Source organism: Xiphophorus couchianus, chromosome 8 (genome assembly GCF_001444195.1).
Source record: "Xiphophorus couchianus chromosome 8, X_couchianus-1.0, whole genome shotgun sequence".
Taxonomy (NCBI): Eukaryota; Metazoa; Chordata; class Actinopteri; order Cyprinodontiformes; family Poeciliidae; genus Xiphophorus; species Xiphophorus couchianus.
The window spans coordinates 2,515,034-2,576,515 of NC_040235.1; the positions used below are offsets into that span (position 1 = coordinate 2,515,034).

The 61,482-nt window shown below is 39.5% G+C and overlaps 1 protein-coding gene and 1 long non-coding RNA gene across 4 annotated transcripts; both read right to left on the reverse strand.

Annotated features, from left to right (window-relative positions):
- Positions 1 to 468: 468 nt before the first annotated feature.
- On the reverse strand, positions 469 to 52,764 carry zbtb44 (zinc finger and BTB domain containing 44). Of its 3 annotated transcripts, none has more exons than XM_028024826.1 (7): positions 52,442 to 52,764; positions 42,210 to 42,274; positions 17,251 to 18,352; positions 14,716 to 14,800; positions 13,351 to 13,502; positions 11,213 to 11,513; positions 469 to 3,759 (listed from the first exon to the last, which is right to left on the reverse strand). In XM_028024826.1, exons 2-7 carry the CDS (start codon positions 42,252 to 42,254, stop codon positions 3,369 to 3,371), a joined length of 2,076 nt encoding a protein of 691 aa, XP_027880627.1. In that variant the 5' UTR covers positions 42,255 to 42,274; positions 52,442 to 52,764; the 3' UTR covers positions 469 to 3,368. The 3 variants fall into 3 exon arrangements, with proteins under 3 accessions (XP_027880627.1, XP_027880628.1, XP_027880629.1); XM_028024828.1 differs by having other exon boundaries at positions 3,611 to 3,759; positions 11,430 to 11,513; XM_028024827.1 differs by lacking the exon at positions 42,210 to 42,274.
- Positions 20,645 to 24,712, reverse strand: LOC114149188 (uncharacterized). The gene is made up of 2 exons (XR_003596453.1): positions 21,840 to 24,712; positions 20,645 to 20,816 (listed from the first exon to the last, which is right to left on the reverse strand). It is a non-coding gene; the product is annotated as an uncharacterized LOC114149188 (long non-coding RNA).
- Positions 52,765 to 61,482: the final 8,718 nt, after the last annotated feature.

Below are 61,482 nucleotides of genomic sequence, written 5' to 3' on the forward strand. Positions count from 1 at the left end.
ACCTAAATTGAATTTAGAGAGACCAATTAACCTGACTGTCATGTTTTTGGACTGTGGGAGGAAGCCGGAGTACCTAGAGAGAACCCACGCATACACAGGGAGAACATGCAAACTCCATCCAGAAAGACCGGGATTCGAACCCAGGACCTTCTTGCTGCAAGGCAACAATGCTACCAACTGCACCACTGTGCAGCCCAATTTTATACAATTTAACTTTTGTTTAACCAAATTTTACACAATTTTAATACAAGGCATGTTTTTAAAAGTTGTTTCTCTTCCACGAAGCAACAGGAATGCTGTACAGAAGACAGTTAGAGGAACGAAAACATGGAACTCACTTCTTTCATCTGTTATAAATGTAACAAATGCTAAAGCTTTTTAAATAGCCCTGTTTAATTATTTTTACTACATAAAGTGTTATAACTGTACATTTATTAATTAATATGCTGTGTTCCAAATATTATGTTGAATGTATAGAACTGCTTTTGTAATAAATACTTTTTTTATCATGTGGACCCCAGAAAGACTGGCCATGTTACAGCAATGGGATCCTAATAAACAGACAGACTTCATTTGAATTCATTGGAGACCCTGACGTCTGATTGGCTGCTTCAAGCAACAAATTAAGACCTTCTTCTATGCCAGCTATATAACTGTGAGGTCAATATCTTTGCTGGAAAGTGCAGAAATATCTTCAATACAATTAAATTGAGGCCCATATAATTCATCCCATATTTAATTATACAGGCATGTATTTCCAGTTTTATCAAATTAATGACAGATTTAAATAATTATTTCATAAGTTATTTATATATTGTAATTTGGCACTCCTAACTATATTATATGGAACATACTGAATTCAGAAATATTTGAACCCTTTTTACAATTTCAGTCAATGTTGGGTCCGTTCTATTTTAACAATTCTAACTTCTCAAGCCAGTCTAATTGCTAATATAAGATCCTAAAGTCATTTTAAAATGAATAATCACTTTGTTTGAAAATAAAACAGCTAAACAGTGACAGCTCTCTCTCACAGAGAAATCAGCTCTTCTAAGTAAAACAAACTAAAAACATGGCTGTTTACAGCAGGACTTGTAGTAAAACAAGATTCTAAATGCTGTTCTTACAAAAAAAAAAAAAAAAACAAATAGGAAAAATCTGTTTCGGAGGGTTGAAATCTGACAAAAACTGCAAATCAAATAAGAAAGACTTAAATCTGCTCAGTGCTTCTCTATTGCTAAAGCAATGTCACCACAATATTTCTCTCAGTCTTGGGACTTGCTTACAGTAAACCCTAACGATGGTCCAGCTGCAATGACAAAAATGATTGATTGATGCCATTTTATCCCTACCAACATTCATTTCTCACTCATGAATGAACATTTTCTTACAAATGCAATCATTGTGTATTAGTTTATCCTTGTGTCTTGCTAGTTACCTGTCTTCAATGATTTGAAGGAATTTCTGATCATAGAAATCTTCAAATCTAACTTATAAATTAACATATAAAGTAATTTCTGATGTTTTCACATTGGACCAGTTTAAGCTTATGAAAAATTAATTTTTGAGCCCTGATCCAAACCAAAAATAACAGCCTAAAAACTACATGTACTTATAGTTTGACTAAATAGATAACTTGTTAAAACTTCCCCAAACCCCTAACTAACTCATCCCACAGAAAGTGGATCATTTTGGAGAGAAAAAAAAAATCCATGAATGCAGAAATATAAAACGTCAAACACTACAGAGACTTGCAGCTGTGAAATTGAACTACTGAAAACATATTTGTCTCTGCTGGAAGTAAAATAAACAAACAAAAAAACCTGTCATGTTTTACCTAAGAGGAACCATTATTCAAATGCAATACAATAATAATGCATTTGTTAGCATTGTTGTTATGCTAACATAACAACAATGTTATGTTAGCATAACAATGCTAACAACATTATGCGTAACATTGTTGTTATGCATAATGTTGGTACATTGCAATCTCGGACATCAGCAATGTACTGACTGATAATCAAGCAACTGCAAACAACAGTGACAAAAAAAGTGGCTGAGCTTCAGTTGGAGTAAAATAGTAAGTGATTACATATTTAGGGTGAACTTAGTGATACATACCTGCAGCTGGAAATAGGTATGAGCTAGTTACTGGGATCAATAAGTCCACAAAGGCTAGCAAGAGCTAGCTAACATGTTCATCGTGCTGCTCCTATGGTTTTCAATGGATCAAAATGAAACTGTGACACTGAATGAATGTTATAGATAAAATATAGCTGTAATAATCCATATTCTGTTATTTGAAAAGTCATAGGGGTTGTTGCCATTCCTTCACAATAAAACCAATTTGATCAGATCCCAGACATTTGGTTCTAATTCTCCATGTAAATACCAGGAATTTTTTTACGCCATGAGAATCCCACATAACACCATGCCTATTTATGAAGTAATCCTAAACTGTCCATCTTTTCTTTGACCCTGGATTTAAGGGGTCTGGAAACAGAGAATTTTGCTTTTGAGTAGAACCAGAGTTGGATTTCACAACAGTGTTCACTGACAAGTCAAACTGTGGAGCCAGTCAAGAAAGTGTTGCCACTGCACAGATAACTTTAGGGAATACTTTGTCAGTACAGTTCAAGTATGAAACATTTAAAAAAGGAAATGCACTGTGTTCATACTGGTCATAGAAATGCACATACACACACATCTTACACATCATAGAACAACACTCAACATACACAGCATTCATATAGAAGTACAGTACAAGCTATTGCAGGAGAGATTAATATTGACATGAAATATTTGCCAATAGCAACGGCACCAAATGAGTAACACAGTTTTTGCCCATACAAACTAGCATTACTATTACAAATGTAATACAAGGACTATTTTAGCTCAGTTTGCAAAGACTTGATTTGTCACTTCATTTCTCCTATGTGACTTTGCTAAAGTGTGAACTCTCAGGCACTTTCTAAAAGTAGAGCAAGGCTTGGAACTGACAGACCTCCAAGTGGCTGACACTTCACTGACTTGAGACGGTGCTGCATTCAAGTCATATGGGAAAAAAACAGGCTTGTTAAAACTGCTCAAATACTGCTGGCTTTCAGGGAGCAAGGAGGCTGTGAGATCTGGATTCCCCAGCCAATGAACTAGTGTGAAATCTGAAGAAGTGCTGCGGTTTTTGCATGTAAAACGATGCCATCAAATCAACAGCATCTTTTGAAAACTCTGTAGCGTTTCCATTGTTCCATATGATAAGGGCTGCATTGTGGATCTCCGAGTTCTTTCAGTCTTCAGATCATTTTGACTTATATTCCCATATAACCTGAGTGCAAAATACAACATCAGGGGCAGGAAGAAGACTTGGATCACTCTATGGTAATGGAAGCCACCTCCTTAGGCTGCTCCTCTCCAAACTCCTCTGGAGAACTGCCCCTGACACCGTCACTCATTTTGTTCTCCGTCATGACTGCCGTTTCATCGGCGTCTGTTTTATTGGAGGTTGGGGCTTCCAGGGGGTCCAGGGGCTCTGGCGAAAGTAAGCCGGAGGAACTTTCACAGTTCTGTGTGGAAGAGGAGACTTGGGAGATGACCGGCATTTGGACCGAGGAAGAGGACGAGGCAGTGGTGGTGGCGGCGACATTGGAGGTGCTGCCCAGGTAAACTGGGTGATGTTGGGACTCCTCCAGCTCATATGGAACTCCCAGTGCCTCCTCCTCCTCCTGTACCTGGCTCAGGTAGTCGGGCACGAGGAAATCACTGAAAGGACCAAGAGAACATGTGATCTCGCTGCCTTCTCATTCTTACCTCGGCACAAACAGTAGATGCAATCTGGAAAGTTCCACCAGTAAAAGTAGAGGAGACTGTTAGTTTTAATGAAAATTAGTCTCTAATGCTTGGTTCACACAGCAAGATTTTCCCTCTTCGGACAATCTTAAGAATGACCTGATAATCAGGATGGCTCTTAAGATAACCCTAACCTGCTGTCTTAGAGGGATCCACAGTAAGTTGAACATGCTGGCCTAAATATTTTGTCATTTTCCTATTAACTACAAAATTCTATTTGTGATGCATAAAAACTCAAAATTACTTCTAAAATTTTATATCTTTCATTATATTTTTCACCCAAGGAAGTCGCTGCTTTTTCACCTGCACAATGCATGCTGGGTTGATGATGCGTTTTGGTCCATTCTGTACTTGAATCTACAGAGTAAACACAGGAAGGCTTACTTTACCTGAGTTATTGTTTATCATTCAGTACTTGCTGCCACCAGAACTGAATGTGAAACCACAGAGCTAACACTGGACAGAAGATCGGACTCCAAACAGGTGCTACCTAACGAAAGACCGGACTGGACACAGAGCTACAGAAGTACTTACCGGATCACACAGTCCGACCAGAGCTACGTGTCATTCATTGTTTCATTTATGAAGCTGAGGGCAGCAGCAGCAAGCACCAGCTTCTTCAGCCAACTCTGTCCTCTTCCTCCATTTGTCCTGCTCATCTTCATCACCTCTTGTGATTTCTACATTGCCATTTCAATGAGCTCCAGTTCAATTTGAAAAGGCTTAAAGATGTTACTCATCACTGTTTACATTGCACAGAGCTAGTGTAATCGACCCCATCGTCAACCTAATAGCATAATTTCCTGGATGTAGGCAGTTATGCTATCAGGACTTAGCAGACGAATGTCATTTACACAGAATGCATTACAGTGTAAACAACATGGTGACGTCCATGTGACAATATCTTATTTTAATTTCTAAAATCCAAACAGTATTATTACTGTATTGTCTTTACATCCAAAATAAATATTTCTCAAATAAAGTCATTTGGAGCCCATAAGTTTTTTACCCGGTGTGCAGTCTGGCGGGGTGGCACTAGCCTCATGCATGCTTTCACTAGTTTTTTTTTGTGTGTTGTTTCAGGAATCAACAGTGTGACCGAACATTTCTCTCCCCTTACCACCACCATCACCCCCCGTTTCTCCTGAGCGTCATGCTAAGACTACAGAAATGTTAAGAGATCTTCTTCCTGCCGTGTGTGGAATCTTAACAGATCTGGTCCATTCAGGAATGCTCACGTTTAAATCAGGAATATTCAATATGCTGGATCATCTTATCCCAATATTGCAGTGTGTATGGTGTTCCCTGAAGACAAACAACGCAACTTGTTGAAGGTGACGTTTAGCCAATCAGAAACAAAAATGATGGAAACACAAGAGGAGAATCGAAAATTCAACAAAGACTAAATATCTGCCATGTCTACTTGAAAGTCCTGTGGACGTTGAATACATCTTTATATTGTTTTTTTTTCTCTGTTAAATATAATCCACAAGCTATCGCTGTAGCTTCTTCCCAATCGGCCACGTTTGTTTACACTGAACTCACGTTTGGTCCTGTGAGGTTTTGCAAGATTTCCCAACTGATAGCTGAATGTGGGGGAGTGAAATCTGTAGAACCAGATAAACTTATTATCCTTATCCTTAAATGTTGCTATGTGAACCAGACATAATCAGAGCACAGAGAATTTGTTCCAGTAGAACACACTGATTACACTGTTTGACAGTATTAGTGATGGACCCTTTCAGGCTGGTAAATTTATTCCAAAAACATGACAATACATAACAACTTTATAATCAACATAATATTAATATTATAAAGTCCTGACTGATGTGGAGTATTTCTTGACACTTTGAAAGCACACTTTTCATATTAAACAATATGTTCAGTTCAGAGATGACAAAAACCACAGACCATCCCAATCAGTCAGATTTCTGGGTTAGCAAAAACCACCATACAGGTTGTGGTTATTATAACAAGATTACTAATCCTTATCACCATTATACTTTACCCTGACAATATACAATTTGATGTTGTCTGTCTCTGCTGTAAACTTATATATATATATCGCAATATTACTGTGATGTTGTGCAGCCATATTATAAATAGACTTTTAACCTATTAGTGATTATCTGTAGCTGGAGTGATAATCAAATTAAATGCATTTATCTAACTTTGCTAAAGTTTTGGTAATATAACTAATACACAATATTATAGAGGAGGTCAGAAAAGCGTTCCAATTCACTTGACTTTTGCCAAGAAATTTTAGACAGGTTGGGTTATTGGTGGAGCAGGAGCAGCTTGTTTCCAGAAGCTGACTACTGGTTTCTACCTAAAGTTCAGCAAAAGCCACAACGTAACAACAAAAGTCACCTTGAAATTTATGCTAAAATAAAAGTTAAAAAAAACTTGCTACAATAACTTTGGTTGTGGTCTATGCATTTTGTTGACCCTTCTGGGCCAACGTAGGTTTATGTTTTCACCAACAAGAAGCTGAAGACTAAAAGAGACATGAATACGATAATGTGAAAGCCTGTGTTTGCTCAGTTTCAGTATAACAGCTGGTCCTGACATTGTTCTCATGTTTGAAATCCCTTTTTTTTTAAAAAACACAGCAGCTGGTGCCTCATCGGAAAACATGAAATACTGTTTCACATATGGAATATGCCCATTTCATCTGCCCGATGCTACGACTTTTTGTTGGTCCCATGGTACTGGGACATTTTCATCTAAATGCATCCATTTAAAGTTTACAAAACACCTACAATAGTTTTTCTTATTATGGATCAGATTTAGGGTTAAATGATACTGGAAATAGGTTTAGAAAAAGAATTAATTTGAAAAAATACAGAAATATTCAATGGATGACTTCAATAGCATTTTATCTGACATCTTGTGGACAATTAACTGACTTGACCTCTTTTTGTGAATCTTACATTTATAGTTTTTGCCTGAATTTGAGTTATTCTTATTGTTAGAGTTGTATGATACTAGTAAGTATCGTGATGACAATATCCGTTGCTAATATGTCTATTTTCTTCTTTCCATTAGTTTGTCAGCTTTAGGCTTTTGAGCAACATTATTAAGGTCAAGTATGATCCTCTGCTGCCATGAAACTATTCACCCAACTAAATATTACATTAGCACGGAAGTTGCAAATTCACAACACTTGGAATATATTAGCTAATAATTATTGCACTCTTAACAGTCCTTTGCTATGTGAATATTACACCCACCGATATTATTACACCTTTTTGGCAATATATTGTGCAGCCCTAATAAGATTTCATGAACACACAATTGTCTGTAAAACAACTATAAGCATCACAGCATAATCTGATTCAATTGAATGTGCACTCAGTCTTGGATCTCTAGTTTAGTTCAAACAAGTCCTATCATCTGGTTTAAAATGTAAACCAATGAACCTGAAGTTTTACATGTATACCTGATCAGATGTTGGATATTAAGGCAAAATATCCAGATGAAATGGTTAAGTTCTGAACACATCTGAATCTGAGACTGGTCTGAAAATCTGCTTCTACAGTGCAATAAACACATTGTTTTTTTTATGTGAAGACCGAGAATGGGAATTAAGAGTCTGCCTGAGCAGCCAGACAATTTTCCACACTTACAATCTCAGGCACAGACCTTCTACCATAAAACATTTGAGCAGTCAATGGCCCATATGAGTTCTGTCAACCTGTGAGGGTTTGAGTTGATTAAGAAATGGAAAAGTTCGGGGGGGAATAAAATGTCTGACTTCTTAAAGAAGTATTCTGACTATTATGTTTTAAAGACTTTTTGTTTCTATATAACAGAAACGGTCAAAGAACAGAATACAAACTGAATTTTTATTTTTAATACGTCCTCTTTGTGAAGACATAAAAAATAATACCTTGACTTTTGGGAAAAATGAACCACTTCTATTTCTTGAAAGGCAACACAAGTGATGTAGAACCCACTTGCATTGCTAAATAAATATGGATTTAGTATATTTAAAATATCCAGCCCTTCGAATTGTTCACACAATTAGTAAATACTAATAATAATGGGAAACCTGCCAGCCTGACTGATTAGAAAAGATCGGAAAACCAGCAGTTCAGATGCTGTGTAGCTCATCAGATCAATCATTTAATTAGCCTAAGATACACTTTGGAGTTTATTTAAATGGTTTTGTTCAGGAAGGTTTTGGGTAGAAGTGCAAAGAAGTGAGAAGCCTTAATTGGCAGGACATGGTTTGGGAACAAACTGTACCAAGAAGTGAAACTGAGTCGCACAACGACCTACTCGCTTTCCCACTGCAGACGGAAATTGTGAGGCGATATACAGACCAGTCAATGGAAAACAAAGTGTAATACGTCTTCAATGCAAATCCTTTTCATAAAATCTGATCTCCACTTTTACGTCCCTCTTCTGGGTTTTTCATCTTGTCATGAATCATTGATTTTTAATAGGAGGCAGTATTAAGAACTGTTGTTTATGTGACCACTTTTTATTGACAGTTATCAGTTTGTTTTTGTCATGGCAGATCAGGGTCAAGCCGAGGTTTGATGTGCAAATGCATTTTTTTTAATTTATTGTAAAGTTAACCTTTCTAAACAACTAAATTCCAACTAAAAAACATTAGAATTGTCTGGAACAGCTAAAAACTTATTTAAGCAATCCAAAACTATTGTCCTAAAATAAAAGTCAGGAACTGATGGTTTTAACAAGAGTTATTACAGCACCTGTATGGTAATAAGCATTAAGAATTGATTAAATACTGCAGCCTTTTCCACTTTAGCAACAATCTATTTGGTGACAGATTATATTATCTGGCCATAAGTTGGTTTCCCCCCCCACTGTTTTATGTCATTGATCAACTCAGAATGCCACATAACTGTAAGAGGAAAGTAAATTGGAAATTTTTAAAAACTATTAATGAATAAAAATCTGAAAAGTGTGGCATGGTTTATATTCTGTGTGACATCAGGAAAACATGCAACTACAATATTATTACTGAATATTTCAGGGTTTACCCCAGTGTATTATAAGCCTGGCGGCCCGCCATGCTTTCCTGCAGCTCCATGCGAACTGCAGGAATAACTTGTAGTCGAGCTTTCAGAGGTGCGTGTTGAGCGAGTGGTGAGACTGATTTATATTTGTGAACAAAACATTATCTGTAGTGTTTACAACTCAAAACTGCCCAGCATGTGGCTCTGTCTTTCCTGCAGTTTACGTCTGTGTTCCCGGTTGGCCGGAGCAGTAGTGGTTAATGAACCAGCACTAACATCATGCAGGTTCAGCTCTCGCTCTCCTCGTAGTCACGCTGGTTTTACATTATTTTATTATTTTGTAGTATTATTTTTTCAGTTACACAATGCAACAAACCATATGAAATGCTTTGTCTACTTGGGCAGCCAGAATTAATGCACACGGCCGCACAAAAATCTGAAAATCTCGTCCAACAAACTTGAGCAATCAAGTGTCCGTGACGCTTATTAAAAACTCAACAGACAAAATGGAAGAGCTACTAAAGCCACATTAGCAGCATTAAATTAAATCTCCCTTTTGTTGCACAGCTCTGCATACAGTGAAGCAGATTTAACTCATCATGCAGAGCCGGTTCAACATTGTCTGAGACCTGGAGCAGAATTTGACTTAGGGGCCCCTCTTCCTGCTAAAAACATCAGCATCTCTAACAGCTCCTGTGTTACAGTTAGTGAAATCTGGGAGTAGGGAGTAGTTTAATAGGCCAACCTAAAAAGCAAAAAGTTATAATCACAGTTTACTAATTTGTATTTGTGACCAATTTGGATTAAACAGAAGTGCAAATAACTGATATTCATTTGAATTATATTTTTTAATTTGTTGTTTTTAAGACTAGTTGTGGGTTTAAATAGCGTTTCACTGGCGATACTTTCCCATACCATATAATTACCCAGTAATATTTTTACTTTTCCTGTCTACTTAACATCTTTTCATACAAAAACATGGTGGTCTGCCAGTAGACCGCCTGGGCGCCCCGACCACCGGGCTTAGCAAGTTTTCTCGGGGAAACCCTGTAATGCAATGGAAATCATAATAAAAAGTAGGAAGGAAGTAGCTTCCACTTTTTTCTTGCAACAAATTCCTAATAAAATACTAATAAAAACATACAAATGATGGCAGATATGACTGGCGATACATGTAATTGGCAAGCAAAGCTTGAACGCATGGAACTTCATGTCAGAATTCAACTAAATATAATTGGATTATGATTATCAGTCATAACAGCAATACTTACTTTGGACATAGATATTGGCTCAATTTTTCATATTGGTGCATCTATACTCACTAATGTTCTCTAACAAAACTTCACAGATCAGATGGATTTAAACTGAGGTTAAAAAGAAACAAATAAGGAGTCTGTTTACTAACCAGGTGACTTACAAAGGAAAGTGGTTGCACTGGATTTTAACGGTAATATCAAAGCTAAGCTATTGGACTAAGTAGAAATCCATGCGACATGTTGCAGATTTTAATTACAAAAAAATAATACAACCAAAGTGCAAATGTACGTTAATTTTTCTCCACTTCATATTATGTTGATCTACCACATACAATCCCGAACAAAGTACACAGAATTTTGTGTAATATAACAAAATGGGAAAAAAAAGAAACATCTGATACATGAAGTTTTTTTCCTCTCTGAGTCACCCTACCTTTTAATTTCTATGGGTTTTTGGACATTAATTAACTGATTTCTTTTTCCATATACATTTATCGCTTTTAATCATCCACAGAAATTTTTAAATGTTGGTGTCAATCAAAGATGGATGCATAGTTGGTCCTTAATGTTTTTTTGTTGGGTTGTCAAAATCTTTAACAGCAGTTTAGCATTAAATTCTGAATCTTCCGGAAATGATCCAGACTGTGGGTCTTAGCAGTTGCAGAAGAATGGTTTGTGTTTCTTATAAGTAACACTGCATCATGTATGGGACACTTGGAAATAAATTTAATGATCGATGATGATAATACTCACTCTGCAATAAAAAATTTTTTACAGTCACATCATCACTGCAATACCAGAAAAAATTTTTCATTATATGCTATTCAGTATTTCAACCATCCCTACTGTTTGTGGCATAAATTTCAGATGTCAATAATATTCTGCCTCCAATAAGTTATGAAAAGGTTTAACATCTTAAAATGAAAACCTGATTTGGAATGAGTCATTAAACTCCACATGTGAAAGCAAAAACTTCAAATCACTTATCATCTCAGAAACATAACCAAATGAGGACAACGATCCAATGAACTTCAGACATCAGCATTTAAACTGGAGTTATTTTCTGAACCAGGGGAGATCTGAGTAAATGAGAGAGGCCAACGCCCCCAAACTCCTCACCTGCTCTGGAAGTAGTTTGCTAGCTCGGATGCCTCATGGTTCAGACTCCTCAGGTGTACAATTAAATTGCCAGAGTTGGTGAACATGGCGCCGCATGTTTTGCACTCATAAATCCGCGGCTTGCGGATTATGTGTCGGGAGACCCTCATGTGGTGCTTATATTCACCGAAGGACGTGAATGTGGCGCTACAAATCTGGCACCGGAAACAGCGTTTACCTTCGTGCTTCAGCCGATGCATCTTTAGGGAGTAGGCCCGTGTGAACTTTTTCCCACAGCGATCACACTGGAAAGGTTTAATGCCTGGAGGAACGGGACAAAACAAGGAAAACATAATTCAGTTTAGAATTCTTCCCTTGTTCCTCCTAAAAGGCTCTTCAGTCAACAATTTTTCCGTTTTGTCTTTTCAAACTTAAAGCTTCTTTTTTTTAAGATCTTGGTGCAATTGTATTTTTATTATCAAACAAAATAAAAATAAAATAAAAACATCAGGGATGGAAATACTAATATCTTATATATATACATATATATATATACGTATATATAGATATGTACGTATATATACAGTATATATATACACACACACACATTTCACTACCCTTTTGATGATTGGAAAAAAAAACAAAGCACCCTGCTGACTGTGCCAATACCTCTCTACTTCATTTGAACTCCCCACAATCCTTTGCTGCATCACTGTCACTGACATATGAAAAAACAAACACATGACCAATGTCCTCTCTCCTCCCAGGAATAAATGGCAACAATATGGAGATAAATATTGGTCGTTAATGTCAGTTTTATTTATCTGACCAAAACCAATATGTCAAAAAATGACTTTCGGCCAACATTGACGTTGGTATATACAGTATATCATTATATCATGCACCCCTAGAAAAACTATACAATAGAAACACTAAGAATTTTTTTAGAAAATAACTAAATTATAGTGTCAAAACTTTCAGTGTACTGAAGGTTCAAGACAATTTACAGTACAGTAAATAAATTTCTTGCCGATTGTTGGATTTAGTGTAAAAGGGAGCCACAACAAATGTCGGAATATGGTGATCAGGAGCATAAGACAGGAGTTTTCTTATTCCATCTCCAAAACCCCAAAGTAGCACAAAACAATATCAACGCTGGATACTAGATGTCAGTGAAAGGGATTTGCTGCACAAAATACGACCAAGGACAACTATATAGGCCTTTTACGTTTCATCGGTGGGAAGGAACCAACAATTGACTTTCCAGACCCAATACCAGCAACTGCAACATCTGTGCAGGTATGTTTACACAGTTTTTCTCAGCGGCATAAAAACGTCAACATACAATACATGGCATTGCGGATTCAGTGGGGTTCTTCCTCATGTTTGATTTGTGATGACAGGGACAAATCAGAGAAACTTTGAAGTGATCTGGCACAGCCTGATCACCAGCGGTTTAATTTTAGAGACACTATTCCATTTGCTGGTGTAGTATGGACTACTGCATGAGCGATTTTATGAAGTTATTGCTCAGTGTGTCTAAACAGCTGATGTTTTGTGATCTTCTGCTTTAGGCTATTAATAGGCAATATGTACAATGTAATGCCCATTGTTCGTTAATTGCTAACCACAGACATGAAGACTTCACATCCAGCAGTTTTATATATGACAATGAGCGGACATAGGAACAGTGCTAGCGGAGTTGCTCACCATGGTGCAATTTTTCTGAATTGATAATGAATTTGAAAAAAAGAATTATAAGCATTGATAAATTCATATTTTCACTCACTTGTTCTAAACTTTCATTAATATCCTCAAAGCCAAAGCAGCACAAACAAAAAATTTTGCTGCACAAACGAAGTGGAGTTGATTGACACCAATTTTGTTTGATTGGCAGAAGGTTGGGGGGGACCTGTGGAAACATTTATTAATATCTTTAAAATGATAGTGGCATAAACAAAAATTTTTGCTGCACAAACCAGCTCAAATCTAGCAAAACGTTTGACACCATTTTTGTCTGATTTTAAGAAGGTAGGGGGTCAGCTTCACTCAGGTGCTTTGACGTCCATCAAGGCAGAATGGGAAGCTTTCTGAAGAGCCTGACTTCACGTGCAAAACATCAATACTGCAATACTTTTGTTTGACTCGGTCCCACCTACCGGAGTGTATGAGCATATGCTGTTTCAGGTTTTGAATGCGTGTGAATCTGACTCCACAGGTTGGGCATTGAAAAGGCCGGTCTGGGCCATTGGTGCCAGGTCGAGCCGATGGGCTTATATAGAGGTGGTATGGATACTGAATACCTTCCAGCCTAAAACAGAAACAAAGAACACCAGAGACAATCTTGATTTGGTGGATACATGGAACATTCCGTATATGCAATGTTTACTTTTTGGCTTTAAATCCTATATGTGATATAATATATTCAGGGTTTCCAATAGTGTATCATAAGCCTGGAGGATCACCAGGCTTTACATGTCCGCCACATTAAGCGTTTTTTTTTTTTTTTAAATAGGTTTGTTATACACCAGTAACAACAACGATAACGACGGATAAAGACTATTAGCTAGCTTTATAAGTTGACAAATTGAACTGGGCACGAGGGTGTGCGCACCAATTGCGCCGTCCCTGAACCTGCTCGCTGGCCTCACACTATTTCCAAATTATGATGCCTGCTCACGTACTGCCAAATTTTTGCAACTCAGTGGGCCGCTGGTGGATTGCCCTACCCCCGTGCTTAGTATATTTCCTGGGGAAACCATGAAATATTTAATTTGAAAGTTCATGATTTTTGGAAAATTGGTAACTATTGTGAAACTGATTGAATTCCTGCCACATCCAGCATCTGTTTTTAGGCACAATCAATCAATTTCCAATAAGACTGATATATGGAGCTTAATGTTAGTCTTCTTTACAAATGATTGTGCTAGAACAGTCAACAGTGTCCAAACTAAAAATTCCAAGGTAGTTTTGCTTATGCAATGCGGAACGCTATCTCCTCGGATGTGACATCAAACCCAGCTTCAACTTCTGAGATCAACGGAACAAAGCATTAATGCAGTTAAAAAAGTAACCAGAGGGTAAAGCAAGAAGCTAAAAGATATTTGACAACCTTCACCACCAATTAAAACCTTAACGTGGATGTATGTGAGGTGTGTGGAAATATGTAATCCTTTCGAAAAAGTGGAGTCCGCACTTCTAACTCTTCCTGAGTTCTGACAAGTTCACACCTTTCCAAAATCCCTTGACTAAGTGGTAGGTGAGGATGACAATATGAGTCAGTCGTTTTATGTCTGACATTTGCAGATGATCCTCTTGAATGGAAGTCAGTTCTCATAAAATCAATTATGTCTCTTACGGATTTGACAAAAAAAAACAAAACCCCACTAGTTAGATTGGGTGCATCACCTCAGGTCCAGATGAATTACCTAAACAGAGGTGGTCCAGACATGCCGTGATGAGCTTCATGTCTATTAGTTGTTTCTGACTTATGACACGTTCATGGCAAGTTCTGACAAAGGTACCTCTCATCATCATCTGCGTGTCCTCCAGCGTTAGAAGTGCTCTGCATGGAAGGCAGGCTTTCTGACACACCTTCATCCATTGATCCTGGGAGGAGGAAGAGGAGAGAGAGTGATTCATGGAGGCTAAACTATATGATGAAACTATGAAAATGTCTTACACTCAGAAATACTTAACCCTCCCGGGATACAGCATGTACTATAATAGTAACAGACACAGTCACTGCAACACCTACATCATCAACATGAATGTTTATTCTCGGTTTTAAATGCTGCACCTAAACTATTCTTGCCCCAGGAATGGATTGATAAAAACCTACAGCTTCAATAAAGGTCATAGCTCTAATTGGATAGTCATCCACAGGGTCAAAATTACACAAAAAGGCTCAAATAGATGCATGTTTAGGATCTTGGTCATGTTGGAACTTCTGTTTCCAAGGGTTAGGGTTCTCATTATTACATTGTGCTTGACAGTTCAAATATGAACTGACTATTTTTAAAATGTAAAGCATAACGTTGATACCTACCGATGCTATAGCTGCTTATCCGCCGTAGTGGAGCCTTGTTTACTATCCTGCACATGCACGCTAGTCTTCTCTGTGAGGGAGGGGCTGTGGAGGGAGGGCTGCGTGATGCAGCAGAGAGCAAGAGGGTGGGGCTTGTTCAAATTTTCAGGCCAATTCCACGGTTTTGAAAAAGTTACATACAGCAGCTTTAAGAGCCAAATTGAGCTCATTGTGACTGTAAAGAGCCATACAGCAATTTTATACCACATTGCTTGCTGAAACAGTTATTTTGTTAGTCCCTTATGCTTTAGTGGGACACCTGACAGTGTTTAATTTTTACAAGTGTCTTTATGTTTGGTTTGTACTCTGCAATAGATACTTGAACCAACTTCTTCACGTGTGTCAGTGAAAACAAGACAATGATTAGTCTTGTTTAGTGTAGTAAAAAGTCATCCACAGACATACGTAAAACTTTTGAGCCCCCTCTGTCAAACTGGAGGATGTGGAAGTGTCTCACGCAGAACATTTTTGAAGCATGTACTAGGACAACTTACTCACACGGTTCAATATGTACCTATTTGAGGTAGTGACCTCTAATATTCGCATATTTTACACTAACACCCCAAGATTATCACTGACCCTCATTAAAAACTTCCTGGATTTACACCTGCTCAACATTGTTAAGGAGGCATTTAATACAAACATTAATATTCAAGCATTAATACCGTTAAATATTTTGAAAATGACGCACTAAATTAAAGCTCACTCAGAGGTTAAACGTATCTGACGCACCACAGTCGCAGATAAGTCTTGTTTCTTTCAGAACTTTCTCACTTTTGTGTCGTTTTTTTCTGTCGTTGAAAAATTGCTCCATATCTCAAATACATAAACCTGCCAGTCTGCGCGTCACCGCGATACACACATCATTGATTGTGTTCATGTGATCAGAACCAGTTTGCTTTTCCCCTTTGCTGCTTATTATTTGCCAAGCAGCTTTTTCCCACTTCAGTCCCACCTCTGCGCCACAATCCTCTAAGCTTGGATGCGGCACAAAGTGCACCAACGTGAAATACAGAGACCTGTTGAGGAAAGCTGCTACCATGTAAGCCATCTGTCACCTTTGTCAAGTCTTTCCTCCTAGACCAAAAACTACTGCAGACTTGTAGCGCTAACTTAACAGAATTTAAGCTGTTAAGTTACATGCGTTAAGTTACATGCTGTGCGCATGTGCTGCATGTTACACAGCTTTTGTCAGTGCTTTCTTCAATGAGAGTGGGAAATTTCAGTATCAAACTGCCCCCCCCACCCCCCGGGGTTATGATATCATCTGGAGATGAGGACTGAGTACTATTGTTTTTATCTTCAATGTGTTGTTAACTCTGTTGTCCTGGAAAGTTTGGTGACACACTACTTTAAATCATATTTGGGATTGTCTGTATTTTATGTATGCAGACTGGATGTATGTATGCTCCATGTTGATTTGGGATGGGTGGTTTTTATTTGCTTGCTTTTGTAATTTTGTTTACATAAAGTTCTGAAAATCAATAAAATAAAATGGGAAAAAAAAAAGAAATTTGGAGTCCAACAAACAACAGAGGCATCACAACATGCCTCCTCTATTGACCCTTTATCAACATTTTTACCAGTGTTGCTGAGAGTAGTAGCTCAGCAAATGAGCACTAGGTGTTTGCTAATTGCTGCTGGCTAGTCTGAAAGAGCTGAGTGGCGGAGTAACAGGGGAGGGGTGCTCTGTGAGGCAGAAGCTAGGACGCTTGAAAACTGCAACTTAGAGGAGAAGCTGCGTTTTCAAGGTGGCGCTAGGTCAACCCAGGAGTTTTACACAGCTGAATGTGTAAAACACCTTAGCAACCGCTAAGGAGACTAAAAGATTTCTCAAACACGCATGAAAGAATCAAAGCAACACTCCAAGTATGTTTTTGATGATGGAATAACATAACATGATGTAAAGCTCAAAAAAGTTAACTACATAATACTGCCCTTTTAGAGGAGTTTCTAGGTACTAGAAGCCCACCTATAGAAGAGGACTGTGGACTGATAAGAAGCTCTTCCTGGACCTGCTCGCTCCCCGGCACCGTCTGCTGGTCGCTCATAGAGCTCTGAGAGGCGCTGACGGGTTGGGACGATGCCTCCTGAACCTCCTCGTCACTGAGTCGCTCTACTTTCACCCTCACGTCCTCCTCCTCTGTAGCCACCGGCGATGACACCACCTTGGAGCTCTCACACGTCAGGAAGTCGCTGAGCCGGCGGGCAACCACGCCCTCCGAGGTCCCGGGGGCACCTGCCTCCAAACAGCGGGGGCTCTCCGGCAGCTTAGATTTGTCCGAGTGAAACCTTCGGTCGATACCGAAGGGGAATGTCCAGGGAAAGGCCAGGGAAGACTCCACCGCCTGGGCCGGGCCATCCGAAAACGAAGGTGACGGGTTGGGGATTTGAGGCGAGGTGGTGACCATCTGTGTAGTGCATTTGAGTGGGCTTTCCGGCGATGTCATTGTGACAAAATTTTTCCGTTTTCGTCGGGATTCCCGGCAGATGGGAACATTCCTCTCCATCACGCTGCAGTCGGACGACACGGGGGACACACTGCCATCCAGCGGCGTCAGGGCACAGTGTGACGAAGCACTCTCAGGTGCCGCTTCGTGCGCCTTATCCACAGCCATGTTGCTGCTGCTGCTGTTGTTCGTTGGGCTCCACAGGATGCTGGACTTCATGAACTCGGAACATGTGCTAGCCACGGCAAACATCTGCATGTAGCTGGCTGCTGCCAGAACGTCGATGATGTTCTCTGTGCTAATGGAAAGAGTGGAGGTGTAGGCATATTCCAGAAGCGGAGCAAAGCCACTAATCGTCACGTGATGGAGGTCCAACACAAACTTTTCCTCGTCTTCTGGCCGGCCAATAAGTTTGGAGCGGAAGAATTCACTGCAGCATGCCAAGACCACCTTGTGTGCTAGGAAGAGCTTGTCCTGGACCCGGATGGTGACATCACAGAGGTGACCCTCATTGCGCAAAGCATTCAGCTTGTCAAGCATCTCCTGGCTGTGGGAGGTTGAGCTGTGGGTGAAGGTTTTCACCCCCATGGTGGAGTCCTCCTTACTGTATAAAGGAAATGTGTCCTGCAACCAAACAGCAAAAACATATCACTTTAGAATGCAAAATGCAAGGAGTCTCGGATCCATCTTTATTTAAAACATATGCTGAATTCAAATGTATTTATAGAAAGGTTTCACCAACTCAAATTTCACACTATTTAACCCTCAAACCTGAGCCGGAACGCCGCAGTACCGTATTTGCCATGTATTCTCCGGTACTGAGATTTAAGGGATTAAACTCTGCCGGTGTCCATTATGACGCTTTTTGAGATTGACACCTCATTAGACCAATAATGTTATGAAATGGCTTTTTCCGAGCCAATACTATCCAGAGAGCAACTTGAGCTCGTTTTGACATGCCTGTATTCTTTCTGGAATATTTCTGACTGGTCAACTCGGAAACTAAATCTAAAGCCACAGATTTGTAGCCAACACGTGTCCTGTCATAACAGTGCTTCTCAATTCCGGTCCTCAGGCCCCCCTGCCCTGCATGTTTTAGGTGTTTCCCTGCTGCCACACACCTGGATTGAATCTATGAGTGATTAACAGGCTTCTGCAGTACTTGATGGCTGCAGAACAGGTAATGCAATCATTTGGATCAGCTGTTCTGAAATAGGGGTACAGCTAAAACATGCAGAGAAGCAGGGCATGAGGACTGGAATTGAGAAGCACTGTGTCATAAGGATATAAGGCATTTTGGGGTTTGCTTTGACATGAATCCACCAGCTGCATGCGTAACCACGCGCAATGTGTGTGTCGTTGCTGCGTCAAACCAGGCTCTGTGCACCCCCATGCATAACGGTGTATACAGGACAATTTTTCACCGTTGGAGAGCCATGGAGAGACACGTTGTCAGAACGTGTCAAAACTGGATGTGTTTCTTCAGCAGAACTTCACAACTCACGGGAGTGGAAGATTATGGCCGTAAGCATGCTGACAAGTTTTGGATTTGAGAATACCAGAAACTTTTAGTCGTCCACTGCTACATGTCAGAGTGAAGTGGGTAGAGCGTACCGAAAAGCAAGAATGGGTGGCCGAGGGAACGGTGGCACAGGAACGAGGGGTTGAGGGTGGGGTTAGCGTATCATTAGAGACGGGAAGGGGGGGTGGAACTGGGGGGTTGTTAGTGTACCGTAAGAAGGGCGGGGGGGGGGACAAGGAGGGGGGTCGAAGGAGAGATGGGGTGGAGAAGAGGGCAGGGGGGGCCTAGAGTACCGTTGAGTGCTGGGGGTCGGACAGACGGATGGATAGCGTATTGCAAGAAGGGGAAGCAGGTCTGACTGTACGCCTTGCAGTGGGAGGAAAGCAGGTGGCTCAGACGGTGCATGTGAGCCAACAATGATTTTTGTATTATACTTCTATAAAACATGTAATACATTGCCAATGTACATGCACTAATGTTAATCAGGGTGTTGCAAATAACTTAATAGTGTGAGAACTGCGTGTTGATTCCACATATTCATAATATATTCCAATGTGTTTTCAGATGTTGGTGAACTGCCGCCGCAGACCATCAGTGTGGTTCTTCCTGCAGCCTCTGAGTTGTAAGATGTCTCATCAGTGTCCGTCTTCCTGACTGCCAGTCGGTGTTTACCTTCAGGATGTCCAGAGACCTTCACCTTTCTGGAGCAGGAATCAGATGAGCTCAATATGCTGATGAAACATTTCTAATTTTTAAAAAATGTGGCTGCTGTTCTTACAAAGTTGAAGTGCATTAACAATCTGTTATTTTTAACTTCTCAATATGTTTAGTTATGATTCATCTGATGTTCAAGTTATACTTAGAACAAATATAGCTGTGTTCCTTCTAATCTGACTGGTTCTACTTTTATCTTACTGGTTCTACTTTTAATCAAACCTTCATGTTTTCACATTTTGGTCACCCAGAATCGATCGGGGGTTTAAAAGTTTAAACTCAATCGTATTTATCACTAATTATGGTTACAGGTTTTGGACACATTTTCTCTCTTTCTTACACTGAAGATTCTCCAGGAAGACAGCTAAACAGTGAGTGGATAGAATGATGTTGTACAAAGTAGAAACTAACAAACATGATTTGTATTTTGGGTTCTTGTTAATAGCAACTCTTATAATAATGTCAAAATGTTTGGTGTGCTGAATAATGTATTCACTTTTGGATACCTTCATTGGTAATCTACAATGTTAAGTGTCAATGACATATTTACATAATATAATGTTATTTTCACTCTGTCGAAAGCTCCTCACATTTTGGGAGGATTGTATTAGGACCTTAATGCCAAACAAACTACAGTATGTACAATAATGTGTGGAGAGAGTATTAAAAAAGAGACTTTGTTCATTGAGAGCACAACAGCATTTATTTTTCTTTTGTTTGCCTCAGCTCTTCATGGAGCTCTGCCATCTCAGTGCTGGTAGTTGCTTCCTCCTGAAGGAGATCCAGTTGTTGTTCTGATGGTTTTCCTCATCGTTCACCATCATGTCAGCCATGTTCCTCTTCTTCTGTTCCCTGGGAAAAGTAATCAGATGTTAGAGCTTATAGTAGACAAATAACACAGAGTTACTAATGTGGAAGTTACATATACAGAAGGAATTATTTAACATAGACATGTTACTTTATATATACAAACATTTTTTTACCATCCAGACATACAGAATTATTAATTCCCAGAATAGTTGTGTAAATTAAAGACGAAACATGATTACTTGTAAGTTTTTGATCTATGCAGACATACAGCCATGGATAAAATACCACTCTCGTTTCTTCAGGTTCATTGTTTATTTTTATGTCCTCTACAATTAATAGTTCATAACCATTTAATTAGAGAACTGATATCTAGCCATTTTACAATAATAGAATATCATATAACATGTTTTATTATCTTACAATGGGGGAAACTAAGGAGCAACAACAGCAAAATGAGAAACAATCGAAGCATGTAGAAGTCATGTTCCGTGTTTTTCTGTGTGTTTATTTTGAGTTTCCTGTGTCTCTGAGTCTCCGTGTTGTCCTGTCTTCCTCTTGATTGCTCCCAGGTGTTTCTCGTTCCCTGATGGCCTCCTGTGTATCTAGTCTCACCTGTGTGTCTGTTCTTTGTCGGGTCCTTGTCTTGCAATTGTCTAATTGCGGTCATTCGTGTTCCAGTCGTGTTAACGGTTGCTACCGGCGTTGAGCCCTGACTTCTGCTCGGCCGTGCTGCCCGTTGCTGGACTGTGTTTATTCTTTATTAAAATCATCATTATTCATCTTACCTGGGTCTACAGCGTTTTGCCTCACCACCTCAACACCCGCAACTCATGACAGTAGATTCACGAAATGATCAAATATAAACAAATGAAGGCAACATGCTGTACAATATTGACAGTTATTTATAACTGAGGAATGTGCAACTGAGTATCTTCAGAAAATGCGCATGTTGTGTTTGAGCAATAAAAACACAGCAGACTTTGTGTTTCAAATGTCTTCCGTGACTGTAAGTAGGCAACCTTAACTATAGTAAAAAGCAGACAGATATATCTACAAACTGCTCACCTGGCTGGAGATCAGCAGCGGCGTTAGCTGCATCTGAGTCGGTGTTCACCGTCGGGCTCCAAAGCGGCTAACGAGGCTTTCCATTCTCTCCACTACGTTGACAAAAACGACTCATTCCTCACTGCTCCATCGAGCTGCCGCTGAATATTGAAATCCGAAGAAAAGAAAAGCCGGCATCTTTTAGTTCACGGCTTGTTTGTATCTTCCATCACTTCCGTGTTGCAGCGAGTTTGAAACGTCGCGCCTTTTCCTTCTCTCTTGGCTGCTCTGTCTGTCCACGCTCAAGGCCAATCAGTGAACAGGAGCGAAGCATTTTGGCTACAACTTCACCACGTAGTATTTATTTAAGATGTGTCCAGTCATTTTTTTTAAACATTTTTAAATTGTATTAATAGCTGTTTCCTAACTGTCTTCCTTGTTATTACTTTTCCATTGAAATTCACAATTAGTCTTATTATTAAAAACATCTCAAAAGGTAACTCATTATTAATTCCATGGGCTGTCATCATTCCTGTATTGTCCCAGTGTTTTTCTAACTGCCTGCTAGCTTGGCGTTGTCTTACCCTACCCGGACTCACACACACCCCCACGCGTGCACACACACACCTGCCCTCCTGCCTGCATGAAACGCTCCTATATCATGAACATTTCCTCATCTTCTTACCAGGCAGCAGCTAATCTGAACTCTTCCTAAATCTGCCCCAGGTCACGTCTTTCTCATCATCCTCCTCCTCCAATGACAACAACAAAACCCAACCCAACTCAACAAAATTATTGATAAGGGAATCACTAATTCCCTCTCCTTCTCCGCTACTGAATCTGCTCCAGGTCAAAGTTTGTGTGGTAATAAACATAACAATTAGTTTGACACATTTTCCTGAATGAGCCTTTCGCTTTTTAACTTTTGTTGTAGTTGTTCCGACCAACCCCGTCTCGTATCCGCTCACTTTTCTTAGACTCCGGTTAGCAGAATTGGCTCTATTTATAACCTTGGAGGGAAGGGAAGGGCCAAGGAGGACCGAGGAAGTTCATTGGATAAGCCCAATGTCCGACAATAAAATCAACCACTGGGCTGTCGTGGTCATAAAAAATATATTCCACATACTTTTTTTTGTGGTAAATTATGACAGCGCAAGGCCGCCAGATATGTACAGTGTGTGCATCAGTCTGGACTCCAGATGGTCAGTCCTGTCCTGGTCAGAAGCTCAAATTGAATGCAGTTTTTTTTCTGTTCAAATTGTCAACCTGCCAAGATGGCGGGTGCGTTGCTCCAATTTACACGCCACTTCATACTTTTACCCGCATTTGGCCAGTGGCGGGTGCTAATTTCCATCCCTGGATGATACTCAGAAAGGATTTTTTTTGTGATTGATTTTAGTTGCCTCTTTGCATAAAGTCTATAAGGTCTGCACAGGGTGTGAATTATAGCCTGTCAAAAAAATACTGGTCAAATGTGGAAAATATTTGTTAATGCCACCCCTGCTCACAAAATTCAAAATATCTTCTCTTTTAAATATGATCGATTACAAGAGAAAAACACTACTTAAAATTTTTTGAGATGCCATCTGGAGAAAACTGGGTGAGAAGTAGAGTCATAGTGAGCCCATTTATACCTTTTTAACAAGTCATAATCTGTCAGAGATTTTACCTTGTTAAAACAAGAAGCTCTCTGTTGAGATATAAAATTCATCTCGTTAAAACAGGAACGTTTCTCATTAAAACAAGAAACTCTCCTTTTAACGAGATTTGCATCTCGTTAAAATAATAAAGTTTTCTCATTTTAATGAGATGCCACTCCTGAATTTATTTCCAAGCTCTGGCAGTTAAACACTTCCATACCAAAGCCCTGAACGGCAAGTGAGAGAAAAATCATGCCATTTTTTAGGGTCTTTTTTTTTCTTATCCAACACACAGGGAAATGTTTATTTTTCCACTAAAGTTACTTTTACTTTTTTTACAGTAATGCAATCAAAGTTACTTTTTCAAAGTAACTATAACATCACTGTTTTTCCATACACCCAATGAGACCTCATCTGCCCATCACTAGAAACATGCCTATTTCGCATTTTCTATTTTGCAACATTTTAAAAGTTTGCCCAAAGGTTGCATAACAATTGGATGAAAAATTGGCTATTTATGGCTCTTTCTGACACACATGGTAAAACATTCTTTCTAGTTGTTAATATTAATTAACAATGGATCAAAGAAAAGCAGGAGATAAGGAAGATTGTACCTTCTGCGGTAGACGGTTTCCACTAGGGGCATGCTACATTGTCTCGTTTACAGTAATACTGGTGGTGAAAAAATTTATATCACAATATCAAATGAGGACGTCATTTACCTGAGCCTGACCTGTGCAGCATGAGGTGCTATGTGGTAACGTTTCCTACAATTGTTTGCCAACCGCCATTAAAACAAATAAGAAGCTGGTCCACAGTCTAAACTGGACTGAATCTCACAGAATTAGCTGATATCAGAAAAGGGAAAGATATACAATAGTTTCTGTACTGTTTTGGCCGCTGCAGCTCACATACCCACCATTACCTGGTTACTTGGAACTCAGCTCTGCCTCTGCTCACCTCTCCTATCCTCACAGAAAGAACAAACCGGTCACCTATGGCAAAAAGACTTTATGAAACATCGATGTCTTCCCAAAAATGAAATAAATAACTTGAAGCTTCAGGGTCACTGAAATATATGAAACAGAAGAAAAAACTTTTCTGTCCATTTTGTCAGGCGCAAGTTTACGATGACGACTCAAGAGCATAGAAGAAGTTACTTAGCTGCTAGTTTAGCTTTTAGCTAGCAGATAGTCCAGGGGTGGGCAATCCTGGTCCTCGAGGGCCGGTGTCCTGTAACTCTTAGATGTATCCCTGATCCAACACACTTGAATCCAATAACTGAATCACCTCCTAAGTGCAGTCAAGTTCTCCAGAGTCCTGCTAATGACCTCATTATTTGACTCAGGTGTGTTGAAGTAGAGACACATCTAAAAGTTACAGAAGACCGGCCCTCTAGGCCTGGAGTTGCCCACCCCTGAGCTATAGTCACATCTGGTAACTTTTGATCATTTAAATAAATCTGTAGAAGTGAGAGTTGTACTTGCTTCTTGCTTTATGTAGAAACCAGAAACCTTTATTTGTTTAGGAAAAAAAGAATGATTTCTGTTTATATTAATAAAGAAGAGGTATAAATATAAGGGGGGAGGGGAATTAGAAGAAAATAAATCAATTTGGAAAAATATACTTTTTGTTCTGGTGACTGTTTATAATGCAAAGTAAAAAGAAAATCGTGTTCTGAAGATACACAGGGTTTCACCCAGAAATTTAGCCGAGCCTAGTGGTCTGGGCACCGGCAGTCCACTGGGGTTTTGCATTAAAGAATGTTAAGTTGACCGGAAATGTAAAAATATTACTGAGTAATTATGTTACTGAAATACATTGCTGACAATGCTTTAAACCCACAAATACAGAATCTTAAAAACATCAAATAAAATAAAATACAATTAAAATAAATATTAATTATTTGCACTTCTGTTAAATCCAAATTAAATTTTCAGTTAGTGGATCTAAAAACATCATGTAATAATCACACTTAGAACTGGCCAATGGTATTTAATGAACTAAGAGAGTATCAAGTTTCTTAAATTTGATTTAATCATTTCAACATAGATAAGTAAAAAATTTTTTAATTGTTTAACATTTAAATTCAAGATTTTAAGGAGCTGGCCAGTTTAGTTTACTGTGTAAAAGAAGATCTTCATAGTTAGACTTGATACCATAGCTACAAACTGATGTCAATTTAACCTTTGGGTTTTAGCAGTTCATAAATGCATCTTAGTAAACTATAATTACAATTGACTGCTTGGTCAATTAAACTACGCCCCCTCTCCCAGATTTCACTAAATCCATGGTGAAATGCTCCTGATGGTGCTGATGTTCTAAGCAGTAAAATTCTGCTCAAGGCCTCATTCAACATCGGACCGGCCCTGTATGATGAGCTAAATCCGCATCACTACGCATCTCTGCTGCTGATGGATGTAGTGGGACAAAAGGGAGATTAAATTTATGTGGCTTTAGTAGCTCTTCCATTTCGTGTCAATTGAGTTTTTAATAATTGCCACAGAGACTGTTTTGGTTGCCTGAGCTTTATGGGATGAGCTTTTCTGATCTCCTCATATCTCCGCATATACAGAGTCAGAATGTTGAGACTTAAACGTACACACCGCATATAATGCTTTGTTCACAAAGATATATCATTCTTACTGCAGGCTCAATGCACACCTCTAAATATGCACCTGTGAACACTGAGTGCAGCTCAATGTGAACATTTGCGGTTCAAATTGAGCTCTGTGAGCAGAGCAAATGCGGTGGATTTAAACTTCACTCCTACCTTGATGAATTCTAGAAAGAAACATGGATCCTCATCCTCACAGGGGGTTGATATAAATGTCCATATAGGTGAGCTTATATGAGCGATTTTTGCCAAGGTAAACCTCAGAGATGAAGCCACAACAGCTGGCGCAGAGGCGCCCGAGTTTTGCAGAGGCGCCAGCTGTATGGTTATTGGGTCCTCCTGTTCAATGTATCAACTATAAAAACTAGAAACAAAAGGAATTAAATTATTGCATATTTGGATGTTTAATGTATGTATAATGTTGTATAAAAACAGGATTAAGTAGAAAATGAAAAAAATCTGCAGAATGTGTCAAATTTTTGATTAATCTATCCATTAATCGATTACTGAAATAATTGTTAGCTGCATCCCCACATACCATTTGTTTAACTGGCGTGTAGAGGAACACCTAACGTAAAGAATTAGGTGTGAAAATATATATTTTTTAAAGTCCCTAGAAGCCCAAAGGAAACTGAAAGAAAATAAATGTGCATCATGGAAGGCAGTGGGCGTCCTTCAATGGTGTTCTCTGAGGGGGAACAGAGGGCAGCATTAGCGGGGCTTGAAAAGAGGGCGGGGAGCTTGGAGAACAAAATGGCAAGTTATGTAAGAACAATCAAAGCAGATGCGAAGCAATGTGAGCCAGCCCCATGTGGAAGATAATGTGCTGCAGGACGCTCAGCAGCTGTCTATGAGACATGTGGACTCTCTGAGGCATGAGACTTTCCATCAGGCCAAAGCTCAAGCGAAGGGGCTCTCACAGGGAGAGAGCTCTAGCCACCACACACACAGAGGAGAGGGGAACGCTCTGTGTTGGTCCTGTAGAGGCAAAGTCAGACACAGAACAGGACTGCAGTAGTAATAAAGCAAATAAAACTAACAGAAAAAAACCTTTGTCAAGAAGATTCTCTTTCAAAACCTTAATTGATTTACATCCAAAAACTGGGCAATATCTAAACTCTTCCAGGAAAACTTATTTCTAGTCGTGTCTGTCCATGTTTGTTGATGTAGCCGTCTTTCTTATTCAAGCAACAGAAGCAAATGTCCATCCTACAAACTCGGGTTCTGTTCAAAGAAAGCGATCCTCTCTGGTGTCCAATGCCAACCCAAACATCTATTGGTGACAATCAGATGCATTATGTTGGACATCTTTTACAAAAGAGAAGTTATTCGCACAGAATTTTTTTTTGAAACGGGTATCAAAATAAAGACTAATTTGTGAGCTTTAATACTATATTGGTAGCAAATCTGTAGAATCAATGTGCGTGATGCCCCACGAATATCAACACATGAACGGACTTCGCCCAAGTCACCCCTTCTAGCTTTTGCTCCTTCTGTAAACTAAATGTGGCTTCGTAGTTAAGCTGGCTAAAAATGAATAGCCAGATTTTTAAGTCGGCTTCGTAGTTAAGCTGGCTAAAAATGAATAGCCAGATTTTTAAGTCGGCTATGGAATGAACCCCTCCCGCCAGGGAGTAAATTCCATCTCATTATTGGGGGGGACAATAGACATGGAAATTTCTTAAGCGTAATTTTGGAGGTGTCAGAAAACTTACAGTGAAATGTAACGTGGTTTAAAAAGTTTTTAATGTGTTCAAACTGCAGGACCAAAAATGACTAGTATAAGTGGTAATTAGGCCTGTCACAATAGCAAATTTTGCTGAACGATTAATTGTCTCAAAAATTATTGCGATAAACGATAGTATTGTTTGGAGGCCTTTTTACACTGACTTAATGAAAATGATGTAATAATGCATGCAATTTCCTGCCAAAGATAGATACACTTTATTTTCTGATAAAAAAAAGAGCTGATAAACAAAATTAACAAAACAACCAAAAACAAAAATTAAATGGATTCTCAGTCTCCATTAACAAAAAACGCACTTGAAAAAAAAACTAAACAACATAAAGCCAAAGTGGAAATAAATACTGCATTCAACCAAAAGATTATGAAGTCTGTATATTATGTTGCCCTTCAGTAATAATTAGATTTAAATAGAGAAAATGGGCACATCGACTACCTGATGCAATAGTTCACACTACATGACTTTTACTCCTATTTTTCCCCTTACAACAATCTTAGAACGTTGGCCGTTCTAAGATTTCATAACTGATCATGCTGTAGTGTGTGGTGTGTTACGGTAGATCGTCGTTGCCGCTCCGATCTAAATCAGGGTTTTTCCCAACTGGGAGCTTAACGCAGCCTGTTGAATGTAACAAGTAGCCAATCAGAAAGCGAGGATTCTCCTCTGTGTTTTCTGAGGGGAAATTACGTCGGGGAATCCCAAACAGCTGACACGGCACAACCCGAAGTCCAGCGGACATTGGAGATGATATGTGGAAACAACATTAATGTTTATTCAACATGCAAAGAATATAGAAACGACAAGGGGAGGAGTTGGAGCGAAATTGCTACCGCAGTTGATAAACCCGGTAACTTTTCAGCTTCCTTAACATGACATAAATAGGTTCTAATGATTTTCATTCAGTCAGGACTTTACACTGACACTAGCCACATGCATTGCAGGTAGATTGTAGTAAAGCATTGATTACGGTAGGGTGACCATATTTTACTTTGGGAAAACCCGGACAACTTCAAGCGGTAGGGGGGGGCCGCACTGACGCGGCTCAGGGATTACGTGACACGCAGCGCCGTGCGCAGTGCCCTACAATGCACTGTAAGCTATGTAATGTGTTTTGAGGCAGTTGACCAAAGTCCCGGATGATTTTTAAATTCCCCCAGGACATCTTTTTAGGTCTGAAAAGTAGGACATGTCCGGGAAAAAGAGGACGTCTGGTAACCCTAGATTATGGTAATGCCTGGTTTTAAAATTTGTTAACTGGACTTGTAGCCATTATTTGGTGCCCATTGTTGGACACCACATGATCGAACCGTCATATCTAGGATTTCTGTCGGCTAATGTGTGATCCGTCAGGTTTTGAAAATGGGCCGACAATCTGCCGAAGCTCTAAGACCGTGCAGGATAAGATAGTGTGCGCTGGGCTTTACACTAAGTAAAATGAGGAAGGGAGGGTCAGTGGAGAGCACGGGATTTGAGCCTTTTTTCATTCGGTGTCATCAACAGAAAGAGAAAAAGGCCGGAAGAGACGATAATGCTGATAATTAAAATGACATTGATAGTTTTAATTTATCTACGATTAATTGATTTATCATTTATCGCAACAGGCCTAGTGGTAATGTTCAACAAACATGTTTTTCTCAGTAAGCAAACTATTGAGACCCATAGAAGTCAAACTAAAATTCAAATGCTTAGTTATGAGTTTGGTTCAGTGTCACTGATCTAATATCTGCTACACCTTTACAAAAATTTAAGACTCTAAATAAAATGTTTTAATGGGTGACTCCACTTAGTAAAATTCCTCAAATATTGACTTATTGTAGTGGCTCTCAAAAGTTATATGTTGTTTAAATTATAACTTAAGTTGCTTCATTTTTAAACTTTTTTTGGTTTTCCCATGTCCTGGATGGCTAAGAACCTGGTAGGTGAATATCTGGGAAGTATAACTTCAACTTAATGTTCAAAGCATCAAGGTTTTTATGGAAAAATATTCAGATTTTACTGTGTAGTTTTAAAGGCTATAGGTTGAAGATAGTAAGAAATGAAGGCATACTTTCTTTGCTCTCCAAATGTGTAGTCTGCAATAGCAGAGCAGCTATTGCTCTGCTATTGCAGAGCAATTAGTCATGTCTGTCCATGTTTGTTGATGTAGCTGTTTCTTGTTCAAGCAACAGAAGCAAACAGAAGAGCTGTCCACTAACCGACAGCTCGATGGAAGCCTCTGCTCAGCTTCCACTACCTGTCGGCTAGTGGTAATGCTCAGCCAGGGGCGGATCTAGAGAAATATCTATGGGGAGGCAACAATTTTTTCAGAGGTGGCAGCATATGCCAGTGTATGAAAGTATATAAAGCAGATAAATATATATATAAAATAATATATATATATATATATATATAGTGGTGCCTGTGGTCATCGGGGCCCTCGGGGCAGTCACCCCCAAACTGGACCAATGGCTACAACAGATCCCAGGAACAACATCAGACATCTCAGTCCAGAAATGTGCAGTCCTTGGCACAGCCAAGATACTGCGCAGAACCCTCAAGCTCCCAGGCCTCTGGTAGAGGACCCGAGCTCAGAGGATAAGAACCACCCGCAGTGGGTGAGAAGGGAATTTTTTTTTTTTTATATATATATATATGTATGTATTTATATATATATATTTATGTATAAATCAGATGTCGCGCTAGACTTTTTTGTCCTCTGTCATCTTGGACAGCATAAAAATTTTTTTTTTTAAAAATTGGTCATGTACTATTTTTACCGGTCAAATTATAATCATATTAATATCAGCTATTTAAACGCATTTTTATGCGGTTTAGTTAATATTCACCTAGTTGAACCGTGAATCCAGATTCCATCACAAATAAAGCAGATAAATGCATCTAACTTTCTCTGTAGTGAAAAAAACACTGACTGTGTGACTCCAATAACTTATAATAAATGAATTAAATGACTCCACTTAAATCACAAGCACTTCACCTGCTGAGGTCTGAACGCAGACCTCAGCAGGTGGAAACCTCACAAACTCCTCCTGGTCTGCATCTGCAGAGAATCAGTAATTATTATTTTAATCAGTCTTAGTCAGACAACAAATAAGGGTGAACATTTATTTTATGCCACTTATTGTGAAAAAATGTGATTTAGTTTCTTCAGAATATGCTTGTGCTTACTTTTATTGTTTTTCTTACTTGTAGACCAATGATGTTGCCATGAGGCCTGCTACCCGGCGGTGTCTCTCAGTGTTCCTTGACATTGATGGAGGAGAGTTCTACAATGTCTCTTGTATGCATTATAATTTTGTTTGTCAGAGGTTGTGCACAAGAAAATTAAAACTTTCACCTCATTCTTTTTTTTAATTTGTACTTTTCTTAATATCCAGTCTTCAGATACCATGGCAGACTTCATCCAGGTTCCTGTTGGGTTATTGACTGTTATGTTATGCTAAGTATATCATTTTGTTAAAATAAAACATTGAATCTTGTGAACTTAAAATCTTATGTTGTGGTTACTTAACTTATTTAGGGCAATCGGTTTCCTAGATTCTGCTAAGTAAACTGTACTGATCATGTAAGTTGGACTAACTTGATGTATCTGAGTTAAGAGGATAATTTACTTGTTATTTCTAAGTTGAAACAACTTCACTAAACAAAGTTAAATTAACTTCACTCAATTACGTTCATACAACAAGACCTTCAGTACACTGAACAAGTATATATTAAGTAAACAAAACATAAGGATAGTAGTTAAACTTACTTACATTTTTCAAAGCAATCAGTTTCCAAGATTTATTTTAAGTGAAGTAAACTTGTCAAAGTTGACTTTACTCACAGCTCACAGAAAAAGGCCAGGAAATAGATAAAACCTATCTTTTTATTGTTAATGCAAAATGTTATACACTTTTCATCTCTTCTTATCTGACAAGATGAAATATAAGCAATATTGCTGCAAATTTTTCCACAATAAATGTTAAGAACTACAGTATGTAACTTCTGGAAAACTAAACTGAAGAAGCTGATAAGTAACCAAAAAGGTTTTACTGTATTAAGTCTAAAAATGCACATCCCAGTGAATCATTTGCATTTTTTCTCTTTCAAACTGAGTCTTTATTAAATTTTACTGATTCACTTAATAAACTGATTTTGGAAATTATTTTGAGAGTTAGAACAATAAAACAGTGGTTTTGATAATGTCATACAATGCCGGAGCCAGTGGTTTGTACAGATAAATTATTAAATATGAACAGATTCACAACAGTATTTCCATTCTGGGGAGGGAAGGTCACCGGGGGGCATGATACAAATTATGATCCCCGGGGGGGCATTTCAGAAAATAACTGAGAAACACTGCCTTATGGGCGTGGGATGATAACGTCTACCAGCTCCATTTGTTAAAACCGCAGGTTGAGTTAAGTTTAATATTTCGCAGTCCGCATTAATTGTGCACATGTTACGGTCTAATTAACGTCTGCACCTTTATTTATTTATTTCCTCAAGATAAACTGCCGGCTCCTCTGTTCAGACTATAAATGGATTAGCTCAACTTTGCATTCTCTTTAGTTTTCTCTGTTCTGTATGTAATGGAGACTGGAATTAAACGTGCCATTTCAACCAAAGGTTTGAAATGTGCTTCTGAACCAGACGCTCTCCAAACTGTCCGGTCCATAACTCTTCAACATGTTGTCAGCTCCTGGTCAGAAAGATGCATTTAGTATTTAGTTCAGTGTCCATGAGATGATATTCAGAAAGGATTTTTTTATTGATTGATTTTAGTTGCCTCTGCAATGAACTCTTTGAGTAAAGTCTGTAACGTCTGCCCTTGTGCACCAGTCAATTATAACCTGTCAAATGAAGGATGGGCTTCAAATTTTCCCATCGTTTAAAAAAGAAACCGGATGGGCGTGCCGTGGTGGCGTAAGGTGTTAGCGCGACCCATATTTGGAGGCCTTGAGTCCTCGACGCGGCCGTCGCGGGTTCGACTTCCGGACCCGACGACATTTGCCGCATGTCTTCCCCCCTCTCCTTCCCCGTTTCCTGTCAGCCAACTATCATATAAGGGCACTAGAGCCCACAAAAGACCCCCTGGAGGGGTAAAAAAAAAAAAAAAAAAAAGAAACTGGATTGGACAGCACCTATTAGTCGCTTTGTGTTGCGTCACTGAGTTATGTCCAGTAAACCATTCAATTCCAATGCAGGACAAGCAGAAATCTGTCACAAAATATTAGTAGTGCCATCATTTATTATCAGATACATCTCGGCTTAAGATGAAGCTGAGAAAACTGATGCTTGCTACATAAATTCATAGCCCTAAAATAAAATACAAATCTATAAACGGTTTGGTTTCTGTTAGTCCTGTCAAGATGCAAGAAAGGGCACATTTTTCATATACTGGTCAATCGTTTTATTTTAAATATGGTGTAGGAGCCACAGTTTGATGACTGTTATAAATATCAATATTGTACACTGAACAAATTAGGGAATTAGTTCAGTTTGCTCTGTGTGTCAGCATTACCCTGCGCTGATCCGTTGCCATGGCAACCGACAGACAACAGCTCAAAGAGCAGATAGAGCAGAGATACATTCAAGCCTATGAGAGGGAATCAATACCAAAAAAACTAACATTTCCCATACAAAAAAAGTATGCAAAAACATCAAAACTGAATATTTAGTCTGTTACATTATGTTGTCAGGTTTGATGTCTATATTGTGATTATTAATACTTTTTCACCTGAACACAGCGGTAGTTGATTAGCCGATTTAAACACCTGCTCTACTGATGACTTGGCGTGTGTATTGTCCTGTTTTAGTGCTAACGGAACCAAAACACACCGAACTGCACAGCACATAGGTTATCAAAGTAAATAGCAGCCTAGCCACAGTTAGGCTAGCAAAACTGACCCACTGATCACTTTATCAATGTTTTCTTTAAATTAAAACTTTTCCTCACCTGTTAAATGTGAAACCCTTGAACCTTGTGTTGTTTTTTCTGATTCTTTGTCTGATTGTGGTATTTCCTGGACCACTAGTATTCTTGACTCAATAGACAGCAATGGCGTATGTGTGGCGCACAATAAGTCACGTAATGTCTAGTCCAGTAATATACAGTATATAAATCCATATATATCAATGCTGCTGCCTCGCGCTCTGTTCTTCCAGTTTCTCTCACACTTCCTGCTACTCAGGAGTAGGTGTCAGGTTACACTGTGTTGCATTCAATGTTATCGGAAAAAAAGAGATTCATGCGTTTAATGTCCGATTTACCAAAACTATTTATTGAATTCATAGTTGCAAGCTGATGAGGCAACAGGGGTGGCAAGGCTCTCAGTCGGGGTGGAACTGCCACACCCAGCCACCCCAGTAGATCCGCCCCTGCGCTCAGCCCCTCCTGCCCGTTTCAAACGCTTCTTATGAATGTGAGAGTTAAAGGGCTAAATATAATTGCGATATTTGTTACCTTTAACAAGGTTCATCCGTAAAGCTACACTTACGTTAATTATCTAATGCGCAGTCGCCCGCAGTGTTCATTCTATCCGATCACCTGCATAAATACACCTTCAACGCTCTTCCCCGCTGTTCGCTCTGAACCGCCACCAGGCAGCAGCTCTGGGAGGAGAAAAGCTGCCGTACTCCAGGCATCATGCCAGTCGTTTTAAGGATGCTTATTGATCCCCCCTGAAAAACGACAAAAACCCAGACATTATCATGAATCAATAAAATCTTCCCAGGCCAAACTTGAAAACTGGACGTTTTGCTGCTAACACTTAGCTTTCGTTAACAACTTAGGAGGAAGTGAGAGTGCTGTGCAACACAAGTAATAACCCGGCCGGAACACGGTGCATTAAATAATAAAACATAAATTAAAGAAGCTTTGAGGCAGATAAATTTTCCTCGAGGAATTTTAATAACTCCTCGAATCACGCGAGAAATCGTTTCAGCCCTAATTGATATTGTTTAAATACAAGGGTTTCCTTCATGATTTCTTTGGGGGGGACAATTCCAAGATTGGGGGGGTCCAGACTCTCCCAACCCCCCGGGATTTATGCCCATGCCCTCCTGAGCATTTTACCGTGTGCATGCTCTAGCAGGCATGCCGATTTAACAGATTTTTTGTGGTTTTGCAAACTGAAAAGCGGACGGATCGCCCATCTGGCTGATCATGATATCTACCATGCTCCACTAGGCTTCCCCTGAGCGCCGCACTAAGACTGCGGGAGGGGTAAACAGTTAAATCTAGTCAAAACTTTTACAAAAGAGGAAAAATTAAGCAAATATGGTCGCTTCACCTCCTCACCTGAACATGGGGTTATCCATCCTCCTCCTCCTGTGGATCACACAGATATGCTTTGTTATAACAATAATAAAAAAGTGGAATAGATCAGCTGTTTTTGTGGGCCATGGGCATTATGCATGACGACCTGTATATGTGTGGTTTAGGTTTGTGCTGGTTTTGTACAATTTGTGCAACACACAGATGATGCGCATAAGCAGATGTGCTCAGTGGCAGTTTTTGATATGGGTGGCATGGGCAGCCCCCCAGGGCATCATCATGTGGCCGGCAGCATGATGAAGTGTCTATACTAAAGTAATGAATTCTGCACACTTATTATAAAAACTGTACTTTTTTGGCACTTTTTCAAATGGTCAGTAGTAGGTAATTTTCCATAAAAATAAAAAAAAATCTTTTCTTCCAGCAATATCAAAAAAAAAATACTGAAGATAGCCACAAATAAATGTTTTTATCTGATGCAGGAGCATAATTGACATCTAAGAAGGAAGTTTCAATGAAATGCATAAAGAATAAACATGATTATATATTATAAACAAACAAAAGAATCCCTATTTCCTACCAGCAATGTCAAGGAAACTATTGAAGATGGCCAAAAATGGATGCCTTTATGTTATTCAGCAGCCTAATTTACCTGTTGCAGAGAAAATTTGAAAAAATCTGATGAAAAATACAAATTTGGGGAGTGGTCAAAAAATACTCAATTTTGTCAATTTTCCAAAAAAAAAATTCCAACGAGTCAAATTAGCTTTGGAAGCATTTTTGTGGCCTAATAAATCTTTATTAAACAGTTGCAGACCCCTACAAAAAATTGAGCCTGTTAAGAAAACACAGCAGGATGGGCAAAATATCTTTTGGGGCTTGGTTTTAATGTACATTTTTTAATATGGTATCCCAAAAATGCCAGGTCTGCTGTTAGGGTCAATATTGAAATTCGTTTTATTTTTCAAAATTTGTACATTTATTTAAGGAATCTTCATTTTACAAGTAATACTTTATACTGTGCATTTTCTTTTTTTGCAATATGATTTGTATATACAAAGGAATGTCATTACAAATAAGAGTCAAATTGATTTATTTTTTTTGAGTAATTGGCTTTCAAAAACCCCATCTTTTCTATTCAAAGTTGGGTTTGCGGTAAGGAACACTTACACCCCAAAATCTCAAAAACTATTAGACATAATGGTGTCATGAGGTGGTGGTGTAGGTGGTGAGGAAAACGCAGCAGGCTCAGGATGAGATGAGAAATGGTGGTTTAATGAAGTAAATCCAGAATTAACACAGTCCAATATAATCCAAAACGCCGGGCAGCACGACCGAGCTGAAGCCAGGGCTCGACGCCGGGAGCAACCAGTAAACGAAGGACGAAACAGACTGGGCAATGTCAATGTCAAATTTATTTATATAGCACTTTAAAAACAGGCATAAATCTGCACCAAAGTGCTGTACAAGAATGACAATAACACAAATGAATAAAAACAGAGTATCAAAACACTAGTTTAATTAAATGCTAAGGAATAAAAATGAGTTTTAAGAAGTGATTTAAAATGATCCAGGCTGTGGGCAGATCTAATTTGGAAAGGAAGATTGTTCCATAGAAGAGGACCAACAACAGAAAAAGCCTGATCTCCTTTCCTCTTAAGTCGGGTCCGAGGAATTGTCAGTAAAAGCTGATTATTTGAACGTAGGATTCTGGACACAGACTGAAATTTTAAAAGGTCCCAAAGATAAGGCGGAGCTAATCCATTTAAAATTTATAAGTTAATAAAAGAATCTTAAAATCTATTTGATAAAAAACAGGCAGCCAGTGTAAAGAGGCCAGTATGGGCCTTGTATGGTCACGCTTCCTAGTTCCTGTAAGAAGCCGTGCTGCTGCGTTCTGGATGATTTGAAGTTGCTGCATCTGTGATTTATCCAGGCCTCTATATAATGAATTGCAATAATCCAAACGAGATGTAATGAAGGCATGGATAAGTCCTTCAAAGTCCTTAAAACCAAAATAAGATTTACCTTTTGCTAAAATCCGCAGGTGATAAAAACTTGATCTAACGACAGAGCTAACTTGTTTATCTAGCTTTAAACAGCTATCAAAAGTAAAACCAAGGTTCCTAGCAGAGGTCTGACAAAACCGAGCTAAAGAACCAAGAATCAGATCTGGATTTGTGGTGTGAAGACTCTGACCAAATAATATAACTTGCGTTTTACTTTGATTGAGGTGAAGAAAGTTTTGCTCCATCCAAGATTTGACTTCTGCTAAACAATCGATCAACAGCTGAAGATATTTATTTTTACCATTTTGTAGTTTAAGGGGCATATAAATCTGGACATCATCTGCAAAGCAATGAAATGAAATGGTAAACTTATGGAAAATCTGACCAAGAGGTAATAAATACAAAATAAACAAAATGGGACCTAAAATTGAGCCTTGAGGGACGCCGTACTTTAAAGGTTTGGCCCCAGAACAACATTGGTCTAGATCACAGGTGTCAAACTCCAGTCCTCAAGGGCCGCTGTCCTGCAGTGTTTAGATGTGCCACAGGTACAAAACACTGAAATGAAATGGCTTAATTACCTCCTCTTTGTGTAGATCAGTTCTCCAGAGCCTTGCTAATGACCTAATTATTCTATTCAGCTGTGGTGCAGCAGAGGCACATCTAAAGGTTGCAGGACACCGGCCCTTGAGGACTGGAGTTTGACACCCCTAGATGAACTGAGAAAGTTCTGTTTTCTAAATAAGACTTAAACCATTCAAATACTGGGCCTCTCAGGCCAACACCATGTTTTAATCTATGTAACAGAATCTGATGATCTACAGTATCAAATGCTGCGCTCAGATCTAAAAGTAATAAAACTGCGACATTGCCTTAATCAACTGTTAAAAGAAGATCATTATACACTCGAAGCAAAGCTGTTTCAGTGCTATGAGCAACTTTAAACCCAGACTGAAATGTCTCAGTTATATTATTGTCTTTTAAAAACATTTCAAGCTGAATAAAAACTAATTTTTCAAGGACTTTAGATTAAAAAGGGAGTTTAGAAATGGGCCTAAAACTTGCTAGTACACTTGAGTCTAGATTAGGTTTTTAAAGAAGGGGTTTAACCACAGCATGTTTAAGAATTGATGGGACACAACCTGACTGAAGTGAGGCATTTATCACCATTAAGATATATAGGCCAGAAGTAAGAAAAATGTCTTTTATCAGACAAGTAGGAAGACAATCCAAAGGATAATTTGATGGCCGCAGATGCTTAATTACTGAGGTCAGTTCATCTAAAGAAACTGGCTGAAAATGGTCCAGAACAGCTGTGCATTGTGGCATTTCTGGGGAATCTAAATCTAATAGTGTATTCGAGCCTCTAAGAGCTACAATTTTTTCAGTGAAAAAATTAGAGAAAGCCTTGTTTTGTTTTTTTTCCAGTTATTTATTTCTTACATTGTGTGTGAATTGTGACAGGTTTTTTTGTTTGTTTGTTTTTAAGCATATGCACTGACTGATGGCACTTTTTAAATTTCGTTGTTCTTGTGACAATGACAAAGATCTATCTATCTATCTATCTACAAAGTTCAGCAGAGGCTATTAACAATCCTATCCAGGACATTAAAAAGGACTTGAGGCCTGTGCCTATTTGAAGCTACAAGATTGATGAAATATTTAGATTTAGCTAATTTGACATTATTCTGATAATTAAATAAACTGTTTTTCAATATTTCAAATGAAACCTGCAATTTATCTTTTTTCCACCTCCTCTCAGCTCGCCTACATTCCAGTCTGAGTGCATGAGTGGTTTCATTAAGCCACGGCTCTAAAAGTTTCTTTTTTGTAGTTTTTATAGTTTTCAAGGGAGCTACTGTGTTATAATATCAAGATTGCTATCGGTAGGGAATGTAGTATTAGCAAGGACTGCATTTAGCTGAAGAGCAGTATCAGAGTTTATAGTACGAGAAAGTATGGGTCTAGTATTGTTTGTATCCACAGAAGATAAAATATTGATAGAAAATAAAACAGGCAAATGATCAGAAATACATGTCTGAAGGAGTTCAATGATATCCAAACAAAGCCCATGTGATAGCACCAAATCCAGAGTATGTCCCTTTAAATGCGTTGGCCCAACCACAGATTGTGTAAAATCGAATGAATCAATCAAGTCCAAAAAGTCCTTCACCAGAGGTTTATCTGGGCAGCATACATGTATATTAAAATCACCTGTAATTAAAATATGATCATACTCTAATGTAATCCATGCCATAAGTTCTGAGAATTCATGAAGAAAATCCTTGTTGAACTTTGGAGGACGGTAGACCACCACACACAGAACTGGTTCAGTTAATTTCACTTCAAAGACTTGGAGCTCAAAACTGGAAAATGAGTTTATAGATGATTGTTGACAGTGGAAACTGGATTTAAAAATTGTAGCCAGACCTCCACCTTTGCCAGTCAACCGAGGAGAATTTATAAAAGCACAGCTCAGAGGTAGAAGTTCAGAAAACGGGAACAATTGACCTTCTTGTAGCCAAGTTTCTGTGATGAATAAAAAATCCAAATCCCGAGAAGTAAACAGGTCGTGTAGCACGAAGGTCTTATTAGCTAAAGACCTAGCAGGTAGATGGTTGATGGTGCAGAAACACAAGTTGAAGACGTAACATAGTTCAACCGCCTGAGGTTTCCATAATCCACATACCGTCGATGATAGAAAAACTCCACCGCGTCCTTCCAAGAGCAGCACAGCCCCGGAACAACGGGGCGAATCCAGCGGCGTCCTATGTTCAGGAAACGAGGACACCATCCCAGTCGAGGAGAGCCGCCTCGACGGCGAAGAAATCCCAAATAGGCTTTAATCCTCACCGCCAGTCCTCCACGTTTACCACATCTTCGACGGACACGCCTTTCCGGAATCAAATGTGGAAAACTCAGCAGCTCATTAGGGATGTCAGTGAGGAACTGGAAATCTCGGTTTCTCGGACCCGGACCATATCCAAATTGTAGATCTACCGAAGTTTTAATGTCCAGAAGTGCTTGACGGTCATAAACAATTAAGCCACCAGAACCATAACAGCATAAATGTGCAAAAAGAGTAAAAATAACAAAGTAGAGAGAGCGAGTCGGACGGCGTGCCAAATACACTGGTGCCATCTTGGCACACAGAAACGGAATGAGAGGACGCCAAGTGCGGCAAGAAACGACAAGGACCCGACAAAGACACAGAGACACAGGTGAAACTAAATACACAGGAGGTAATCAGGGAACGAGACACACCTGGGAACTAATCAAAGGGAGACAGGATAACACGGAGACACAGAGAACTCAAAACACATAGAAAAACACAGATCCTGACAAATGGGCTGAAATTATTTCTGCTCTTTTCTGGCAATACATTTAAAAAATGCATTTAGAGTACTAAAAATCAAAAGAACGGTGGGTACCTAATCTTAGTAAACTACAATTACATTTGACTGCTCGGTCTAGGCTAGACGCCTCGCACAGATTTCACTAAATCCGTGGTGAAGTGTTGTTAGTGGTGCTGATTAGGCCTGTTGCCGGTAAATCAATTAATCGTACAATAAATTAAAACTATCGACGTCATTTTAATTATCGCATTATCGTCTCTTCCGGCCTTTTTCTCTTTCTGTTGATGACACCGAATGAAAAAAGGCTCAACTCCAGTGCTCTCCACTGACCCTCCTTCCTCATTTCCTTAGTTTAAAGCCCAGTGCACGGCCGATTGTCGGCCCATTTTCAAAACCTGACAGACCACACATTAGCCGACAGAAATCCTAGGTATAATGGTTCGATCGGTTCGATCGTGTGGTGTGGTGTCCAACAATGGGCACAAAATAATGGCTACTAGTCCAGTTAACTAATTTTAAAACCAGGCATCAATCAATGCTTTACTACAATCTACCTGCAATGCATGTAGCTAGTGTCAGCGTAAAGTCCTGACTGAATGAAAATCATTAGAACCTATTTGTCACGTTAACGAAGAACAGCTGAAAAGTTACCGGGTTTATCAACTGCGGTAGCAATTTCGCTCCAACTCCTCCCCTTGTCGTTTCTATATTCTTTGCATGTTGAATAAACATTAATGTTGTTTCCACATATCATCTCCAATGTCCGCTGGACTTCGGGTAGCGCCGTGTCAGCTGTTTGGGATTCCCCGACGTAATTTCCCCTCAGAAAACACGGAGGAGAATCCACCTGTCACATTCAACAGGCTCCCAGTCAGGGAAAACCCCTGATTTGGATTGGAGCGCAACCACAATCTACCATAACACACCACACAATCTTAGAAAGACCAATTGTCATAAGGGGAAAAATAGGAGCAAAAAACCTGTAGTGTGAACTATTGCATCAGGTAGTCGATGTGCCCATCTTCTCTATTTAAATCTAATTATTACTGAAGGGCAACATAATATACAGACTTCATAATCTTTTGGTTGAATGCAGTATTTATTTCCACTTTGGCTTTATGTTGTTTAGTTGTTTTTTTTTCAAGTGAGTTTTTTGTTAATGGAGACTGAAAATCCATTTTATTTTTGTTTTTGGTTGTTTTGTTTATTTTATCAGTTCCAGTGTTAAGTGTTCTTTTGAAAATAAAGTGTATCTATCTTTGGCAAGAAATCGCATGCATTATTACGTCATTTCCATTAAGTCAGTGTAAAAAGGTCTTCAGACAATATTATCGTTTATCGCAATAATTTTTGAGACAATTAATCGTTCAGCAAAATTTGCTATCGTGACAGGCCTAGTGCTGATGTTTGCAGCAAGAGGGGCTCCGAAATCAAGTTCTGTTCAAAGCCTCATTCAACATTGGACAGGCCCTGCCTGATGAGGTAAATCCGCTGCACTGCGCATCTCTGCTGCTGGAGGTAGAGGGACAAACAGGTGATTTAATTTATGTTTTAATAGCTCTTCCATTTTGCATCTATTGAGTTTTTAATAATCGCCACATAATCTGGTTTGGTTGCATGAGCTTCATGAGACACGTTTTTCTGATCTCCGCATGGCCGTGCAGCCACTCTACCTGACTTTAAGTAGACAAAGCATCTGATAATTATTGTGTCGCCGCAAAAAATAAAATAAAAATAAAAACAAACCAGTAAGCTACACTACTCACAAGGCGAGGGTGAAAGCTCCTCCACGGTCTAAACCACCGGTCCATCAGCTAACCGGGAACTCAACCTTTATAAAGGGCAGACAGAGTCAGCATGTTGAGACATAAACACACAGGCCATGTACAAATGCTTTGTTCAATCAGAAATATTCTCAATGTGCACCTCTAAACGTCTACCTGTGAATACTGAGTACAGCTCGATATGAGCGATCCGCATCGAGTTAAACTTCAGAGATCAGGCCACGACAGCGAGTGCAAAAAAATGCATTTTTGCTGAAAACAAGTAGGCGGAACTCGTCCATTCCACATGGTGTCAGAAGTGACTCCAACAGCTACCTCTTCTAGACATCACGAGAAGTAGCAACAGTATGACGTAGTTTAACCCGCCAGAGAACTTTTCTTTTGAAAAGCCAACAGATTGAGAGGACAGTTTCTTAGACTGAGAAACAGTTTCTTCCCCACAGCCGTCAGAGCCATTACTCCCTGCCCCCCCCCCCTCCCACACATATCATAACCTCGCAGTCACACATACATATCCCCCACCCCCACACAGCCATATTGTTCTGCACTTTGCACTGTCACATTATCTGTACTTTGCCATAATTGGACCTGCTGCTACTTCTTTGGTGTGGTTGAGTGCCTTTAGTTAATTTAGTTGTATATATTGTTATTATTATTATTGTGTGTTTGCTTATTTATACTGTATATATTTGACCTTTTGCACGGGAACTGCAATGGAAATTTCGTTGAATTCTGTTCAATGACAATAAATGCTATCTATCTATCTATCTATCTAGATTGGCCTGACTGGAAACGGAGATTTGAGCGCCACAGAAAAGCCACGATACTACAGAAAGATGAAGGCCCAGTGCAGGTGAGCTGCCTGATTAATGCTATGGGCAATGAAGCAGAGCAGATTTATAACTCATTCACGTTTGCTCAAGAGGAGGACCGTGATGACTTTGTTATCGTTATGGGAAAATTTGATGAATGTTTCTTTCCCCGGAGAAATATCATCCATGAGAGAGCCTGCTTTCACCAGCGTGTTCAGCGGCAAAGAGAAAAGACTGAGTGTTTTATACGAGCGCTGTATGACCTATCAAAGATCGCAACACATTGTTGTCAGGATAAAGGATAAAGAACACTCCCGCCGGCTGCAGTTGATGGGGAGTCTGATGTTGGCGCAAATGATACAGACTGTCAGACAATCTGAAGAAGTGGCAGCTCAGGTGAGCCAACAGGGATAGTCGGTGAGATCAGTGGAGGAGGTCCACCATAAGAGGAGATGAAAGTTGATGAAACTCCAGTTCAGTTTAAAATTTACACCGGTGCAGACATCAAAATGAAGAAACTTTTCACACACTTAACCGTGAGAGAGCGCTGGAACCATCTGATCTGCCCTGACCAGCCCAGGAGGGGAGCTGGGTTGTCTTGGCAGCCAGTGGATTCAATGTCACACTCAACCACAAGAAAAAATAATATTCATCTAAAGTTAATGTTGTCAGTGGACATAAAGTCAATAATCTACTCAGCAGACCACTTTCAGTAAGGATAAACTTGGTGAGGCAAGTGGATGAACTGACCAACAACACAAGTGAACATCAGCAGGTGTATGGGGAACATGGCTCACTAAAAACCAGCTAAAAACTTTAGCTGTACTTTGACAGTCCTTTAGCTTTCAAAATACAGCTAAAGGACAGTGCTGTGTCATATGCTGTACACACTGCATGCCATGTACCCTTTCCCTTGCTATAGAAAGTTAAAGAAGAGTTGGACAGAATGGAGATTAATTGTGTCAAAGAACGAGTTACAAAACCTACCGAATGGTGTGCTTCCATTGTCCCTGTAGAGAGCTCAGGTAAAGCCCGCATCTGTGTTGACCTTAACTAAATTAAATAAGTCAGTGAAAAGCAAACTCTATGTATTGCCCACTCCAGATGAGATGACCTCTAAAATAAATATTTCCTCTCTTGACCCAGCCAGTGGGTTCTGGCAAATCCCACTATACCCAGAAAGCTGCAGATTAACAACTTTCATCACTCCATTTGGCAGGTACTGTTTCAAGGGGTTACCATTTGGCATCACCAGCACACCTGAGATCTTCCAACGGAAAATCGTGGAGATATTGGAGTGGCTTGAGGGTGTGGAAGTTTTCATGGACGATATTCTGGTATACATGGAGCAACAAAAGACTAACACAACCACTGGCTAGAAAGGGTGCTGCAGCACATCAAACTGGCTGGTCTCAAATTAAACAAGGAAAAATGCACTGTTGGACAGAGCCAGTTGCGCTTCCTGGGACAAGTCATCAAGGGGTCAGGCCAGATCCAGAAAAGAAGGAAGCTTTTCAGCTGCTATCACCACCTGAAAATGTGCAGGAGCTTAAAACAGTCCTGGGAATGATGAACTACTTTGGGAAGTTTGTTTCCTTCCTTGCCACTGTAGGACTACCCTTGTATGAACTGTTGAGGAGTAATAACGTCTGGACCTGGGGCCCTGTGCAGCACTCAGCCTAAGAGAAAATAAAACATGCTGACTACAGCTCCAGTCCTTGCCTTCTAGGTCATCCCCAAACCCACAGCAGTTTCAGCAGACAGAAGCAGTTATGAGCTGGGCGCAGTGCTGCTCCAGTTTCATGGAGAAGAACGGAGGCCGATTGCCTACTGCTCCAGACACCTCTGATGCTAAAACACGCTACACACAGATAGAAAAAGACTGTCTGGCTAGTGTGTGGGCTTGTGAGAAGTTTGACAAATATCTTTGTGGTCTGGATCAGTTCAAGCTGGAAACTGATCACAAAGCACTGGTGCCATTAGTAAATAATCAGAGCATCGATAATGTTCCCTTGAGGTGTCAGCGTCTTCTCATGAGACTTATGAGATACAAACCTGAAGCAGTATATGTACCAAGAAAAACGCTCGTCATCATTGATGCTCTGCCTCAAAGCCCACTGTCACATGACAAAGAAAAGAGGGACATGCACACAGAGCTGGACAGTTATGTGGCTGCCGTAATCCAAGTCATCCCTGCATCACCATCCAGGATGGACAGTCTTAGAATGGCCACAGCAGCTGACGGAGGCCTTTAGGTACCAATTGGTCCACGGACCAATTGGTACCGGGCCGCGCAAGAAATCATGAACTACTTCCGGATCTTTTATTTTGAAAATCCTAAACCGGACTACCGGTTACGTCTTGTGCGTCAAAATTGAGCCAACTTGCAGCAGAATGAGTAACAAAACAACATCTGAGTAGTGGAGTACCAGTTTTTAAATTGTGTTAATAGGCCAAGTAAAACCAGAGTTATGCTAATCCTGAGACCCAGCAATACATTTTTGTCCTCTGTGGAGCACATAGGTTTTTTGTTCATAACTCTGAAACCATACATGCCACTGTGTTAAATCCTGTTGGTCCTTAGAGAGGACATCCTGGGCTCTCCAATGATATGACATGTGTGGGGGTAGGGCTTTTCTAGAATTTTCTTCCTGATTCTTCAAAATGGCTGCCATCCCTGTGAGCACATTTTATCAAAAGAAGAAAGGTAAGTATATTATTTTCTAATTATGAGCTTTGTGAGTTTAATATTCAGATTGCTTCTAGTAAATGAACATCTAAGGAATAGTTAGGTGAATTTCAGAGCAGTTTAATTATTTGTTGGCATAAAACATAACCTGTTTATGTGTGTCCTCCATAGAGGACATCAGGATTTGCTTTTTATTTTTTAACCTGTTTTAATAGAAGTCAGCTCACTGACTGAGGCAGAGAAAATCCTAAACAGGATTACTGATGGAGACTCAGACATAGATTTGTCAGATGAGGAGGACCAAGAGGGACAGATTGACGGTTATTTTGAGGTCGGGAGTTCAGAGGATGAGGCATCAAGTGAGGAAGAGGAGAGTGAAGTTGAGGATGCAAGGGCCCGTTGCCCACTTTGGACCAAAACTAACAAGTAGGCTTCTGAGACAAGAGTAGATAAGCTTAGACAGATAAGAGTATGAAGCTGTCCATTTGCCACAGATGATGGACAATCCTAATACTTCCAGGTGCAGAGCAGAAGGGTGCACTGGAAAAACCTACATAAAGTGCATCAAATGCAACATGTACCTCTGCATCTCAAAGAAGAACCTGCTTTATGGACTACCACAAACCAAAACAGAACTAACACACCTGATTAAACTACACTAATCAGCTTGCTTTTGATAAGTTGAATGAGGTGCCTGGAAATCTGAACCACTGGCTTAAAATGATGTAGCCATTTGAAATTTACAGCACTAAAGATTGTCAGAGTTCAGAGGTAAATGTATGCCTCAAAATGTGTTCATATTTGCCACAAGAGAGTCCCGATGTCCTCTCCAAAGGACATACTCTAAAAAATAAATAGAAACATGTTTTGAAATTTTTTCAATTGTAGTGATGTTTTTTCACTCCAAAAAGTCATGTAGTGTAAAAAAAAAAAAAGAAATTCAAAAACTTTTTTTTTCTCTGGGTCTCAGGAGGCTAAAATAAGTAAACCATATGTCAGAGAAATGTCAAAAACCAGTTTTTTCTGGGAATGTGACAGGAAAAGAGCTTCCAAACGTAAAGAAACGAAACACAACATTAGATTCCTTTGTTTTTAGAAATCTCAAATCTTCAATAAATAACGATGGGCTATATTTTGTTGCTAAGAAACGAAGTAAAGTTGCGCAAGTAACCGTGAAAGAGAAGCGGTAACGGAGTAGCGGCGCAAACGGAGTAGCGGCAAAAGCAGCATTATTGCAAAGTTTAGATATTGGAGCGACTGGTGGCATCCACTTCGTAATTTGTTTTTAGCTTAGTGGTTTCTGTTCTGTATATAAAGAATTACCTGTAGAATGAACGCACAGCATGCAGTGGCGCTCTGTTTTGAGCCGGAAGACGAAGAGGGGAAGCCCGCAGCCGGAATCTGGGCGCAGTGAGGATTGCCATGATGACGATGGCGGATCGATCATACTTATTAGCATCTGACAAAGAGTATCAGAGACTAAGAGTATGATGAGATCCTGGCAGTCTGAGAGGCAGCTACTCAGAGATCCAAGCAGGGGAAAAGTGACGCTGCGCAGCTGCAAGGAGTTGATCACTATGGGGTAAGGCAGAGCCAGTTTCATGTCAAATCCACATGAATTACATGACAGAAAACTAATTTTCTCACTGAATCTTTGATTCATTTTGTCCAGCTGTAGACTGTTAGACTCTGTCCAATCAGGGTCAGGTATTGTTAGTACATATATTGTGTAGTTGGTGCTTCTAATCAGTTTTCAGTTTATTAAATCCAAGTCTATGGAACACGTAATGTCACTAAAATCACTCTGTCCCTCTAAAACCTTTCAAAAAATTGTAAAAGTGCATTGAAACGTATCGCCTACCAAATATCGTGATATATATTGTATCATGATCAGAATATCATATATATCATATTGTATTGTGAGATGATTGTAACACTACACCCCTACTCAGAGCTGAACCATCTGCACAACCTGCTTTAACTAAAACTGCTGAGATGGACAGTAGTGCCCCAGCACAAGTCATCACTCTAGATTCTGCTTCTGCTGACTTGATTGAGACTGAGGTCCCAGCACCCGCCCCCACGAGAGCACCAGGACAAATTCAAACTAGATATGGATGCTTGTGCAAACCAGTTCAGAGATTAACTTTGTAGACTCTCAAGCAATTTGTTAGATGCTCTCTTTTTGGGGGAGGGGATTACTAATAAATAAAGGGGGAGATGTCATATATAGAGCTTTGGAGCTGACGTCACTGCGTGTGACGTTTACGTCTCTGGGCGCCATCTTGTATGGCCACATACCAAAACAAACTTTATTCCGGTGTCTTCTTTGTGTTACAGACCGCAGTGAAGTTGTTTTCAAGTTGGATATTGGATATCGGCGCTCCGCGGAGTAAGGAGCATTTAGCTCAAGGTTGATCTGATTTATGAACGCTAATTCCGGCCAGCTGTTCTCTACTGCTCCGTCCTCAAGCGCTCGGAGGTTTACATTGGGACCATCCATTTCCGAACCAAACACTCCAGTTATTAAATGCCTTGTGACCAACTGATACAAAAAAGTGATAATTCACGCTATTACATGAGGCACACTATCCTCTATTAAAATTTTAAGTGACAGACTGGCGACCTGTCCAGGGTGACCCCGCCGCTCGCCCAGAATGTTAGCTGGAGAGGCAGCAGCACCTCCTGACCCCACTAGGGACAAAGGTGTAAGAAAATAGATGGATAAATAATTTTAATATTAAATAATATGTTTTCTTCAATAGCTTTGAAATCGTGTGCCCCATTAACTCAAAATCAGTGTGAAATTATTCTACTAGACCAGGGGTGGGCAATCCTGGTCCTCGAGGGCCGGTGTCCTGCAACTCTTAGATGTCTCCCTGATCAAACACACTTGAATCCAATAGCTGAATCACCTCCTAGGTGCAGTCAAGTTCTCCAGACCCTCATTATTTAATGACCTCATTATTTGACTCAGGTGTGTTGAAGTAGAGCAGTGCTTCTCAATTCCAGTCCTCAGGCCCCCCTGCTCTGCATGTTTTAGATGTGCCTCTATTCCAGAACAGCTGATTCAAACGATTCCATGACCATCAAGTGCTGCAGAAACCTGTTGATCACCCCTAGATTCAATCCAGGTGTGTAGCATAAGGGAAACACCTAAAACATGCAGGGCAGGGAAGCCTGAGGACCGGAATTGAGAAACGCTGAAGTAGAGACACATCTAAAAGTTGCAGAAGACCGGCCCTCCAGGCCTGGAGTTGCCCACCCCTGTACTAGACTGTATGGATCATCTTTATTACGTTTTGACCCCTTTTTTATTTAAATAATTTTATAATTAAGAAATTTTCATAAAATGTATTACCTCAGATGATCATCACATTTGTTACCTGTAATGTTCAATTACATACAATTCTAGGACAGGATCTATTTCATTACATGTTCACTTCTGACCTAAAATATGTTAAATACAACAAATACTTACTTAAAGTGTGATGATCTATTTCATAACATTTACTTGTCACCTTTATTGTTTACTCTTACCTGTTTAATTACATATTAAATGTTTAAAGATGGGCTCTTTCATCTGGTGTGATTGTTACATTAAATGTTTACTGCAAAATTGAATATAATTGTTTACTTTAATCACAAAATGTTTATTTAAAACACAATCTTTCATTACATATATGTTTATTACTTGAAACATTTTAGATATCACATTTTTACTTGAAATGTGATTCATTTCATCACCTGTTTACATGCAACTTGAAGTGCTTGAATCAAACGTTTGAAATGAGAGAAAACAGACACTTCCAACTGTACACATATTTCAACACAAATGCTTCATGTTCCTCTTCAGAGTGCGCAGCCTTGCTGAGCTCCTCTCCTGGGGTTTTCTCCTCAGTCTCTCCAACTTGCTCCTCTTCTATATCCTCCGCTGCTGTGTTTTCATGATTTACCTCTTCTGGGGTAAATCATGAAAACAGTCTCTGTAACTTGTTGATCCACCATAGTCTTGCTGTATCACCTCTTTAATTTACGTGCATGTCGGTCAGATGTTGTGGCGTTTACCTCGCAGTGACACAGATTCAGCGCTGGAACCCAGTCTGGATTGAGCTAATCCACTTCATACGTCGGTTTTCCTTGAAGAGGACATATCAGAACACATATCGGTATTAATGCTGTACATTTGATAACACTAGTAAAATAGTTTACTTCACAATAATGGAATAACCTTGATGTTCACTGATAAAACTAGGACTATGCTACTGTAACGGGTACCAGGGTTCCGGACCCGTCAGCAGCAGATGAAGCTGAAAAATGTAAATGTAAATGAGCACACGGGAGACGCAGTCTGTATTACTCCAATTTCTCTCAGCTTATTTATTGAACAAACCAGCTCATTTAACTGTCAATACAGCCCACTTTATAGTTCAGTAATTTACTGTACATATTAGACATATTCCATCATTGACATAAACATCAACATTAGCTTTCCTTAAACCAGAAATAATTCCATAATATCATATTTTGTCACAATTCCCTCAGGTAACATGTACCTTCAATTCACTGCACTTTATATGCATATTTAATCACACACAGTGACATATTTCATGTTATTGTAAGTTATTGTCAACTGACATAACTATCTTAGAATCCAATTACTTTAATTAAGTGAATGCATTACATCACCATTTAACCTTTCATCAGTGTTTAGAACGCAAATAAACCCTGGAGCCCGATAACAGCATATTACTCTCATACCATGGAATATATACAGTATATCCCAACTTCCTTTATAAGCTGTTACTGTTAGTGGTTGCACCTATATATCCCGCTATTATCCGCCGCTACAGTGTGCTAACCAACTAGCATCACGGCATGTTAGCTACTTCCTCTAGCCGCTGCTGGCTCCGAAACACAACAAAACTCTTTCAATATCTTTCACACATTGACGCATTTCCTTAAACATTTCTCGAACAGTACCAAATAATCAAAAAGTACTTTATTAAAACAAACGTGAAGGTTATTCGCACCTGAAAAATGTAAATATAAATGAGCACACTCCAATTTCTCTGACCTTATGAGAAAACGCAGAGCAACAGGCAGCTCAGAGTCTCCATGCGCAACCTACTGGTGAAACACCATTACTACACCCATCGTCATTAACCCCATAAACATTTAAAGAAATGCATGCTCCTTTTTTCTATTGTGAGCACACACCCGTGGGCATCACACAACATAAAAAATATAAGCCCAACCTAAACAAAGTTGACCCACTTAAATTACCTCAACGTAACTGAACATGAGTAAACCCGAACAAAATCATAGCAAAACATTATGACACAACACCAACAGAGCGAATTGAGACACTCACCAGAATGGAAATGTCTGGAGCAAACTTGTAGATATCTTGGGATGTTGGAGAACGTAATATCAGGACGTCTCAGAGCTGATATCCAGGACATTCGTCTCCTTTTTGTTAGCTCCGATAGTTTAGCCTCCTCGCGTTGTTTACAGGCAGGAATACAGTGAAGCGAAAGTCCGTTTTCCATCTTTTTACCATTTCGGTCGTGTGATCGGACATTACATCCAATAACGCAGCAAGTTCGAAACATTGCTAAATAATTTGAAGTAACTTAGATTCAAAATATCTGTGAGAGACAGTCGTTTTCTCGGTTATGTTTATGGCCATACAAGATGGCGCTCATCTCCCTACGTCTAGAGCAGTGACGTCACGTTCCAAAGCTCTATAGAACTCTGTTACTTTATGTTACTGTTACTGTGGTTACAGCAGAAGACTCTTGTATACTGTGTGTCGGGTTCTGGGGGAAAAACAGTTAGAGCTGCCGTGGTGTGTGTGTTTTTGCAACAGTCAATAAAGCTTCAAAGACAAAAACTAAAGAATAGAATAGAATTCAACTTTATTGTCATTGCACTGTCACAAGTACAAGCAACGAGATGTAGTTTGCATCTATCCAGAAGTGCTCTACGAGATATAAATATTTATTTACAGATGTACAAGACTATGTATGTGTGGACTATAAGGGGTTATAGCAAGAGATATAGATATTGTGTATAAATATAAATATGGGAGCTCTTCCATTCCACAAATACATCTTTAAAAATGCAGTTTTGCTGAAAGCAAGTAGGCGGAGCCAACAACTGGGACCTTCTACTTATCTACTGTTTTCATTATCAGCAGGACAAAAACAGGTTGAGGAAAGCTAGCATCAGCTGCAGGGAAAGAGGACAAGATGCTCGACACAAATCTGCTATGATTATAAAGAGGAGCTTAGGGCTAACTGGCTAAAGCTCAAGTGTCAAGTCAGATGAGCTTCAACAGCTTTTCAAATAAGATATCGACAGCTGGCTGCATCGATTAGTTCTACTAACTCTGTTATTTCTATTAAGTCTTAATGTAAGATAAACTTCCCCAAATCAGTGCACAAAACTGAGTAACTTCATCCTCAACTACAAACAATACATGTCACTAACCTTATTTGGAAGTCGACACTTTTCGCTTTGGCCGTGTCCAACCGTTTGTTTTGATGGTACAGCTAACCGTCGTTAGCTGCTATGCTAACGCTACCTGACCAAATATCACGGTTAGTTAACTCAGATCGTCTCCCTAAAGCAGACGCAACTAAGAAGGGAGTTAGCGTCTCACACACGGGTTCTCCTCATTTGGAAATGACAGTAAGAATTGAATTTACCTTTGGGCGGGAGGCCTGGGAAAACAGCCGGGGCCTCTGGATGCTGGTGGCTCAGCTGTAAAAAAGCAGTCGGAGACAGCGGTGCGCCCTGCTGCAGCTGCGCTGCTACACCCGCTCACATTCCCCGCTCCTCTGAGGCAGTTGCCAGCCGCCCCAGCTCACAGTTTGAATGCCGCTCTGACAAATTCACATTCCCATTCGGTCCTCAAAGTTACCGAGGTACTGTTTTCATTCCTTTGTGGTCCCCGTTGTCTTCTCTGTGCTATATTTTTACCCCCACAATGCAACGCGCAGCACACACTGTGTCATACTGGAAGAAACAGGAAGTGTCACATTTGGCGACACAAGCGTCACCTCGGAAACCGAAACACTCCCACTTCATTCCTACAGTCAAAACGGTCTCAGCGTGAGATCAGATGGGATAGTTGAAAATGGGTTGAAGATTAACACTGTTTTCCTTTCAACAGAATTACATTTAGTTTATTTTTTTTATTTTTCGTAGATATAACTGTAATTAAAACTGCAAGCAGTGTTTGAGTCCCTCGCAGCTCAGCGACGCTCCGGTGTTCTGTCAGATCAGTCTACGCTGTCAGATCGTCATACGCTTAGCACGAACTGACGGTTATATCTATCAGACAAGTATACACTGTCATTACCATATGATTTTATTTAATCAGCTACATAGAATCATGTTGACGATGACTCAACATGAGTCATGTTGATGAGCAACATCATTCTATGTTGATGTTGAATCATCAACATAGAATCATGTTAATGATTCTATGTTGCTGTACACTTTAATCACACAGTGATGCTACGTTTCCCCTTATTTGTGCACAGGGGCGCTGCCAGGAATCTTGGGCCCCATGACAAAAAATTAAATTGGACCCCCCCCACGCAGCTACTGCTGATTTTGGTTTTAGTTGATATGATTTTTTTATTTTTTTTCGTCTGAAATGTCGCTGAATATAGGAAAAAAGTCACTGAGTTGGCAACAGTGGGGTGAATATTGTTAACTGTAAACGTTCAGACCTGACCTGGTGGGTCAGTCTGTCAAACCTCTCACTGTAGAGCAGAAAAGGACAGAGATGATTTATAAACCTTTGCTGACGAAGATAAGATCAGGGGTTAAGATGGGCTTCACGTGTAAGTATCGGCCGATCACGATCAGTTGATCAGAAATCAACTGGTCGATAAATCAGTTGGCCAGTAAATGTATCCTATATTATATACTGTATGTATATAATGTAAACAGCACTGCCAGAGATACAATAAGTTTTTAGCAGGTGTCTAATGAGCAGACTGCTGATTGCAGCCAGTCCACATTGTTAGCAGAACTAGAGGGCCCCTGTGATGGCCAAATCCATGGCCACACTCCTTTGTCGGTAACGTTTTTTATGCACAATTTATTTGTTCATACAAACACAACAACACTTTAGTTTCAATAAGAACATTTATTAGTTGATTTGGATACATTTGTTCTCTTTGTTAGCGCACACATTTAGTTAGCATATGTATTTATATCAACTCAAAGTTAATTTTGTTTGCTTAAGATTAACTCTGTTTTTCCTGCCAGTTCTTACCTGCCTTGGAGTTGCCAGACAAAAGATGGGGGCCAGGGCTCAGCAGGCTTAAACGCTGATTGGACTGCACCACTAGTTCCTGCTGGTAGGGGGGATTTGTAGTTTCTTTGTTTATATAAGTTTTGTATTTAAGTAAATGGTAGTATTTAAAGTTTAATATTTTTTGATTTTCATTTTTGGTTCTTTAGTTTAGCCAAGCTTAGCTGTACTGTTATTTGTTTTGTGTTATTTGTAATTGTATTGTATTCTGTTTAGTTACCCCTATTGTGTCTTAATTGATCTGATCAGCCAGTATATAAACCCCAGTGTGTCATTTCTTTGTTAGGTCAGTTATGTTTGACCTAACAGGTCAAACATAGGTCAGTTACCCTGCAGCCAGTTTGATAACATTTTTTGCCTGAGTTCAGTTTTGTTTCTTTGACCTCTTTTATGAGCTCAGTTTATCTTTTGTCAGTTATAATCTTTGGGTTAAAATAAACCAACCCTATTTTTCTAATATGTCCTGTGACTCCTCCTGTTTTTAACTAGGTCCATCACAGCCCCAAAACCAAATTTCGCTTAGGGCCCCATGGAGGCTTGGGCAGGCAATGGGCCGGAGCAACCATTTTCTCTAAGGTGGACTTGGTGCAAGGTTACCATCAGGTTTCAGCAGGGGCGCTGCCAGGAATCTTGGGCCCCATGACAAAAAATTAAATTGGCCCCCAACACGCAGCTGCTGTTACAATTTTTTGAGTCTATCTGACCAAAAGTGCCACAATCTTAAAGGCTTGCAACTGTCTTGCTTTCTTTGGTCCAATACTGATAACTAGCACAATATTTACTGCTCATGAACTTTATATGCAACAGTCCACATACAGTATGCAAGTAGGTTGCTTAAATTTGTTCTATTAGTTTTAGATTACTGAAATGTCTCTCCCCACCAGCAACAGTCATAGGCAACATGCAAAATATACATGAAACAATCCAGACTTCTCAAAAAATGCTTTGTAGTTGCATTTTATTCAAGCTGCAGTATATAACTTTAATAAAAAATATGTTTTCTCAATATTTGTTAAAGCTGTCACCATGTTGTGACAGTTTGTTATGAGACAGATAATCTGTGAAAACAATAAATCTCCTCCACCTGCTCCCTGAATTACTATTGCTAGTAATGCAACGTTCTGGCCAAAACAACCAATCAGAACCAGTAGGAGGGTCTTAGCGCTGTCAATCAACCTAATTCACTCACTGCTAAACGTGCTAATGGTGGAAATCAACTTATTGTTACAGGAAAATCGTTTATCTGCCGTCACTGGTAGCTATGCTAACTAGACAAAGCATTAACAACAGGCTATGCTAGCTGCAACATTTCACAGAGCGAGGGGGAGGAAGGATGAGCAGCCACATGAGATTGTAACTGACAGCGCTAAATCTCTCCTGCCACTGACCTGTTGTTTCTAGCAATTTGAGAAGGCAGAGTAAATAGATTTTTCGTAGATTATCTCTGTCACAACATAATGACAGTTTTAACAAATATGTGAAAAAAAATATATTTTTATAAAAGTTACATACTGCAGCTTTAATTTCACTTAGGAGAGGACGGGTCAGGAGGAACGTGGGTTAGTTAGAGCTGCTGCTGACTGACTCACCTGTTATGTGGTAAAAGGTACAAGGGACAGGTTATATGAATATCTTGGTATTTTTTTCCTTAATTCATTAAATGTTAGTGAAATGGAGACAAACAGTTTGTAGCTGAGCTAACTATGGTTAATAATCTCACACAGTCTACCCACGTCTCTGAGAAAAACTGCTTTATAAATTGACACTCTTGCCTTTTTCTCTCTCTGTTTTTTTTTTTGAAAACCTGACTTTATTATTTTTCTTAGCAGCACAGTAACTGCCACAGTCATTCTTGTCTGCTGACTGCTGCTGAACACCGTCACCGTCAAGCTGAGCAGGAACGAACCATTTCATGCAGATCCAGGGGGGTTCAGGACAAATGTGTGCTTTTTGGTCTGGGAGTGGGAACATACAATTTTTACTGCTAAAAATAATCTTCGAAAATACAATATGATTCATTTTGTAATTGACAGGGCCCCATTTTTTTTTTATTTCTATGAACAAAAAATAAATAAGTAAATTGTGGAGGGCCCCCTGTTGGTCAGGGGACTGTAACAGCCGTAATTGTGTAGTGTCTCTTTAAGATACTCTAGTTTTGCTAATGATGTCACAAGTATGCACCAAGGCTTCTCTGTAGTGAGCGTGGGAGAAACGTGCTAGACAGACATGTTAGCTCCCTAACTTTTTAGTAATGTTACAGGTTGTTTGGACGCTGCTCATTTTCATGTCTGATATTATGCAGCCGTTCAACCGGGCTTTGTAAGGTTGGTGAAGAGTGTGTTTATTAAAAGACAACACTGTGGAATTCCCAGTACCAGTGTGGTTTTGCGTTTTTGATCGCCCAGACGAGTCTGCCGCCTCCTCTCCTCCCTTAAACACAACCAAGCATTACAAATGGCGCCCGAACATTTTATCTTGGACCTCAGAATGCAGTATCGTCTACCAGCTGATGATTGAAACATTAAGGAGGTACTTTGCAAAGTAGTGGATGTCCGCCATACCTCGTGGGAACGGACCAGGCTAGCCCAGACGCAGAGTTTATGTCTGTGTACAGCAAAATGTGTTTCAACTTTTCACACTGCTAAAATTAATAACTAACATTCTTGGAATTATTTCTGTGTGACCAAAACTGAAGTTATTCCAGCATAACTTGCATTCTACAGACTTGGGTTCAGGTAAGTGTGCATTATGGCTACTCATCCTGACTTGACTGATCTATGTGATGATTTGGACTTTAGGTTGCTCCCAAACCACAATACTGACACAATACCCCTGACCTGGAACATAAAGTACAAAGTTTAAAAGAAGAGGTGGACATGCTTCAACAATGTCTACATGAATCTTTGGATCTACAGAAAAATATTTTGGAGCGTTGGACTCAACAAGCTAAAACCGTCCCTAACGTCCCAAGTGCTCAGGTTACTCAACCTTTTCCTCAGGAGTCATCTACTCCATATGTGCCTAGTCTACGTACCAGGAAAAAAGAGCAATACAACTCAGCACCTGACCCCACTCAGTCCATGAGGGCTCCGTCTCAGACACATTCGGATTCGCTGCAGTTAATTAATACTACCAGAGTCCTCGCTACCGCTTTGCACCAAGCAAAATTAGAACCCACCTTCACTAATAATGGTGGTCTTCACCCAGAGGAATGGCTGCAGTCTGTTAATGCTTACAAGACCTCACTGGACTTAACAGACACACAGATTCTCAAAGAACTACCACATTTCCTAGCTAAGGGACCAAGGAAGTGGTTTAGTGTTCTCAGCTCTCATGTATCTACTTGGACTGAATTTTGTGAACTTTTCAGAACCGTATTCTTACCTGTTGACAACCAGGAGCATATTATGAGAGGTATCTTGGACAGTTTCCAGCACCCCGAAGAACCTCTCCCAACGTTTGCAGCCCATTGCTCAGTAAGTTCAAAAGACTGAGGAACCCTCCGTCTGAGCAAGAACAGATTGACCTTATCTGTAAACATGCAGTAGAGAAGTACAGAGTGGCACTGTATGGAACACCTATCAGGTCAGTAATTGATTTGGTGCTGCGTGCCCATGAGCTACATTCTGTTCTCGGCAACACCCCATTACAGCCATCAAGAGTCCAGATGAAAAATAAAACTGATGATGGACCCTACTGTTTTAAATGTTCCATGCCTGGTGTTGCATCCCGCATATGTCCGAACTGTTCCACTGAGTATTATGGAGCTCGACATTCTACGAGACCTGCCAGAGAGCGTCCCCAAACTCCACCTGCAGATTATCATCCTGTGACACAGACTGCAGAACCAAAAAGCGCTAACGTGGTGAGAAAACCAAACCCAACAGGTAGGAAGCAGGGAAACTTCAGAGGGGGGGAGAGTTTTTCACAGGGCCAACCCTCCCCCCAGTCAGTAACTCCGCCCTCATTGCCTGTGTCAGTCCCAAATTCACCACCTATCACGTTGAAGATGGAACTTCACAATCATCTTGGAACACTCCTTTCAGAGTTGAAGTGAACTTAAAAGGAACAGCTCTGGAGGCCACACTCGACACAGGTGTGTCGCTTTCAGCAGTAGATGCAGACTTGATACCTGAAAAGACCCAAAATGTCTCATTAAAGAATCAGTGGCATTCCCCACCTATAAGACTGGCCAACGGCACTGACTGCAATCCATTGGGAGTAACTTGGTTGACCATTGGATTTATGGGCAAGTCAGTCTATCAACGATTTGTTATAGTGTAGGGCCTGTCATCCCCCTTAGTTCTTGGGATGGACTTTATGACTCGCACTTCTCTAACAATTCATGTCCCAACCAGAACAGTAATTATGGATGACAATCCCCCATTTCTGGATGAACCCTGTGAAAACGACTTTGTGGAGGCTGATCTTGAGTGTGGAACGATGACTCTGCAGAACACTCCACAGGTCTCACTTAAGGAAAAAGTTGAAGACGCTGACTTAAATTCTGCGGAAAAAGGAGGACTGTTAAAGTTGCTAGATAACTACAGTGATCTGTTTGATGGTCACTTAGGTTGCACTTCTCTGGCAGAACATATCATCGTCACTGGGGATGCAAAGCCAGTTAACCTACCACCTTACTGCACCTCCCCACCTAAAAAGCAAATCATTGAAGAACAAGTACAACAGATGCTAAAGGATAACATCATTGAACCTGCATCTGGACCATGGGCAGCTCCTGTAGTCATTGTGAACAAACCCCCCCGTGAACCACGGTTTTGTGTTGACTTCCGGGGTCTAAATCAGCTGACTGTGACAGACTCTTGTAAGTTAGGCATATATCTCAATTTGGCCAAAAAATGTCTCAGGCAATTATGCTATTAAGATTCACTGATTAAATGGTGGTAATCAGATGGTGATTTTCACTAGTGACACGTCAACAAGAAAGTTCGGTTTTGGGCTCATTTACTCACATTCATATTCTTCCATGTTAGTTTTAAACTGTGGCTTTCTTCTTGAATCTGTGAAGGACAGGGTTTATGCTGCCCTTTTTCACAGATTCTCCCTTTAGAGCTGTGGATTTCTGCAGCTTCTTCAGAGGTACCTTGGGGCTCTTGGCTGCTTCTCTGCTAAATATTTTAGTTTATGTAGGCAGTCATCTGGCAGGTTTGAAGTGTGTCACAGTCCTGATGGATGGATTGAACAAATGTAAGATGCTCAAAGCATAGATGTTAGAAACTAACTTTGCTTTAAACTTCTCCACAATTTTGACCTTTTATGGAAAACATACCTGTGTTCCAGACTTGATTTACAACTTACAAAAAAATACACAGAGGTGGACAGTTCTCCTGGTAATTAGGTCAATTTGAGTTATTAGAGGACTATGGATGGATAGCATTATGCTAAATCTGGTATATTTACAACATCATTGTAGTTATTAATATGCATGGCCCCATTTAAATAAAATGAATCAATCGATCAATTAATTAATCAAAAGGAGTTGAACCAGTATGTATGCAACACTTTCAAGATTTTTACCTTCAAAACAAACATGTCTGGTTTTCTTTCACTTTACTACTACGCTACAGTTTGTGTTGCTCTATCATTTAAAAAACATTGAAGTTTATGACTTAATGTGACAAAATCTGACTACTTCATCAGGTCCCGTATGGTTTTACCTGCGGGTTTTCCTTTACTTGTGTGCAGAGAGGAGACATTTGTTAACATAAATGTGTTTATTTAACCATTTTATGAACAAACAAAAAATTTACATTCAAAGACAGCAGCATATACCATGATAATTACATATTCAAAGTAAAAACTTTACAAAAATAAATAGCTTAGAAAGGTGTAACAATACTTTAGCATTGTCCTTCATTGAAGGAATATCAGCCTTGCATCCCATTTCTCTTATCTTATACTGTAAGTTAACAAAAGGAATGAATACATTAAATATACATACAGGAGTCAGAAATGACCACAAAGTCTGAAAGAAAATTAAATTAGCAGTACTTTTTTAAATCAACAAAGATATCATGTTTATCACTTAGCCCTATAAGACATAAAGGAACTGAAAAAAAGATTTGTTGCAATAAATATTTCATCACTGCTCAAACTACCAGATAGATGATGTCTTGTATTTGTAATAAAGATTACACATTTCACACAATATTTAAATTGGAACAAATTCATATTTTTATAATTTCATCTTCTGTGGCTTTGGACTAAGTCTGTCTTGTTTGGTGAAGGATCAGAATTAATAAAAAAAAACAATAAATTGGAAGAACACCGAAAACATAATCCACAATATAATAACTTGTAGAAAAAAATTGTTTTTTTCAGCAAAAGTCTTTTAGTGCAAGCCCTAGTTATGAACAGTGAATTTTAGTTTTTCATTGACTTTATTTCTTTTATAATTATACTGCATGTTCTGCCAGAAACAGAGTCATGAACAATCTTTTTGTACCTTTATAGTTTTAGTTATTCTGCACAAATCATGTAAAGGTTCATACCTACAGGGTGATGGTGAGGGTGGGAAGATAAGAATTTTAAAATAATGCAGTTTTATGATTCTCTTGAATAATTTCTATCAATAATTCATATTCCTTTATTTAATCAGGTAAACCCCGTTGAGATCAAGATCTCATTTTCAAGAGGAACCTGAGCAAAAATTTGCAATACATAGCAACCTGGTTACAAGATAAAAACAATTAATACATATGCACAAGTATAAAACAATAAAAACAATTTAAAAACAATGACACTGTTTCATAGAATCTTGTTGCCTATCTTTAAGAACTGATCGAAATAAGTCCAGTGAAATCATTTCCGACATCTTAAGTTCAGACTGCAGCTGATTCCACGCTGTGGGGGCAAAACACTGAACGCCTGCTTCCCTTTTTCAGTTCGAAAGCGTGGGACATGCAGAAGAATAATGTTATTGGAGCGAAGAGAACGAGAACTGACAGTTCTATGTAGGAGAGTGGATAAATATGCTGGGGTTAGACTGAGTAAAGATTTATACATCAGGATCATTAAATGATTGTTTCTCCGTACACTTAAAGGAGCCATTCAGCTTTTGCGTACAAATCACAATGATGTGTCAGACGTCTACTACCGGTTATAAACCTTAAAGCTCAATGATACACAGTATTTAATGATTGAAGACATTTGGTCAAAGTATTCATATATAAAACATCTCCATAATCCAAAAGTGGCAGGAATGTCGCTGCTACCAATTTTCTTCTAGCTTTGAGTGTAAAACAAGATAATAAAACCCAATTTTAATTTTCAATGTCCGTAGTAGATTTGCTATGTGATTTTTAAAGGAAAGTTCATTATCTAGAATAAAACCAAGATCTGTATAATTACTGACAATAGGAAAGCATTTGTTCAATGTTGACCAGAGGTTACAATTTG

Coding starts and splice junctions, on each gene's coding strand:
- zbtb44 (XM_028024826.1), bottom strand. CDS start 42,254: ATGGACCGGTGGTTTAGACCGTGGAGGAGCTTTCACCCTCGCCTT. Junction 13,503..14,715: donor CACGCAGATGATGATGAGAG/GTACCTTTGTCA, acceptor TTTCTGTTTTAG/GCTGGAAGGTATTCAGTATC. Junction 11,514..13,350: donor GCATATGCTCATACACTCCG/GTAGGTGGGACC, acceptor CCGTTCCTCCAG/GCATTAAACCTTTCCAGTGT.